General features: G+C 44.1%; 1 protein-coding gene across 1 annotated transcript; it reads left to right on the forward strand.

Annotated features, from left to right (window-relative positions):
- Positions 1 to 16452: 16452 nt before the first annotated feature.
- On the forward strand, positions 16453 to 57686 carry MBLAC2 (metallo-beta-lactamase domain containing 2). The gene is made up of 2 exons (XM_088444643.1): positions 16453 to 16996; positions 56795 to 57686. Exons 1-2 carry the CDS (start codon positions 16546 to 16548, stop codon positions 57178 to 57180), a joined length of 837 nt encoding a protein of 278 aa, XP_088300769.1. The 5' UTR covers positions 16453 to 16545; the 3' UTR covers positions 57181 to 57686.
- Positions 57687 to 72089: the final 14403 nt, after the last annotated feature.

The raw sequence follows: 72089 nt of genomic DNA on the forward strand, positions 1-72089 counted from the left end.
CTTCCGATCCTGACTGAGGAGGAAATTGACGAGGAGGGAGTTGATGGTGTGGTTTGCAGGCGCTTAGATACAACAGGACAACGGGATTTAGGTGTCCCTGGACTGCTTACGGTCTTAGCCAAAGTTTCTGAACTTGACAGTAACTTTTTATAAATGCGCTGCAGGTGCCGTATAAGGGAGAATGTTCTTAGGTGGTTAAAGTCCCTACCCCTACTTATTTCACCTTTACATATGGTACATATGGCAAGACAGTTGTTGTCCGGATTTGGATAGAAATATTGCCAGACCAAAGCGGTGGAATGTTTGGTCTTCTGCCCAGGCATGACCGTGATGGGCTTTTTCATCCCACGGACAACAACTGTCTCCCCCGGAGCCTGATTTAAACAAACCACATCACCATCAGAATCCTCCTCGCCAACTTCCTCCTCAGCGCCAGCTACACCAGTATCCTCATCCTGTTGTACTTCAACAGTGACATCTTCAATTTGCATATCAGCAAGTGGACTGTGGGTGCTCCGTTCAGCACTTGCAGGGGGCGTGCAAATGGTGGAAAGAGCCACCTCTTCCAGTCCAGTGCTGGGAAGGTCAGGCATCGCAACCGCCACCACACTTGGACTCTCCTTGGGGATTTGTGATATCTTCTTAGAACGCACAGTTCTTTGCTGTGCTTTTGCCAGCTTAACTCGTTTGATTTTTTTAGCGGGAGGAGGGATTCCATCGTCATGTGAAGCTCAACCACTAGTCATGAACATACTAGTCATACTAGTATGACACACACTAGTCATAGGGAAAGACCTTAGCCGTTCCTTGCCACTCCGTGTCATAAATGGCATATTGGCAAATTTACGTTTCTCTTCAGATGATTTAAATGGTTTTTTTTAAGGTCATTTTCCTGAACTTTGTCATTTGGGATTGTATGTGGCCTCTACTATGACATTGGGCATCGGCCTTGGCAGACGACGTTGATGGCATCTTATCGTCTATGTCATGACTAGTGGCAGCAGCTTCAGCACTAGGAGGAAGTGGTTCTTGATCTTTCCCTATTTTATTTTTATCGGAGAAAGTTTGGTCCTCCATTTATGTTATATTGATTTGATATATACGTGCGGCTAAGGCGCACACAAACACAGAAAATATTTTTTTATTTTTGCTGGAGAGTAGTGCACTTTGTGGGTTACACCACCCTTTAAGAAATGAGCCAGCTGGCTCTTTACTTATGGGACACAGGCGCACGCTTGGCGCTGCTCCTTTGTTGATACACGTGCAGCCACAGTGCACACAATTCACAAACACAGAAAATATTTTTTTATTTTGTTTGGAGTGTACTTTGGGGGTTACAGCACCCTTTAATGGTCAAGCCAGCCGGCCCTTTACTTATGACACAGGCACACGCTTGGCACTACTTTGTTGATGCACGTGCGGCTACTGCGCACACAATTCACAAACACAGAAAATATTTTTTTATTTTGTTTGGAGTGTACTTTGGGGGTTACAGCACCATTTAACGGTCAAGGCAGCCCGCCCTTTACTTATGACACAGGCGCACGCTTGGCACTACTTTGTTGATGCACGTGCGGCTACTGCGCACACAATTCACAAACACAGAAAATATTTTTTTATTTTGTTTGGAGTGTACTTTGGGGGTTACAGCACCCTTTAACGGTCAAGCCAGCCGGCCCTTTACTTATGACACAGGCGCACGCTTGGCGCTGCTCTTTTGTTGATGCACGTGCGGCTACTGCGCACACAATTCACAAACACAGAAAATATTTTTTTATTTTGTTTGGAGTGTACTTTGGGGGTTACAGCACCCTTTAACGGTCAAGCCAGCCAGCCCTTTTCTTATGACACAGGCGCACGCTTGGCGCTGCTCCTTTGTTGATGCACGTGAGGCTACTGCGCACACAATTCACAAACACAGAAAATATATTTTATTTTGTTTGTAGTGTACTTTGGGGGTTACAGCACCCTTTAACGGTCAAGCCAGCCGGCCCTTTACTTATGACACAGGCGCACGCTTGGCACTACTTTGTTGATGCACGTGCGGCTACTGCGCACACAATTCACAAACACAGAAAATATTTTTTTATTTGGTTTGGAGTGTACTTTGGTGGTTACAGCACCCTTTAACGGTCAAGCCAGCCGGCCCTTTACTTATGACACAGGCGCACGCTTGGCGCTGCTCCTTTGTTGATGCACGTGCGGCTACTGCGCACACAATTCACAAACACAGAAAATATTTTTTTATTTTGTTTGGAGTGTACTTTGGGGGTTACAGCACCCTTTAACGGTCAAGCCAGCCAGCCCTTTACTTATGACACAGGCGCACGCTTGGCACTACTTTGTAGATGCACGTGCGGCTACTGCGCACACAATTCACAAACACAGAAAATATTTTTTTATTTTGTTTGGAGTGTACTTTGGGGGTTACAGCACCATTTAACGGTCAAGCCAGCCCGCCCTTTACTTATGACACAGGCGCACGCTTGGCACTACTTTGTTGATGCACGTGCGGCTACTGCGCACACAATTCACAAACACAGAAAATATTTTTTTATTTTGTTTGGAGTGTACTTTGGGGGTTACAGCACCCTTTAACGGTCAAGCCAGCCGGCCCTTTACTTATGACACAGGCGCACGCTTGGCGCTGCTCTTTTGTTGATGCACGTGCGGCTACTGCGCACACAATTCACAAACACAGAAAATATTTTTTTATTTTGTTTGGAGTGTACTTTGGGGGTTACAGCACCCTTTAACGGTCAAGCCAGCCAGCCCTTTTCTTATGACACAGGCGCACGCTTGGCGCTGCTCCTTTGTTGATGCACGTGAGGCTACTGCGCACACAATTCACAAACACAGAAAATATATTTTATTTTGTTTGTAGTGTACTTTGGGGGTTACAGCACCCTTTAACGGTCAAGCCAGCCGGCCCTTTACTTATGACACAGGCGCACGCTTGGCACTACTTTGTTGATGCACGTGCGGCTACTGCGCACACAATTCACAAACACAGAAAATATTTTTTTATTTGGTTTGGAGTGTACTTTGGTGGTTACAGCACCCTTTAACGGTCAAGCCAGCCGGCCCTTTACTTATGACACAGGCGCACGCTTGGCGCTGCTCCTTTGTTGATGCACGTGCGGCTACTGCGTACACAATTCACAAACACAGAAAATATTTTTTTATTTGGTTTGGAGTGTACTTTGGGGGTTACAGCACCCTTTAACGGTCAAGCCAGCCGGCCTTTTACTTATGACACAGGCGCATGCTTGGCACTACTTTGTTGATGCACGTGCGGCTACTGCGCACACAATTCACAAACACAGAAAATATTTTTTTATTTGGTTTGGAGTGTACTTTGGGGGTTACAGCACCCTTTAACGGTCAAGCCAGCCGGCCCTTTACTTATGACACAGGCGCATGCTTGGCACTACTTTGTTGATGCACGTGCGGCTACTGCGCACACAATTCACAAACACAAAAAATATTTTTTTATTTTGTTTGGAGTGTACTTTGGGGGTTACAGCACCCTTTAATGGTCAAGCCAGCCGCTCATGCTTAAAGGGTGTGGTCAGGCTCCAGAGGGGTGTAACTAGCCACCTCAGAGGCTTGTTTAACCATTATAGAGGACATAGCCTGCATGCAACATGGATACTACAGTATATGGTCTGTTTATCCATGTTCCTGCTCTACCAGGTAATTGACCCTGTAATAAAGTAACATGTATAATTCAAGTGCACTGTCTGAAACCTGACATTAGAAGAGGAGGTGGGGCCCACCGGGGATTTCCCCTGTACCCCTGTGGGCCACTCCAAGCCTGAATAGTGATAGTAATTTGCTATTTTACACTGGGCATGCGATCAAATACTTTTTTTAAGTTGCTATTTATTTGCTGTCTTTTGTACTGTATAAGCACTCTTGTGGTTATCTGCTAGTACAGAGTTGCTGTAAATTTGTTTGGCATCATGCTATACTTACCTACCCTCCTGGATCATCCAGGAGACTCCCAAATCTTGGGTAGCTGCCCGGATGCCTGGAACAATAGGCAAGTCTTCCTTCAGGCCTCCTGATTCATCCACTGCCACCCACTTCCATGTTACTTGATAGCGCAGTTCGCACTGAATCATGTCATCAGGATTTGCGGCTTTGGCTAGCTGAAGAGGGGTGAGACAAAATGACGTGATTGTGGCACCACATCCCCAACACCTCCCTTCTGCATGTGCCACGCCCCCTGTACCTCCCAGCAGGCAGCATGAAAGTCGTCAACTATGCCTCATGCTCACAGCTGGACAGAGAGCAAGGATAATTCTGTACATGTACACCAAAAGAGAACAATGTTGACAACAGCAATGTCTGTTGAACTAACTAGGTGAAACCGCTGTCCTTGGTATGAAGACATACCACATCACCACCATGGATTTTCCCACTTACAGGAAATATTTGTAATTGTTTTACATTTGTGCAAAGATGATTACGGTCCTCATTCAGAGTTGGAAGCAAATGTAAATAATGGTATACAATTGGGAAGCCGGCTACCTTAATACCGGCGAGGGTGAAATGCCGGGCGTCTCTAATGTAGATGCCTAAAATAGTGAACTCGTCAGGGACAGGATTGTTTATGGGAGTTACAATGATGCAACATATGCACACCTACTGTGTGAGAAGGGATAAACACTTGAGACTGCCATACATACTGTATCGGCATGCTGCACAAACAGTGGGACAAGAGCGCCCAGGAATTTATAAGAGAATCTGATGTATGCGACCTCCAGCATCACACCTAGCAATTGGTGCACTGTGTGAATTGTAGTGGTCTCCATTCCTAAGAGCATCATTCATTTCTTGCATTTAATAAATGCTGCTATGCTTATTACAAAATGAATCACTTTGCAGATCCAAGTCTATGAATGAAGACAGGCAGCCTCATGTTGCACACTCCTGCAGCACTCAGCAAGAAGGTGGCTAACACCATTGTAGATGTGCTGCAAATCAGGCAAGACTCATGGACTCTGGAGTGCAGAATAACACCTTTACTTAGTTTCACATCAGGAACTGAACTAGGGATGACCATTGACCAATCGATGATTCATAATCATCGATGGTTTGTGGCCAATGTTGAATGTTTTTCCATCGATGGGGAAGAACCAGATGGCTTCCCTCCATTGATGGAAGAGCATAATTGAATAGTTTTTTTTTTGACAAGGTGCCAGGACACTGAGCATAGCTCCGCCCCCGACACATGTGAAGCCACGCCCCCAGTTCAGATTGGCCCACGGACCAGTCAGTCATAGAACAGGGATGACCATCGGTTGGTGAAACCATCAATGGTCATCTGTTGCATAGTTTGTAACCATCGATGGCGCCTTGCTATTTTGTCATCGATGGTAACCATACCCATGGCCATCCCTAAACTGAACTAACTAACAAACAGGAAACTCCCTCCCAGCATGCATAGCCCCAGATAAAGTATCATCCTGCAGGATCCTAGCAGGATACATATCTACAACTATGGAATCCGTGCTAGAAATTGTGCCAGATGCCAGTTTCCACTGAAAGTATTGACCACAGGACTGACGAAGGTGAAGTATTTACCAACAAAACAGAGAGATCCACTGCCGTAGAGATAGGACACGGTCCCTGGTACTTAGAGGTGGTGTAGTGAATCCCGAGATCTGCAACCTGCAGATCACATAGCCCTGCCCACAGCAGGAGAGACCTCCTCCTGAGTGCTCAGGCCCCCGCACTCAAGTCCCCTCCTCCTTGCTGCTGTACAGGGGGCGCCGGCGGCCACACAGGGGATCAATGCCCCCTTAGCAGCTGATCCGGGCCCCCGCTGGGCCCCTCTGACAAGATCAGGCCCAGGTAATTAGTACCCGCTATTTCCTCCCTCTCAGCGCCCCTGGAGAGATCCACAACACTATCAAAATAAAAATGGACACTGTTGTCAAGTGTAACGTCATGTCAGGGGAACTCCTCCACTGCACTAATCCCAACATACCCGTAGATCACTCTCGCACAGTGAATTTAATTGCTTATTATGGTCAGGTGAACAACACTGTGGAAGTGGCTAGGGATGCCCTGTTCTGGCTCTCTATGGGGTCTATTTACTAAACCTTTGATGGAGATAAAGTGAACTGAGATAAGGTACCAGCCAATCAGCTCCTAACTGTCATGTCACAGGCTGTGTTTGAAAAATGACAGTTAGGAGCTGATTGGCTGGTACCTTATCTCCATTCACCTTATCTCCATCCAAGGTTTAGTAAATAGACTCCTAGAACTGCTGATATTGAGCAGGTTGTTGCTTGTGCCTCTTGTAATGTACTCCGGGCCCACCACAAAAAATAACTCCCAACCCTGCATGCTGTACATGATCTTCCCTGGTCTCAGGTGGTTGCTGACATCTTTGATTGGAGGGAGGAAGGACATCTGATAATAGCTGCCTCATACTGGCTGTTTTGAGATAGAATAATATATACCCATTCTTACAAGTACCACAGTTATCAAAAAGATTAATAGACATCTCACTGTGGGTCTCATTCAGACCTGCTCGCAAGTGGGTCGATGTGAGAAATTCACTCGCTCCGGGGCGCGCTGCAAACGGGACGGCTGTCGATGTTGATCGACAGCTCGCCCCGTTTTGTAGGCGGGGTGGGGGAGTGGCTGGACAAACAGAGGCGTTCCTGTGAAGGAACGGCCTGCCGTTTGTGGGCGGCCCAACTGACATCACCAGTGATGTCAGTAGTGAGCTTTCGGCTCTCTTAGAGAGCTCACTGGGTCTTTCGGCAGACAAGACCCTACCTCAAGGGTCTCGTCGCAAGCCCGATGGTCGCAATGGTCGCGACTGTCGCCTGGCCGCTCGCAAAAGCTGTGGGTGGTCACCCACAGCTTAGCGAGCGGCCAGGAGGCCGGCTTTTAAAAAAAAAAGTGGCCGCTTTTTGCGAGCGGCTCTGAATGAGGTCCTGATGGTGGGATACCATGATAATTGCCCACAGACAATTTCATGCAATTCATGAGTAGTGAGTTTCAGACCTTCACACCACCACCAGCCCTCGCTACTCACAATACAATGGGTTTATGAGAATGCAGTTCGCGCTACAAAATATCTGTTAGAAAAATACTACAGAGACGGGTCTAATGTGTTCATGGCGCTTCTCAATTTATGGAACATCCCAAGGGACAGGCCGCTTACTCCCGCACAATGCCTCCTATCACGGCATACCCTGCCACCAAACCCAAGCTCAGACCATGGGCCAAATGTAATAGGGTGAGAGTTTAGAAAATGTGAGAGTTTAGCAGCAATCTGTCACATTGGTCGAGTTTTATCTTCAAAACGGGAAAACATCTGGATGAGAGTTTAAAAAATGTGAGAGTTTTTTGAGTCTAAACACATGAGAGTGTCCATGTTCTCGGACTCTATTACATTGGGTGAGTTTAAAAAATGTGAGAGGTTACTGCTAAACTCTCACATTTTCTGAACTCTCGCCCTATTACATTTGACTCCATATGTATGTTGAGAGCAACATACAGAATACGTTACTAAACTCAAGGTTGCGACTTCAGTCCAGTGATATCACACCATTTGGATGTAGATGTGTAAGGGGGGTGTAGATGTGTAAGGGGGTGTAGATGTGCAAGGGGGGTGTAGCAGATGTGTAAGGGGGATGTAGATGTGCAAGGGGGGTGTAGATGTGTAAGGGGGATGTAGATGTGTAAGGGGGGTGTAGTAGATGTGTAAGGGGGATGTAGATGTGTAAGGGGGGTGTAGATGTGTAAGGGGGGTGTAGTAGATGTGTAAGGGGGATGTAGATGTGTAAGGGGGTGAAGATGTGCAAGGGGGGTGTAGCAGATGTGTAAGGGGGATGTAGATGTGTAAGGGGGGTGTAGATGTGTAAGGGGGATGTAGATGTGTAAGGGGGGTGTAGTAGATGTGTAAGGGGGATGTAGATGTGTAAGGGGGGTGTAGATGTGTAAGGGGGGTGTAGTAGATGTGTAAGGGGGATGTAGATGTGTAAGGGGGGTGTAGATGTGTAAGGGGGGTGTAGATGTGTAAGGGGGATGTAGATGTGTAAGGGGGGTGTAGATGTGTAAGGGGGATGTAGATGTGTAAGGGGGGTGTAGAAGTGTAAGGGGGATGTAGATGTGTAAGGGGGGTGTAGATGTGTGCTGCATGTAGCTGGCAGAACGTGATGTCATGTTCATGAAGTGTTTATTTGTCTATGTTGGTTATGTAGATTTACAAGTAAAGAAATGTTTCATGCAGCTCTTTAGTGTCCTGTCACACCTCTTATACAGAGAATATACAACATACATGCACACTAAATAGAGCTAGTTTTGCCTCCCACTACCCACAAAAAAGCCACAACTTGTGTTTATGTACAACTCTAAGAGCCCTATATGAAAGGTAGGGCAAAGACTTCATCTAAAGTGCAGCAATCTCTAACTGTCACACACGTCATGTTTAGATATTACATATATAGATATTTTAGGCATCATTTCTATCAGGTTATCCATTTCTGCAGTGGTTCCCAAACTTTGCGCCGCGGCACCCTGGGGTGCCTCGGGACACTTGCAGGGGTGCCTAACAATGCTCATCACTGTGCACTATGATAACAATGCTCATCACTGTGCACTATGATAACGATGCTCATCACTGTGCGCTATGATAACGATGCTCATCACTGTGCGCTATGATAACGATGCTCATCAGTGTGCGCTATCATAACGATGCTCATCACTGTGCGCTATGATAACGATGCTCATCACTGTGCGCTATGATAACGATGCTCATCACTGTGCGCTATGATAACGATGCTCATCACTGAGCGCTATGATAACGATGCTCATCACTGTGCGCTATGATAACGATGCTCATCACTGTGCGCTATGATAACGATGCTCATCAGTGTGCGCTATGATAACGATGCTCATCAGTGTGCGCTATGATAACGATGCTCATCAGTGTGCGCTATGATAACGATGCTCATCACTGTGCGCTATGATGACGATGCTCATCAGTGTGCGCTATGATGACGATGCTCATCAGTGTGCGCTATGATGACGATGCTCATCACTGTGCGCTATGAGGACGATGCTCATCACTGTGCGCTATGATGACGATGCTCATCACTGTGCGCTATGATGACGATGCTCATCAGTGTGCGCTATGATGACGATGCTCATCACTGTGCGCTATGATGACGATGCTCATCACTGTGCGCGATGATGACGATGCTCATCACTGAGCGCGATGATGACGATGCTCATCACTGTGCGCGATGATAACGATGCTCATCACTGTGCGCGATGATAACGATGCTCATCAGTGTGCGCTATGATAACGATGCTCATCAGTGTGCGCTATGATAACGATGCTCATCACTGTGCGCGATGATAATGATGCTCATCACTGTGCGCGATGATAACGATGCTCATCACTGTGCGCGATGATAACGACACTATGATAACGATGCTCATCACTGTGCACGATGATAACGATGCTCATCACTGTGCGCGATGATAACGATGCTCATCACTGTGCGCTATGATAACGGTGCTCATCACTGTGCGCTATGATAACGGTGCTCATCACTGTGCGCTATGATAACGGTGCTCATCACTGTGCGCTATGATAACGATGCTCATCCCTGTGCGCTATGATAACGATGCTCATCCCTGTGCGCTATGATAACGATGCTCATCACTGTGCGCTATGATAACGATGCTCATCACTGTGCGCTATGATAACGATGCTCATCACTGTGCGCTATGATAACGATGCTTATCACTGTGCGCTATGATAACGATGCTTATCACTGAGCGCTATGATCACTGAGCGCTATGATAACGATGCTCATCACTGAGCGCTATGATAACGATGCTCATCACTGAGCGCTATGATAACGATGCTCATCCCTGTGCGCTATGATAACGATGCTCATCCGTGTGCGCTATGATAACGATGCTCATCCGTGTGCGCTATGATGACGATGCTCATCACTGTGCGCTATGATGACGATGCTCATCACTGTGCGCTATGATGACGATGCTCATCACTGTGAGCTATGATGACGATGCTCATCAGTGTGCGCTATGATGACGATGCTCATCAGTGTGCGCTATGATGACGATGCTCATCAATGTGCGCGATGATGACGATGCTCATCACTGTGCGCGATGATGACGATGCTCATCACTGAGCGCGATGATGACGATGCTCATCACTGTGCGCGATGATGACGATGCTCATCACTGTGCGCGATGATGACGATGCTCATCAGTGTGCGCGATGATGACGATGCTCATCAGTGTGCGCGATGATAACGATGCTCATCACTGTGCGCGATGATAACGATGCTCATCACTGTGCGCGATGATAACGACACTATGATAACGATGCTCATCACTGTGCACGATGATAACGATGCTCATCACTGTGCGCGATGATAACGATGCTCATCACTGTGCGCTATGATAACGGTGCTCATCACTATGCACTATGATAACGATGCTCATCACTGTGCGCTATGATAATGATGCTCATCACTGTGCGCTATGATAACGATGCTCATCACTGTGCGCTATGATAACGATGCTCATCACTGTGCGCTATGATAACGATGCTTATCACTGAGCGCTATGATAACGATGCTTATCACTGAGCGCTATGATCACTGAGCGCTATGATAACGATGCTTATCACTGAGCGCTATGATAACGATGCTCATCACTTCACAATGATAACGATGCTCATCACTGAGCACTATGATAACGATGCTCATCACTGTGCGCTATGATAACGATGCTCATCACTGTGCGCTATGATAACGATGCTCATCACTGTGCGCTATGATAACGATGCTCATCACTGTGCGCTATGATAACGATGCTTATCACTGAGCGCTATGATAACGATGCTTATCACTGAGCGCTATGATCACTGAGCGCTATGATAACGATGCTTATCACTGAGCGCTATGATAACGATGCTCATCACTTCACAATGATAACGATGCTCATCACTGAGCACTATGATAACGATGCTCATCACTGTGCGCTATGATAACGATGCTCATCCCTGTGCGCTATGATAACGATGCTCATCCCTGTGCGCTATGATAACGATGCTCATCCCTGTGCGCTATGATAACGATGCTCATCCCTGTGCGCTATGATAACGATGCTCATCACTGTGCGCTATGATAACGATGCTCATCACTGTGCGCTATGATAACGATGCTCATCACTGTGCGCTATGATAACGATGCTCATCACTGTGCGCTAAGATAACGATGCTCATCACTGTGCGCTATGATAACGATGCTCATCACTGAGCGCTATGATAACGATGCTCATCACTGTGCGCTATGATAACGATGCTCATCACTGTGCGCTATGATAACGATGCTTATCACTGAGCGCTATGATAACGATGTTTATCACTGAGCGCTATGATCACTGAGCGCTATGATAACGATGCTCATCACTGAGCGCTATGATAACGATGCTCATCACTGCACAATGATAACGATGCTCATCACTGAGCACTATGATAACTATGCTCATCACTGTGCGCTATGATAACGATGCTCATCACTGTGCGCTATGATAACGATGCTCATCCCTGTGCGCTATAACGATGCTCATCCCTGTGCGCTATGATAACGATGCTCATCCCTGTGCGCTATGATAACGATGCTCATCACTGTGCGCTATGATAACGATGCTCATCACTGTGCGCTATGATAACGATGCTCATCTCTGTGCGCTATGATGACGATGCTCATCACTGTGCGCTATGATGACGATGCTCATCACTGTGCGCTATGATGACGATGCTCATCACTGTGCGCTATGATGACGATGCTCATCCCTGTGCGCTATGATGACGATGCTCATCCCTGTGCGCTATCACTGTGCACTATGGATAACGATGCTCATCACTGTGCGCTATGATAACGATGCTCATCACTGTGCGCTATGATAACGATGCTCATCCCTGTGCGCTATGATGACGATGCTCATCCCTGTGCGCTATGATGACGATGCTCATCCCTGTGCGCTATGATGACGATGCTCATCCCTGTGCGCTGTGATGACGATGCTCATCCCTGTGCGCTATGATGACGATGCTCATCCCTGTGCGCTATGATGACGATGCTCATCCCTGTGCGCTATGATGACGATGCTCATCCCTGTGCGCTATGATGACGATGCTCACCACTGTGCGCTATGATGACGATGCTCACCACTGTGCGATATGATGACGATGCTCACCACTGTGCGCTATGATGACGATGCTCACCACTGTGCGCTATGATAACGATGCTCATCACTGAGCGCTATGATAACGATGCTCATCACTGTGCACTATGGATAACGATGCTCATCACTGTGCGCTATGATGACGATGCTCATCACTGTGCGCTATGATGACGATGCTCATCACTGTGCGCTATGATGACGATGCTCATCACTGTGCGCTATGATGACGATGCTCATCCCTGTGCGCTATGATGACGATGCTCATCACTGTGCGCTATGATGACGATGCTCATCACTGTGCGCTATGATGACGATGCTCATCACTGTGCGCTATGATGACGATGCTCATCACTGTGCGCTATGATGACGATGCTCATCCCTGTGCGCTATGATGACGATGCTCATCCCTGTGCAGTATGATGACGATGCTCATCCCTGTGCGCTATGATAACGATGCTCATCACTGTGCGCTATGATAACGATGCTCATCACTGTGCGCTATGATAACGATGCTCACCACTGTGCGCTATGATAACGATGCTCACCACTGTGCGCTATGATAACGATGCTCATCACTGTGCGCTATGATAACGATGCTCATCACTGTGCGCTATGATAACGATGCTCATAACTGTGCACTATGATAACGATGCTCATCGCTGTAAAAATTATGTATTTTACTTTAAGTCCAGATATTATAACACTGAATAAATGTTGTGCTATGAGAATACAGTTCCTGCAAAACCTATGATCTAACAATTACATACTCTGTACTCAGTTCCTGGCAGTCAGATTCAAGATGTTCCTGAACTTTGCATATAATTGTTTTTACTGATTCATGCTGCGTTTTCCAATAAAGAGTGCAATTCACTAATTATCCGTATTCAGTGTCACAATCCCCCCCCCCAAAAAAAAAAATTGCACATGCATTACACTACTCTAGTTGCAGTATTTTAATTTACTTAGCTACATCACTGACCCAGAAGCATGTAAGTTCTAGTTGTCAACTTTTGAAAAATAATTGTAATGAGCTTACTATAGGAAGACTAGGCGCTGTCCAGGGGATGTTTTCTGCTCCAGTCAAGGGATATATATAACTCAGGGGTGGGCAATAAGCGGCCCTCCAGCTGGTGTTGAACTACAAATTCCATCATGCCTTTGAAGAGTTTTAGCATGGCCAAATAGCAAAACTGTGGCAGGGCATGCTGGGATGTGTAGTTCTATAACAGCTGGGGGGGCCACTTATTGCCCACCCCCTCATCTAACTAGACCCATGGGGCATATTTAATGCCACCCAGTGAAACCTAGACCCATATACCCAATACTGATGTTATTTCTAGTACAGACAAATATCAAATACATTAAACCTTAACATTTCTAGTACTCACATTTCCACAAACTTCATTAAAAAGGTAACGGACACAGCAGAATTATCTTTCAACCTTCTGCATCAAACGGCCATGAAAGCAAGAACATCTAATGTGTATCTTCACAACAATCCTTGAAGTGATAATGGGAAGGCTCAGGCAAGCAAAAGCAAATCCCTGATAAGAAGGTGTTTTTCTCCCGATCGCGGCAGAGAAAATACATAGGTCCGCGGCTTTTCACGGATCCCATGTATTTTCTGGAGAAAAACAGAACATTTTTTGGCAGTAATAAATGTGGTTTCATTGGATAGCACAATAAAAAAATCAACGAAAAATACCCGAACCTCATTTTTTATAGACGAAAATTTTTAGGAGCTAATTGAATACCCCCCTTTATGTTTCTCATCTCTGGGAGAAGCCCGGAGAGGAGATGCATCTGACCACTTCGGGGGCACGGCCAGCTCTCACGCCTGTAGGACCCACCCACTTTGCGGCAAAATGCTTCTTCTCCATGTAGCATCCAGGGATCTTTGAAAAATAACAAACCGACATGACACAGACTTGAGACGCGCCGCAGTGTGATCAGGCCACTCTATAGAAATAAATGGGGAAGCACTAATTGACTGAGAGTGTGGGATCAAATAGTTTAATCAAAATAAGGTACTCATTATGTAATCTGTGCACATGCATGGATATCCTTAAAGCCTGGACTGTTTGGATGCCATGAGGACACAGGGGTCCATGTACTAAACCTTGGAGAGAAATAAAGTAGACGGAGGTAAAGGACCAAACATGACAGCAGCTGATTGGTTGGTACTTTATCCCCCTAGTACATATCCCCATAGATGTGTTGTACAGTGTAAGTCCTATATAGTATAATATATAGTACATAGGGCCTGATTCAGAGCTGGACGCTATTAGCGGACGCTCGTTCTAAAAAAGGGGCCGGATATTTAAATTGAGTTCGCTCTTTGCGGTGTGTTGACGCCTCTATGTCTGAGCGAGCGTACGAAAAATGCGCTCGCGATTTTGTAAAGATGCCCCTTTGCCGTTCGCATCACACGTCATCTCCGGTATTTATTAGTTATTACTATATTCCCGTCAGTGGCAGTCCTACAGGAGCAGAGTGCGACGCAGCGGAAGCCCGACAGCGCTGGAAATCCCGATCGTGGATAGGTAAGTATCCACTAACCTAACCCTCCTTAGGGGTGCCTAACCCTAACTTCCCCCCCAAGTGCCTAACCCTAATCCCCCCTCTAAGTGCCTAAACCTAACCACCCCCTTCCCCGCTGCCTAAACCTAAGTCCCCCGGGGGGGTGCCTAACCCTAAGTCCCCCCCGGGGGTGCCTAACCCTAAGTCCCCCCCGGGGGTGCCTAACCCTAACCCTCCCTCCCCCTAGCCTAACCCTAACCCTCCCGAGGGGGGTGCCTAACCCTAAGTCCCCCCCGGGAGCCCTAAACCTAACCCTCCCGCCCCCCGCGGCTGTCTGCTTGCGGCGCCCGGCATCACTACGATTGTGATGCCGGGCACCGGTCTCCCGGCGTCCCGGCAGTCGGCTTCCCGATTGCTTCCCCCACCCACAAACGGTACATTTTGTCAATCAAATTAGCAGCCCCTCGCTGTTTTACGAGCGCACGATTTCCAACCGCAATGACTGGTTTGCGCATGCGCATTACGACCCATACACATGCGCAGTTGTGCGAACATCGCTCACAGCGAACGAGCGGCCGTTACGAGCGGCTCTGAATCAGGCCCATAAACCTCAGAGTTTGGGATGGGAACCACTGATGTACAGTAAACCAAGTTTACACTACATTTCCTCTACTTCTGCATATTTACATTCTTTTTTTTCCACGCGTCTTAATAAGATATTATTTATTATTTATTAAGGTAGAACATTTGGATTAAAACTTAGGGGTCTATTCAGCAACAGTGACGATGTTGCCCAGATTATTATCGGGCAACGTCGTCACGAGATTTGATAAATTATGATAAAATATGATAGCTATTCAGCAACATTTTCAGCAGGGACAGCGGTTGCGGTAACACACTGTTCCTGCGATGTCATAGAAGGGATTGTTTTCGGGATTCCGAAAAAAAATACCTTCTGTTTGTTCCTCTGCGCATGCTCAGTCATGCGCTCGGGAACAGTCTCCGTCCTGGCTTCCCAGTGACCGCAGAGGGGTAAGTACAGCTTCAGCCTCCCGAAACTGATTGATATGTGTATACAGGCTATATACTAGCCTGTATACATGTATAGTTATGTGCTTTTATATTTAACATTTATATATAATGCTGAATAGACCCCTTAACCTTATAATAGATTTCAGTAAAGCTATCATGATGGCAGTTATAGTGCACTAGCCTCGGGTGTTCTGTACAGACAGCACTTTTCGCTAACTGCTCGCATCTGTAAAATTTGCCATTAAGTTTAGATTGTTACTAATTACGCACACATCCTCTGTGGTCATAGAAAGTGCAAATGATAAGAAAGCAATGATTTTTAATTTATGCTGTTAAAAATGATGACATAGATCTGTCTATTTAATTACTACACCAATTAAAGAGATAAGCAGAAGAAATGCTGGGAAGGATCCCACTAGTATCACTGATGATAGAGAGAATGCCATGTACATACATACAAGTCACAGGCTCAACACTCGTGTTCCCACTCTGTTATAAATAAGGAAGAGGCGTCTGATTGGTCATGAGTAAGCAGGTCTCCCTGGTACTTACTGTTCATTGGCTCTCTGGGCTGTGACGTAGCCCAGTCCTCCTCACCTATTGGTGGAGACGCGTGTGAGACCGCACTTGGGTGACAGCTCTGTGGGCGCTGCCCGAGGTGCTGAGTAGTGTCAGAGCCGCTGCAACAGGCGCCGTGTGTCCGGTCAAGGAGGGGGAAAGGGTCCCGCCGCCATGGCAGCGCTGGAGTGGTACGCACACAAGGCCCTGGGGGACGGCGTCTTCTGGATACAGGAGCGCTTCTACGAGTCGGGGAACAGGGCGAACATCTGGCTGGTGCGCGGCTCCCACCAGGACCTGGTGATAGACACGGGGCTCGGGCTGCGCAGCCTACCGGACTATCTCTGCGCCTCCGGACTACTCCCTGACGGCAAGGACGGGGGATCCGGCCGCCGGCCGCTCATGGCTGTGGCCACACACGTACACTTTGACCACGCCGGTGGCCTGCACCAGTTCCAGCAGGTGGCGGTGCACCGGGAGGAGGCGGAGGCGCTGCTCCGGGGGGATAACTTCGAGACGGTGACCTGGCTGTCTGACAGCGAGGTGGTGAAGACGCCGAGCCCCGGCTGGAGTGCAAGTCAGTTCAAGGTGCAGGCGGTGCAGCCCACACACATCTTGGAAGATGGTAATAATAATAATAATAATAATAATAATAATAATAATCGGTACTTGTGTACTTTATGGACTCTTTGCAGAGAGAACCCAGTGAATGTTTTAAATGGCACTTGTGTACTTTACATACACAAGTACCGAAAGTTGGCCCCACCTAAAGAAGAAAGTTGGCACCTCGCGGGTTCACTGTGCTCGCCACGCTTCAGGCTCGAAGGTTATATTCCCCCTCTATACCCACTTGTATGGTAGGGAATGACACTGGAAACTGGATGATAACGTCAGGGTCCTCTCCATGAAGGGGATTTAGACATTACCATGATGGATAATAAATAATAATGAGTGTAGGAAACTTGGGTTCTCTCTGCAATTAGTCTGTAACGCACACAAGTACCTAATAATCATATACAGGCACTATCTATATACTGGCACAACACTATATACATACTTGTCCACTCTCCATGATTGTCAAGGAGACTCCCTGAAATAGCAGCAATCTCCCTGACTCCATGAAGAGTCTAGCAATCTCCCTGATTGCACCTTACCCCCATTATGTAGCTTTTAAAAAACAATAACAGATATATATACATTCGAATGTGATCTTTAGTATATTTTCCCTGCATTGGGTATAAGGCACAATGATCTCTATGGCTACATGTATTTTCTGTAAAGTATCAGTTTGTTTTCATCAACAAGTAGATCTTACTAACAGCTCTGGGGCTCATTTACATTTGGATGTAAGTCAATTTTATGACACGCCTCTCAGATGTAGCAATACACACCCACTTTACAGCGCGTTCATCGTGTTACTTTCACAATCTTCCTGAAATGTTTTTTCAAAAGTAGGCAAGTATCTATCCTTCCTTCCTTCCTTCCTTCCTTCCTTCCTTCCTTCCTTCCTTCCTTCCTTCCATCCATCCATCCATCCATCCATCCATCCAATCATGTGGGGTATATTTACTAAGCCTTGGATGGAGATAAATTGGACGGAGATAAAGTATCAACCAACCAGCTCCTAACTGTCATTTTTCAAACACAATAGTGACATGGCAGTTAGGAGCTGATTGGCTGGACTTTATCTCCATTCACTTTATCTCCATCCAAGGCTTAGTAAATAGACCCAGTTACTATAACTATATACAGTGACTATAATTATACAGTCACTATATCTATTACTTAAACTATACAGGGACTGTCTATATCCATATACAGACATTAACTTTACATAACATACAGGCACTATCTATATGCAGGCATTTCCTACAGTATGTCTATATATGGGCATTACCTTTAATTATATACAGGCACTATCTATATCTACATACTCATTGTCCATATCTACAACAACATGATCATTATCTATACAATAATATCTACACAGGCACTATGTATATCTGTACCGGCATTATCTATACCTACAGCGGCGCTATCTATACCTACAGCGGTGCTATCTATACCTACAGCGGTGCTATCTATATCTACACCGGTGCTGTCTATATCTACATCGGCATTATCTATATCTACACCGGCGCTATCTATATCTACACCGGAACTGTCTATATCTACACCGGAACTGTCTATATCTACACCGGCACTATCTATAGCTACACCACCAGTACTATCTATATCTACACCGGCAGTATCTATAACAACACTGTTTGTATCTACACTGGCACATCTACATCTACACAGGAATCATCTTTCTCAGCCAGCTGGATTTGGCATATTTGACCTTCATTAAATTGACCTTTTCGTGCTTAAATGTAATTAAACAATAGGAGTTAGTAAGATGTTTTCTTAAATTTAAAACACATGAGGTTATTACACAAGGTTGAAGTTAGCTTCTTATTTAGCCAGCTTCTTATTCACAACATGTTGTTATATTAAAACAATTAAATCAAGTTAGATCACTAAGTTAACAATGGACAAACAAAAACTTGTGTCCCTTACACAAATTTTGTATTTTGTCTCACTTAAAATTTTGGACATGAAATAGGGTGGGGCCTTTGCGTGTCAAATCAACACACTGTTTGTTAAAATTTCACCTCACCAGCTCCAAATTCAAATTGAAATTTTTGAAGACAAATTAAAAGTGTTCTTCTTTCATCCAACTATGACCCGATTATCCTCCCACTTCAGTTTTTTGACAAACATTTAACATTAGTATATATTTTTTTTCCAGAATGTTTTTGAACTTTTTTGTCGATTCACTTTTTAAGGTAATCATAATCAAAAATGTCAGTTTGAATTTGGAATTTTTTTTTCTCACAAAGCCTATTGTGAGGGAAAAAAAACACAGTAAAATGACACTACTCCCACCCCTCTAGCTTAATTAGGAGAGCTGCTATGGCGATTTGAAAATATGCTGGTTGTGCGTTTTGACAGATTTTTGAAAACTTTACATAGCCATATTTTTGAAATGGCATGAAATATTTAAATAAAATTTTGTATTTTTTTTAGACTACATATATACTCTCCATATACCAAATTTCAACAAAATCTATGCTGGTGAGTTAAACTAAGTGTGTTGATTTGACACGGAATGATCCGGTGATAAAGTAGACACAGATACTCATTTTATTGATTTAAATAATTAGCTGTAGTTGTGCAAGGGTTAAATAGCCTCGTTTCAACAAATTTGAAACTTGGAACCCACAGAAAGTGATCACTTCCATTTGTCCTTTCAATTTGCCTTGCCCAACAAGGTTTTGGAATTGAAATAGAGCGGTAAAGCGGGCACAGGTATTTGGAATAAGTAAGTGTATAAGTAGTAGGTTTGAATAAATAGGTATGCAATCTGTATGCAATAACTAAACTGACCCATAATAGCCTACTCTCCCGCATCCTGCAGGAGACTCCCAGTTCACTGTGAAGTCTCCCGCTGCTCCAGATTGTAAATCAAAACCTCCGGATTCCCGTGCTCCATGGTGAAGCCGGACTGCGCATGCGCAAGTCCAGGTGTGAGGGGATGGGGCCTGGACAAGAGGACATCACCCTGATGTCACGACACGTGATGTTGGGATACTTAATAGGCCGACCACAGCAAGGGATGTGGGTATGGGTGGCCACCTCGTCTGCCCAGCAGAGCCAGGTCCGAAATCTGAGAGATCGAGGTGAAGTAAATCAGATGTCCTGGCTCCCTGACTGACTGAGTGACTCATCAACACCCAGCCCAACCCCCTGTACCTAGAAACATGAAAATCGGGGAATATATTTCTTCCATGACGTAGGTTCCCACTAAGCAGGGATTTTTCAAAATTAGATTCCTAAGGGGGTGAAAACGGCTAAAATGCCCGTCTGGCCTGACTGTCGCATAGTGGCTGCAGCACAGTTAATATTCAAACACCAACTGTCATCCCAAGTGCTGCCAAACATCTCTGGCAGTTGGTGTGGCTCCTCCCCTATTTGAATAGTGAGGGAAGGAAATATGTTACTACAGAGGTGAAAATGTGTTACTATACAGGTGAGGGAGGGGAATGTCAAACGTGTTACTATGGGGTGAAGGAAGGGAATGTGTTACAACACGGGCAAGGGAGTGGAATGTGTTACAACAGCTGGGGTAATGTGTTACTACTGAAGTGAGGGAGGGTAATATGTTACTTCAGAGGTGAGGGAGGGGAATAAGTTGCTACAGGCGTGAGTGAAGCTAATGTATTAACTACAGGTGTGAGGGAGGGATTGTATTTCTACACAGGTGAGATAGAGGAATGGCGAATGTGTTAAAACATGGGCGAGGGAGGGAACGGTGTTACTACAGAGGTGAGTGAGTAGAATGTGTTAGTACACAGGTGAGGGAGGGTAATGTCTTGCTATAGCAGTGATACATTACTATAGAGGTGAAGGATTAATGTTATTGGAGTGGTGAGATGGAAATGCAAACAGTAAATATCTAAGGTCCACCCGGGTGAAACCAGGTGCATCAGCTTGAAGGCCATAAAGACCTGACCCTGGACTACTGGTTAATTAATAATTCGGAGGTTTGCTGACTGGGCCTGTAAAGAAACCTGGGATGATATGCGTATAGATGGAAGTTCTAGGGTGATATGCGTATAGATGGAAGTTTTAGGGTTAGTTGTTAGGGGTGGATGTTATACTGAGGCAAAAGAGGTTATTATCCATATCAGCTATAAATATAGGTAGTAGGTTGTTAGGAATACAAGGTGATGGGTACCTGAGATTATGGTAGCAGTAATATAGCTATGCAGGATATAGTTGTATATTAGGGATAACAGTGATGGAAGTGGCAGTAGAGTATTAAAGTAGGTAGCAGTGGAGTATTAGTGGGGTTTGAGGGAGCAGCTGGGATGGAAGCAGGAATTATATGGATCAGTGACTAGTAGAGGAGTATTAGGGACTAGGACTGGGGTATCATAGAGTATCAGTAAAATACTAGTGGATAGCAGTGATGGAGATAACAGTGGGATATCATGAGGTAGTAATTGTAGAGGAAATGGGATATCAGGAGACAGCAGTGTTAGAAGTTACAGTGTTGAGGGTAGCAGTGGGATAGCTGGAGGTAGCATTGTTGGGAGCAGTAGAGTGGTGTCAGGATCTGGCAGTGAGCAGTGGGGAGCCAGGCAGTGACAGTATTGGGTGTGGTGGGATATCAGGGGATGACTGTGTTAGAGATGGCACTGCTAGAGGGGTAGCAGTGGGTAATGAGGGTGGCAGTGCTGAGGGGTAACAGTGCTTGGTGATGTAGTGGGGGTGACAGTGATAGAGGTAGCAGTGGGTAGTGAAAGGGGTGACTCTGGTACAGGTGACATTTGGGGCGTAGCTGTGCTGAGAGCAGTAAGGGGTTAGTGATAGGGTAAAAGTGGTAGAGGCGGCAGTGCTGTGGGGCAGCAGTGGTTAGTGAGAGGGTAGCAGTGCTGCAGGGGTAGCCCATGGGTGAAGCTAGCCACGCACTTTAGGCAAAGCATGGCACTCCCCCTCTACATCACTTTGTGCGACGCTTACCACTACCGACTATAACCTCTATGTAACGAGTTTTCAAAAGTGCAGAGTAGCCAGGACTGGTACCAGAAAATCAAGGGGAACGAGAGGGTGCAGTCCCGCTGCTGATGTAGTAACCTGCCCCAAAGTTAAAAAAAGATGCCGGTTTTCAACTACAATATGTGAAATACAAGTGTGTGGCTCATCCTAATCCAGCTAAAAAGAGGCTCAAGGCTGCTCAAAGCAGGCTAGTGCATCTCTAGAGAACAATGGATCCACCCGAAGACCCCCGCCCACTAAATAGCAAACAGACCTACGCTCAAAATAGAATTTAAATTAATACAACTCAAACCCCACATTTCTAAAAATACTGTTTTTATATAATGACACCACATGACTTGTCATGAACTCTTTAATTAAAATAGAAAATCTGATATATATCCTTCTTTTGCTCAACCCTGAACTAATCAGCCTTGGAAATAATTTGGAAGCCGAAGTGCATTTGTAATCCATTGTTAATCTCTTCTAATCCACAGGAAAAAATAACAATATTCCCCAAATAATCTCCCAATAAAATCAGGATAATAAGCATGGTAGAGGCTGTAGAAAAGTCGTTAGATTTATGTAATTTTAAGAAGCTAAAATCACTCTTTTCTGTAACAAAACAACATGTTTATTGGTATGATTAAATATAATTAACAAAAGTAGACCACGCAATTTGCAAGTTACATGTAAGTGACCACTTTCTGTGGGTTCCAAGTGTCAAATTTGTTGACCAGGACTGTTATAAACCTTGCACAACTACAGCAAATTCGGTAAATCAAAAAATGTAATACTTGTACCCGCTCTACTGCCCTATTTCATGCCCAAAACCTGTTAGGCCAGGCAAATTACAATTGAAATTTGTGTAACGGGCACTAATTTATATTTCTACAGATGTGTCCCCATACATCTAGCCGCAATACGTCATGTGGGGCGAGACCCCTGGCACGAGTGAACTGCCAGGCCCTGTACCGCTATGCTAGTGCCGGGGCGTCTTTTTGCCTCTTAGTTGCAATGCGGAATCATTTAATATTGTGACACTTGTATATCTGTTTTCAACTGAGACTCTATACGATACACAGCGGTACTTGGCATGAAAAGAAAGACACGGCCGCTGCATCATTGCATATCGTATACAAAGTCTGGCTCATTCGCACACAGATGTGTGTTGCACGTGAAATAAATCAGCACAGTCTCGTGGTGCGCCCTAGTCACATCAGATTGCGGCTAAGATGCATTTTCGGATGAAAAAGATACGAATGAGACGCCCGGCGCTAGCAAAGTTACACGGGACCTGGCGTGCTGAGAGAGGAAATTTAGTGTATGAGGACACATCTGTACAATGTTAATTTAGTGATCTAACTTGATTTGTTTTACTATAACTTGTTCTGAGTAAGAACTCTGTCTCCTGAAGAAGCCGCCGATTTTTCTAAGGCGGAGAAACGCGTAGAGAGAAGGACGGGACGTGAGACCGCAAGCCGGGCAAGTGAGTCACTGACCACTCTACACTGACCACTTTACACGGAGGAAGAACAATAACGCTGCACACCGACGGGTGATTGCACCGGAGCCGATCCCTCTCCTCCGTGGATTACTGTGAGGCCACTGCATGTGAAAGGTAAGTGGGGAGTACGGTATGACTTATGGTCACAACTGGATCGTGAGTGACAGATCCTATAAAGCATGCATGCTTGAATGTGCACTATTCTAAAAAAAATTTTTACATTTTTATTCTCTGATATATTGAACAGAGCTGTCTGCAGCTGTGCGGTCTACACGTATTAGGAGTGGCTTCAAATGTTAGAAACAGCCAATGCTCCTAGATGAACAATCTATAAGCCCAGCTCCTAAGGGCTCAATCTATATTCTAACTTTTTTTCAGAATATCACTGGACATCAACAGTCCCCCTAAAAATCCGTTGTGCCCCATAGGCTGGAATACCTTTATTATGGTGTACTAATTAACATTCTCCTACAGTCTCAGATGTGTGAGAGACATTAATATATATATGTCTACACGGACCATCTAAGAGCTATGTAAACATCAACACCTTTAATGTTATTTGTGATTGTTTATATGCAAGCCACTGTACACTGCCATTGTTGCTACATATTTACAATTTATCTTGCAGGTTTATTATTCTCTGCTTGGTGCAGATTGTATGCAATTACAACAAGTATTGCTTTTATTTTCCTATTCATTTTTTATTGTCTTAGTTGAAGCAATTCTCTAATTTATTTATATATATATTTTTATTCTTTATTTTTTATTTTTATTTTCATTATCCCATTATTATGTCATTTTAGCATTTCCTATCCTATATGTATTTTTATTAATTTTTTGAGTGTCTAATTTACTATTTACTGTGGTCTTCTTATTAAATATTAGTATCTTTAGCGCCTGTCTATCTGTGCTTTCGATTTCTTGGTAATTGTTGGGAGGGTCCAGATTCCTCCACCTCTATGACGGCTGCTTTATACTAATTAATCCCCTGGTCCTCTACACACTCCCTACATTTATCCTGGTCCACTGAGGTGGTTATAGTCCAGCGCCTATTTTTTGTCTGTGTGTGTGTTCTGAGTAAGAAGCTAGAGCATGAATAGGAAGTGAATTAGAAGCTGGAGCATGGATAAGGCTAGAGCATGGATATGTAGTGAATAAGAAGCTGGAGCATGGATAATACACTGGTGCATGAATAAGTAGTGATTAATAAGCTGCAGCATGAATAAGCAGTGAATAAGAAGCTGGAGCTTGAATAAGTAGTGAATAAGAAGCTGGAGCTTGAATAAGTAGTGAATAAGAAGCTGGAGCATGAATAAGTAGTGAATAAGAAGCTGGAGCATGAATAAGTAGTGAATATGAAGCTGGAGCATGTATAAGTAGTGAATAAGAAGCTGGAGCATGAATAAGTAGTGAATAAGAAGCTGGAGCATGTATAAGTAGTGAATAAGAAGCTGGAGCATGAATAAGTAATGAATAGGAAGCTGGAGCATGAATAAGTACTGAATAAGAAGCTGGAGCATGAATAAGATGCTGGAGCATGAATAAGTAGTGAATAAGAGGCTGGAGCATGAATAGTGAATAAGAAGATGGAGCATGGATAATAAGCATGAGCATGTATAAGTAGTGAATAAGAAGCTGGAGCATGAATAAGTAGTGAATAGGAAGCTGGAGCATGCATAAGTAGTGAATAGGAAGCTGGAGCATGAATAAGATGCTGGAGCATGAATAAGTAGTGAATAAGAAGCTGGAGCATGAATAGTGAATAAGAAGATGGAGCATGGATAATAAGCATGAGCATGTATAAGTAGTGAATAAGAAGCTGGAGCATGAATAAGTAGTGAATAGGAAGCTGGAGCATGCATAAGTAGTGAATAGGAAGCTGGAGCATGAATAAGATGCTGGAGCATGAATAAGTAGTGAATAAGAAGCTGGAGCATGAATAGAGAATAAGAAGTTGGAGCATGGATAATAAGCATGAGCATGTATAAGTAGTGAATAAGAAGCTGGAGCATGTATAAGTAGTGAATAAGAAGATTGAGCGTGAATAATTAGTGAATAGGAAGCTGGAGCATGTATAAGTAGTGAATAAGAAGCTGGAGCATGTATAAGTAGTGAATAAGAAGATTGAGCGTGAATAATTAGTGAATAAGAAGCTGGAGCATGAATAAGAAGCTGCAGCATAAATAACTAGTGAATAAGATGCTGGAGCATGAATCAGTAGTGAATAAGAAGCTGGAGCTTGAATAAGTAGTGAATAAGAAGCTGGGGCATGAATAAGAAGCTGGAGCTTGAATAAGTAGTGAATAGGAAGCTGAAGCATGAATAAGAAGCTGGAGCATGTATAAGCAGTGAATAAGAAGCTGGAGCACGGATAATAAGCTGGAGCATGAATAAGTAGTGAATAAGAAGCTGGAGCATGAATAAGTAATGAATAAGAAGCTGGAGCATGAATAAGTGCTGAATAAGAAGCTGGAGCATGCATAAGTAGTGAATAGGAAGCTGGAGCATGAATAAGATGCTGGAGCATGAATAAGTAGTGAATAAGAAGCTGGAGCATGAATAGTGAATAAGAAGATGGAGCATGGATAATAAGCATGAGCATGTATAAGTAGTGAATAAGAAGCTGGAGCATGTATAAGTAGTGAATAGGAAGCTGGAGCATGAATAAGTAGTGAATAAGAAGCTGGAGCATGAATAGTGAATAAGAAGATGGAGCATGGATAATAAGCATGAGCATGTATAAGTAGTGAATAAGAAGCTGGAGCATGTATAAGTAGTGAATAAGAAGATTGAGCGTGAATAATTAGTGAATAAGAAGCTGGAGCATGAATAAGAAGCTGCAGCATAAATAACTAGTGAATAAGAAGCTGGAGCATGTATAAGTAGTGAATAATAAGCTGGAGCATGAATAAGTAGTGAATAAGAAGCTGGAGCTTGAATAAGTAGTGAATAAGAAGCTGGAGCATGAATAAGTAGTGAATAAGAAGCTGGAGCATGAATAAGTAGTGAATAAGAAGCTGGAGCATGAATAAGTAGTGAATAGGAAGCTGGAGCATGAATAAGTAGTGAATAAGAAGCTGGAGCATGTATAAGTAGTGAATAAGATGCTGGAGCATGTATAAGTAGTGAATAAGAAGCTGGAGCATGTATAAGTAGTGAATAAGATGCTGGAGCATGAATAAGTAGTGAATAAGAAGCTGGAGCATGGATAATAAGCATGAGCATGTATAAGTAGTGAGTAAGAAGCTGGAGCATGTATAAGTAGTGAATAAGAAGCTGGAGCATGTATAAGTAGTGAATAAGAAGCTGGAGCATGAATAAGTAGTGAATAGGAAGCTGGAGCATGCATAAGTAGTGAATAGGAAGCTGGAGCATGAATAAGATGCTGGAGCATGAATAAGTAGTGAATAAGAAGCTGGAGCATGAATAGTGAATAAGAAGATGGAGCATGGATAATAAGCATGAGCATGTATAAGTAGTGAATAAGAAGCTAGAGCATGTATAAGTAGTGAATAAGAAGCTGGAGCATGTATAAGTAGTGAATAAGAAGCTGGAGCATGAATAAGTAGTGAATAGGAAGCTGGAGCATGAATAAGTAGTGAATAGGAAGCTGGAGCATGAATAAGTAGTGAATAGGAAGCTGGAGCGTGAATAATTAGTGAATAAGAAGCTGGAGCCTGAATAAGAAGCTGCAGCATAAATAACTAGTAAATAAGATGCTGGAGCATGTATAAGTAGTGAATAAGAAGCTGGAGCATGTATAAGTAGTGAATAAGATGCTGGAGCATGAATAAGTAGTGAATAAGAAGCTGGAGCATGGATAATAAGCATGAGCATGTATAAGTAGTGAGTAAGAAGCTGGAGCATGTATAAGTAGTGAATAAGAAGCTGGAGCATGTATAAGTAGTGAATAAGAAGCTGGAGCATGAATAAGTAGTGAATAGGAAGCTGGAGCATGCATAAGTAGTGAATAAGAAGCTGGAGCTTGAATAAGTAGTGAATAAGAAGCTGGGGCATGAATAAGAAGCTGGAGCTTGAATAAGTAGTGAATAGGAAGCTGGAGCATGAATAAGAAGCTGGAGCATGTATAAGCAGTGAATAAGAAGCTGGAGCACGGATAATAAGCTGGAGCATGAATAAGTAGTGAATAAGTAGTGAATAAGAAGCTGGAGCATGCATAAGTAGTGAATAGGAAGCTGGAGCATGAATAAGATGCTGGAGCATGAATAAGTAGTGAATAAGAAGCTGGAGCATGAATAGTGAATAAGAAGATGGAGCATGGATAATAAGCATGAGCATGTATAAGTAGTGAATAAGAAGCTGGAGCATGTATAAGTAGTGAATAAGAAGCTGGAGCATGTATAAGTAGTGAATAGGAAGCTGGAGCATGAATAAGTAGTGAATAGGAAGCTGGAGCATGAATAGTGAATAGGAAGCTGGAGCATGTATAAGTAGTGAATAGGAAGCTGGAGCATGAATAAGTAGTGAATAGGAAGCTGGAGCATGAATAGTGAATAAGAAGATGGAGCATGGATAATAAGCATGAGCATGTATAAGTAGTGAATAAGAAGCTGGAGCATGTATAAGTAGTGAATAGGAAGCTGGAGCATGAATAAGATGCTGGAGCATGAATAAGTAGTGAATAAGAAGCTGGAGCATGAATAGTGAATAAGAAGAGGGAGCATGGATATTAAGCATGAGCATGTATAAGTAGTGAATAAGAAGCTGGAGCATGTATAAGTAGTGAATAAGAAGATTGAGCGTGAATAATTAGTGAATAAGAAGCTGGAGCATGAATAAGAAGCTGCAGCATAAATAACTAGTGAATAAGATGCTGGAGCATGAATCAGTAGTGAATAAGAAGCTGGAGCTTGAATCAGTAGTGAATAAGAAGCTGGAGCTTGAATAAGTAGTGAATAAGAAGCTGGGGCATGAATAAGAAGCTGGAGCTTGAATAAGTAGTGAATAAGAGGCTGGAGCATTAATAAGTAGTGAATAAGAAGCTGGGGCATGAATAAGTAGTGAATAAGAAGATGCGGCGTGAATAAGTAGTGAATAAGAAGCTGGTGCATGAATAAGTAGTGAATAAGAAGCTGGAGCTTGAATAAGTAGTGAATAAGAAGCTGGAGCATTAATAAGTAGTGAATAAGAAGCTGGGGCATGAATAAGTAGTGAATAAGAAGCTGGGGCGTGAATAAGTAGTGAATAAGAAGCTGGAGCATGAATAAGTAGTGAATAAGAAGCTGGAGCATGAGGAGCAATACATGAATAAGAAGCTAACTTCAGCCTCGTAGGTATTACTTGGTCATATGACTGCACTATCACTTACATAGAAGACCACATTGCTTTATCTCAGATAATCTAGTTATCACTGACAGTATTTAGTCTACAGATTTGATGCAACCATTTTCTTATCCTGTCACAATGTAAGTGTAACAACATGTCCATTTAATATGTCATATTTTAAAAAGCAAAAACAGTGTCTTATTTTATTTATCATATGACTTTTAAGTGCATGCTTTTTTTCCCAATTATGTAAATATTATATTTGCTCATTTATGATTTGTTGATCTAATTTCCCTTTTAAGGACATTCTCACATATATAGCATTGTTTGCTGCTTCCTGTGATTCTCCAAAGTTGTAGCATTTCCCATAAGTGATGGATTATAGTACCAGTGGCATTACAATCCAGACCTTGTCCATGTAAGGTCTCTGCGAGTATGACCCCAACAAGACACAAAGTGAACTTGTGGGAAGGGTCGCTGCATATTTCAGAGGTATTCTTACTGTTTATTGTAGAATACTTGGAGTATTAGGTTTGCCGTGAGTAGTAATGATTGGGTGAGGAGTATGTCTAAAATGTTTTACGTTTTAGATCAAGCACAACACAGTACGTGGAATATAGGCCTCTGGCTTTAGTATGACGTAGGGACAAGGTAGTCATAACTTACCTCTTACATAGCAATGCTTAGTCATAATAGTTCTGTATTTTTCTGTATTGTATTAAAGCATATTTGATATCCATTTTGTTAAATAGACTTGTCCACTTGGTCATATGTGTAATTAGTTTTTGGCTGCTTTACTTGGTGCCATTGAGTCTTACATTGGAGTTTATTGTTATTGTTATTAAAAATACTCATCTGATGTCTTATTTTGTTCTGTCACTTTCAGTACTGATCACTCTCATCAGTTCTCACCTCACTATTAGTCATTTAACCAGCCATCACTACATAGCTATAATGTTTTCTATTGTTCTATGTAAATGTCTATATTAATAGTCTTGAACACACCTAGCTTAGAGTGGAAGAAAACCATTTTAGATGCTCTGGGAGAATCTGACTGTCTTGTCTTCCCAGGAGTGTCAGGACAGCCATATTCACTTAGAACATCATTCTGATATTGTTGATTTAATGCTGACATATCTATTATTAATGAATCTTTGATAGTGGCAATATATTATGCAGCACACTTTACAGAGATCTCTGTCCTATATTGCAAACTATTATGACTAAATGATTCACTGCAAATTTATGTACCTCATACTTATGCATATTCCGGGATCAATAAGAATGACCAATAATTCGACCAGCTTCATCAAGGTGCGTTATAGTTACCTACTTTCAACAATCTCTTCCCGGGAGAAGCCCGGGTATGAGAAGCAGCAAGGGGCCGATGGGGGCGGGGCCTAACGATTTGCGTCATTAAGCCCCGCCCCCTTGTGGCAAAACTGCCGCGATTGGGTAAAATTTACATAGGGGGCGGGGCCTAATGCTGTGATTCATGCAGAATCACATCTTAAGCCCCGCCCCCTTCACGGAGACCCGCGATCGCCGCGGTTATTCTACTCATTCTGCCCACTTCACTAGGAAGTGGGCAGAATGCGGGAGAAATGCCTACCCTTCCGGGGGTGCGGGGGGTTACCCGAAAAATCGGAAGCCTCCCGCGAAAACCGGGAGGGTAGGCATGTATGAGGTGTGTGTGGGGAATAGGTGTGCAGAGAGGGGGACATATGTTCTGAGGAGCACTGTACAAAAGTGTAAACATCACATGAAGGACCTCTTTTTTCCTGCCGAGGGCCATTTTGATATATATATATAAAACATTATTTGCTAGCCCAGTGCAGGCCACGCCCCCCTCCGTGTGCTGTCACACGGGGCGGGCCCACAGTTGCCGGTGATTGCAGCAATGGATCTGTAATGGCAGCGGTGTGACTGTCTGGAGCATCCTAAGAAAGCTCCAGGCGGCACTGCTGCATAGATTTTGGCTGCAGGGTGCCTTCTAGCCAGATGAGGCTAACAGGAAAAAGCTCAGAGGGCCAGACCAAATGATTCCGCGGGCCTTATACAGCCCCCGGCCTGAGGTTCCCCATCCCTGACTTAAAGTATAAATCAGTTTAGCCTCATATAGGGCCAGATGTACTAAGCTCTGAAAAGTGATAAACTGGAGAGTGATAAATCACCAGTCACTCAGCTCCCAACTGTCGTGTTGCAGTTGGGAGCTGATTGGCTGGTGTTTTATCACTCTCCAGGTTATCACTTTTCAGAGCTTAGTACATCCTCCCCCATAGTGGTTTAATTAATTGTCAAAACATGCGGGGATATCAGGGCTGGAGAGGCACAATACTTGTTTCACCAATTGTCCAATAATCAGGAGCACATCAGCCCAGTGATGGATGTGCCTAGTTGCCTCCCAGTTGTAGTTAAATGGTGCGAAAAGCAAAGACAGAAATATAGTTTATATCGTTTTGTGAATGTTGAATATTGTGACATTGTATGGGGTAAATTTACTAAGATGGGAGTTCTATTTAAGAAGTGATGTTTCCCATAGCAACCAATCAGAATCCAGGTACAGGTTGAGTCTCCCATATCCAAAATGCTTGGGACCAGGGGTATTTTGGATATCGGAATATTCCGTATTTTTGAATAATTGCATACCATATTAAAATGTCTTAGGTATAGGGCCCAAATCTAAACACAGAATGCATTTATGATTTATATACACCTTATACACACAGCCTGAAGGTAATTTTATACAATATTTTCAATAATTTTGTGGCTCAAACAAAGTTTGTGTACATGCATGAAATTTATTTATGTGTCATATACACCTTATACACACAGCCTATAGGTAATTTTATACTTTATTTTTAATAATTTTGTGCCTTAAACAAAGTTTGTGTGCATTGAACCATCAAAAATCAAGGTTTTCACTATCTCAGTCATGCTACAAATATTCCATATTTCGGAATATTCCGTATTTCGGAATATTTGGGATACTCAACCTGTATTATCTTATAGAAGGTGCTAGATAAATGAGAAGTAGAATCTGATTGGTTGCTATGGGCAACATCACTTCTTAAATAGAACTCCCATCTTAGTAAATTTACCCCAATGTATGTGTGTCTCTTCTAGTAGGTTACTTTGTAATCAGACATAATAATTGGGCTTCAGTCTATTAAGCAGATTAACTTCAGTGAATCAACTACATTGTACATTGCCCATATGTAAGGATAGGAAACAACACAAATAGTGTAACACCGTTACATGTAGGTCATGCTGGCCACAAACATAGCGATGTGCACACGATGAGCCGATGTGTACGATTTCCCTTTAAACTCTCCCCGGCAGCTCTGCACACAATCTCCACACGATCTGCACACGATTTGGTGTCCAATCTTCATACGATCTCTCCTGCATCCAAACTTTCAGCCCTACTGCACGGCAGATCTGACGATGCGATGTGCGACCAGCGGGGACGCGCATCGCATCGGAATCGTGAGTGGGGACTCACGATTTACTCTCAATTTGGCCATATTTTACACGATCTGTCTTTCCAATGTGTCGGAATCGGCCAGATCGGGTAAAATATCGCTATGTGTGTGGCCAGCTTAATCAACAATATAGTTTATAGATAAGTGTTATGTGCTCACCAAGAGGCATACACACAGAATATCAGGCTCCCGGAAGAGTGGGTCACCCTCCTGCATTCCACCCACTTTCTCGTGAAGTGAGCAGGACTCGGGGCATGATCACGCTATTCTCATGGCCCCCATCTCCTCTGTGCGATCACTGAGCAATGATGGTGTGATTTGCCCCACGCCCAGCACTGGTCACCTGTATCTCTCCTCCAGGAACCCCAAGACATGATATATATACAGTTGGAAAGTACAGTATGCCTAGAGAAGAATGATTCATATACTGTAATTTGTGTCATATGCATACAATAGCAAATAAAAGAGAGATAACATAGTGCTCTCTGTTTATTTTTTACTTTTCTTTGTTACTTTTTAGAAATTAAAAATGAAGGTAAAATACAATTACTCTGAAGGGGTTAAGAATTTCTAAGCTATTCAAACAAGTTTTTTTGACACAGATAAGATCTAACATGGTGTTGTCATTTAAAAACATAAAACCAGTAGTCAAATCACTGCTTAAAGTCTAGCTATAATCCAGAATTGTGGGAATCCACATAAAGCACATTACATGTTTCAAACAAAATGCAATAGAGTGCTTTATGAGGATTCACAAAATCTCTGGAGAAATAGGACATTTGTAGGAGCTTGCATTTTGACTTTTACGTTGTGATTTAAGACCAGAATCATGAAATGCATGAACACTATTGCCCTAATGTAATAGCCTGTGAGTTGTGAACAATGGCAAGATTCTGATGATGTAGCCTTGAAATTTAAAGCAGCAATACTTTTTAAAGGCAAAACGAATCTGGTTTTGCTTCTTAAAAAAAATGCTGCTTTAAATCTCAAGGTTGCATTGCCGAAATCTCACTGCTGCTTTCAACAGGCTGTTATCAATAGAACCACCTCCCCCTCCCAACCCCAAATATCGGGACAAGGGAGAGCCACGCCAATAAATGCTGTTAATGCTGCGGAGTGCCACTCAGTGCAATACCAGGCTGGACACCACCAGTCAAAGTAGCTCCGCACCCCCAGTCTTCTGCCTCTGAGTGCAGAACCCCAAACCTCTTCTTCATCAGAGGCTTTGTGGCTCACCACCCAACACTGGCTGTGTAGGGGCGTGTGAGTGGGAGGACAAATCAGAAGCGCCAGTCACAGGGAACGCAGCTTCTGATTGGTCCTCCAATTCACACCACCAATTACAATTGTTCTGCCACTCAGGTACAGTTTTAGGGGAATCACTAAATCCTACAGCAAAGGCTATATACCTCATTGACAAAATACTAACTTATCTATGAATAGATGGCTTACACATTGAGCATCAAGGTATTTCTCACATATTTGACTGATATCTTGTTAATGAATCTTAGCTCCAATGTACCCAAGATGAACATAATTATATTACTGAACTTCGTCACATTCTGGATTGTTTTAGCAATTTTTATTCCAAAAGTGCTTATTTCAAAAGGTCCTTTTTTATATCATATATAGTTTATTACAGTTTAGTTTATTGTGTGCCTACAGATGACAGTGAAATTGTTAGTTGTGTTAACTTCAAAGTGCTATGTAATGGAACTATGTTATATGCAGCTGCAGCCATGTAAGAATATTGTGGCACCATCTGTTTTTCATACGTCAAAGGGAAGAATTAATTAAATCTATAAATAAGGTTCAACTCTCCAGGCCTGCATACAAAACACTGTCTATAGAAGGGTCCCTTAAACTAGGTACACACTAGATGACTTGCAAGCAATGTGATGTCGTCAACTATTTCCTTTGAACTCCCGGATCTAGTGCATACACACTGTGCAATCTAATAAACGACCAAACGATATATCTTGCATCGTTTGGGGGTTAGATTGTTAACTATATAATGTAACCATATCGCCTGGTGGTTTGGTAGAGTGTACACACTGCACGATCTGAGGGGAATTGTTAACGAGATTGACAGATCCTCCTGCATGTAGAGAAAATCTGAAGATGCCACGGGAGTGCGCATAAAGGTTGATTCATTACGGATCGCTATTGCGATCGCAGCTGCGATTACACACGCAGGTCCACTGCGATAATATGCTAATATTTGCAATCGCTATGCCGTCGTAGCAAAACATAAGGACGCCCACTTCCCTTTACTCACATCTGTAATACTTAGCAAAATAGCGAAACCATTGGTAACATCGAGTACCATTGGAATCTCCCGCACAGTTGCACAAGGTCAGACCTTACTCAGAAATTGCTAACCTCATCGCACGCAGTGAAAACTCAAGCTACGTATGCCGTCGCAGTGGCTAATTTATGCACGCCCCTGTGACGGTGTTCAAACACACTGGCACACATGCATTTCGCCGACCACCCCCTGTCAACACCCCCAAACGCTCACTTCCTGTCACTCACTCTGCGATGGGTCTGCATCGTGTCTGCGATCACAGTGAGACCTTTGCGCACGCGCATTACGATGCATGCGCAGAACGCAACAATCGCCGTCTGCGGGCGTAATCGCAGTTGCTTTCTGTGATGGATCAAGCCCATAGTGGGTACACGTTTGACGATTTGAATGATTTCTTGTTCCGATGCGTTCGAATCGGCCAAATTGTTCAAAGTATTATCTAGCTTTACACTGGCAATTCTGAAGCAGTTATATATGACCTCTAAATAGAGGGTTGTAATACATAGCTGGTAGCAAAATGCTCATTAATTATATGGCTGCAGATCTGCATAAATGTAAATGTATGTTTTAGCTTTCTGAGTATGCACAGAGCGAGATCACTCAAGATATGCAACACAAACTGGCCTGAGCCCAAGAGTGTGCAGTGCTATGGTGGGGTTTAGAGGAACTTGCAGTGAAGCTATGTAAAGGAGGTTCTATTTAGGCTTATTAACTCTGGGCCTGATTCAGACCCGCTCACGAGCGCTGAGCGCTTGCAAGCGGGTCGATGTTGGGCCAGTGCGCATGCACACGACGGAACCGGCTCCGTCGTGCGCATGTGTGAGACCCGGATAGCGACAGGCAAGCCGTCGCTATGGGTCTTGCTACAAAGGGGGCGTGCTGTCGATGGTGAGTGACAGCACGCCCCCTTTGGTGGGCGTGCCGGGGACGTGGCTGGCCAGACGGAGGCGTTCCCATGGGAACGCCTACCGTCTGGGGCCGGCCCCACTGACATCACTAGTGATGTCAGTGGGAGTGCTTTTGGCTCTGATAGAGCCAAAAGCACTCCAGGGTTTGCGGCAGACGAGACCCTACCACAGAGGTCTCGTCGCAAGCCTGATGGTTGCGATGGTCTTGACCATCGCGACCATCTTTTTGGCCGCTTGCTATAGCTGTGAGTGGTCACCCACAGCTATGCGAGTGGCCAGGAGGCCGCTCTAAAATTCTGAGGGACGGCCCTGATTCAGAGCGAGCGCTTTGTCAGGTTGTCCGGCTCTGAATCAGGGCCTCTGGTCTACTTTTATCTAGCAGGTAGCAATGGCGTAACGCTCACTTTTGTATTATGGTTCTTTCCTTCATTACACAAACTTACATCTGGTGAGGTAAGCCTTATCTTTGCATAAACTGTAATAATTTGATAGGTGGTCATTTTTGATCAACTATGTCAGGTATTGCAGCGCATGTGTCCTTATTATTATTATTATTATTATTATTATTATTATCCATTATTTATATGGCACCACAAGTGTTCCGCAGCACCTTACAAAGTACATAGATAAATAAGTAAACAAAAAACCAGTGACTTACAGTACAATACAGTGCAGCACTAGGACAAAGTTTACAAGGACAGTTCACATTTGCTACATTAACGATCATAACTCTCAAACAAGCAACAAGGCGTAAGCAACCAGGTATTAGGTGCCCAAGTGAGGAGTAAATGAAAGTAATAAGTAAGGAGGAGCACAAGAGGGTAGAGGGCCCTGCTCATGAGAGCTTACATTCTAAAGGGGCGGGGCAGACAAACAGGCGTAGCACAGAACGGGTAGACAGAGAGGAAGGAGCATGTACCAGCAGGTTAGGATGAGAGCTGGAAGGCTTTGATGAAGTAGAGGGGCTTGAGAGCCCGTTTGAAGATTTGTAGGGAGGTGTAAATCCGATTGGATTGGATCCTGCAGGAAGCAAATTAATCTTTCCAAACTAATTATGTCTTTCCTAGGGAGTATTACCTGAAAGTCTCTATATATCTTGCCAGTGTTCTAGTGAAACTGTTTCTTTGTCTCTTCATAGGTTGACTACAACAATTCTCCCTCTCTATGTACTATCTTTGTATGGATGCTCTAAAACGTCAGACGGTGGGGCAATGACTCACAGGGTTTACCTTCCTGCCATCTTATAGACTTATTTGTATGTTGTTCTGGTGAGAGTCCTGCAGAATGATCACCCATATCGGCACGTGTTACTTTGCCAGGTGACTCTTACTTATCAGGTGACGTTTAAGCTGGGTACACTGTATACAATCCATCATACCATATGTTGTTCCTTTGCGTAACGTTCCCAGTAGGCTGGTTTAGTGGGGCTCAAACAACCTACTGAGTGACGTCCCCACCTGTGGGCCACAGTGCCCGCGGGTGTAAAAAAATGGTAGATGGGACAATGCAATGACGTAGCGCCGTAGTTACATGCAGCATGAGACGATACATTGCACCATTGTACAGTGGACTATGCAGTGTGTATGGCGTGCGCCATGTATCGTTACATCACATTGCACCATTGCTGAGTCGCACCATCATATGGTGTGTACCCAGCTCTACGTTTGGCTAAGATCAAATGTAGCAAATGTTATTAAAGTTCCCTGTAGTGATAAGATGAGAAGCTCTATAGGGTAAAACGGACAGCATAGCTTTGTCCTCTTTCAGTTGCCAGAAAGCCCTGAGTACCCAGGACTAGACATTCTCTGAAATGTAACCTGACTGCTGTTATCAGCTTTGCCAATCTCCGATTTTAAATTTTAACATGTCCAGCAAATAGCGTAGCTGATTTCCATAGCATCTCCCCTGCACTGAGAAAGGTGTTATGTATTCCTTTATGCATCATTAATGCACTGTCAGCAGTTTCTCCCCACAGCACAGAGGATCAGTAGTGAGCGCTTCACAGAAAACTGTGGAGGAATTTACATTTACCAAAGGGCAGTTGTTTTATTTTTCTCTCTGCCTGGTGTTATTCATGTGTTTTACCCCACTTCCTGACTCCAGCACTATGGGTCGGATGCTCCTTCCAGGAACTCTGCTGTCATTAAGAAGACATGGGCCATGCATTCTGTCTTGGCATCGTAACCCAGGGGTGCAGAACCTTTTTTTGGTCCAAGGGCTGCAGAGGTATATAGTACTCATTTCAAAGTGCCACAATACAACGTAACTTGTAAAACATGTAAAATGCATAGAACATACTACAGGAAAAAAGGAACTTCCTTTATATAGGCGAAACTGGGACCACCCATTAGCTCCTCACTGCTGATGGGGAGATGTGTTACAACAGAGATGATGACTGTATGTTTTGCTACAGAGATGATGAGTGTATGTTTTACTATAGAGATGATGATGGTGGATGTGTTACTGTATGGGTATGGGGGGATGTTTTACTACAGAGGTGATGGTGGATGTGTTACTGTATGGGGGGATTTGTTACTACAGAGATGATGGATGTATTACTACAGAGGTGATGGTGGATGTGTTACTATATGGGTATGGGGGGATTTGTTACTACAGAGATGATGGATGTGTTGCTACAGATTTGATGGATGTGTTGCTACAGAGGTGATGGATGTGTTACTACAGAGGTGATGGATGTGTTACTACAGAGATGATGGATGTGTTACTACAGAGATGATGGATGTGTTACTCCAGAGGTGATGGATGTGTTACTCCAGAGGTGATGGATGTGTTACTCCAGAGGTGATGGATGTGTTACTACAGAGGTGATGGATGTGTTACTACAGAGGTGATGGATGTGTTACTACAGAGGTGATCGGGGATATGTTACTGTAGAGGTGATGGGTGATGTGATTCTACAGAGATGATGGTGCATGTGTCACTACATAGGAGATGGGGCATGTGTTACTACAGAGGTAATGGGGCATGTGTTACTACAGAGGTGATGGGGCATGTGTCACTACAGAGGTGATGGGGCATGTGTCACTACAGAGGCGATGGGGCATGTGTCACTACAGAGGCGATGGGGCATGTGTCACTACAGAGGCGATGGGGCATGTGTCACTACAGAGGCGATGGGGCATGTGTCACTACAGAGGTGATGGGGCATGTGTCACTACAGAGGTGATGGGGCATGTGTGGGATCAGTATGATTTGCGGCCGGCGGTTCAAATCCCGACAGCGGAAGCCCGGCAGTGAGATCCCGACAGGTAAGTCTTTTTTTCTATTTACTAACCTAACCCCCCCCTAAACCTCCCTTAGGGGTACCTAACCCTAACCCCCCCCCAAGTGCCTAACCCTAACCCCCCTCTAAGTGCCTAAACCTAACCCCCCTTCCCCGCTGCCTAACACGGTCTCCCCTGGGGGTACCTAACCCCCCCTTCCCTGCTGCCTAACACGAAGTCTCCCCTGGGGGTGCCTAACCCCCCTTCCCCTAGCCTAAACCTAACCTCCCATGGGGGTGCCTAACCCTAAGTCCCCCTGGGAACCCCTAACCTAACCCCCCCAGCGGCTGTCGGCGCCCAGCTTACCTGCGTCTGGTAAACCGGGTGTCGGGCTCCGGGCGTATGTCTAATGACAGGTGTCGGGATTTCGACGCCTGTCATAAGACACTTGCTGGGATTAGACAGTCGGGATGCTGACGGTCGGGATTTAGACCGTCGGCATCCCGACTGCATCCCGCATGTGTTACTACAGAGGAGATGGGGATGTGTCACTACAGAGGTGACACTACAGAGGTGATGGGGCATGTGTCACTACGAGATGGTGGACATGTCACTACAGAGGTGATGGGGCATGTGTTATTATAGAGAAGATGGGAAGATGTGTTATACAGAGGTGATGGGGCATCTGAAGCGCAATGGAATATGCTGCACTATATAAGCAACTGATGATAATATTAATAATAATAATAATAATAATAATAATGTGTTACTACAGAGGTGATGGGGATATGTCACTACAGAGCTCATGTTGGATGTGTTATACAGAGGTGATGGGGCATGTGTCACTACAGAGGTGATGGGGAGATGTGTTCCTACACAGGTGATGGGGCATGTGTCACTACGAGATGGTGAACATGTCACTACAGAGATGATGGGGCATGTATTACTACATAAGAGATAGGGATATGTTATACAGAGGTGATGGGGCATGTGTTACTACAAAGGTGATTGTGGACGTGTCACTACATAGGAGATGAGGGATATGTTATACAGAGGTGATGGGGCATGTGTTACTACAGAGGTGATGGGGAGATGTGTTACTACAGAGGTGATGGGGCATGTGTTACTACAGAGGTGATGGGGCATGTGTCACTACAAAGGTGATGGTGGACGTGTCACTACATAGGAGATGAGGGATGTGTTGTACAGAGGAGATGGGGCATGTGTTACAACAGAGGAGATGGGGCATGTGTTACAACAGAGGAGATGGGGAGATGTATTACTACAGAGGTGATGGGGGGATGTGTCACTACAGAGGTGATGGGGGATATGTTACTGCAGAGATGAGGGATGTGATTCTACAGAGGTGATGGGGAATGTAATACTGCACAGGAGATGGACATATCACTACAAAGATGATGGGGTATGTGTCACTACATAGGAAATGGGGTATGTGTTATACAGAGGTGAAGCGGCATGTATTATTATAGAAGAGATGGGGAAATGTGTTACTACAAAGGTGATGGGGCATGTGTCACTACAGAGGTGATGGTGGGTATTTGCCACTACAGAGGTGACGGGGAGATGTGTTACTACAGAGGAGATGGGGAGATGTGTTACTACAGAGGTGATGGGGATGTGTTACTACAGAGGTGATGGGGCATGTGTGGGATCAGTATGATTTGCGGCCGGCGGTTGAAATCCCGACAGCGGAAGCCCGGCAGTGAGTAACCTAACCCCCCCCCAAACCTCCCTTAGGGGTACCTAACCCCAACCCCCCCCCCAAGTGCCTAACCCTAACCCCCTTCTAAGTGCCTAAACCTAACCCCCCCTTCCCCGCTGCCTAACACGAAGTCTCCCAGGGGGGAGATGGGGGGCATGTGTCACTACAGAGGTGATGGTGGGTATGTGCCACTACAGAGGTGATGGGGAGATGTGTTACTACAGAGGGGATGGTGGACGTGTCACTACTGAGATGATGGGGCATGTGTTACTACAGAGGTGATGGGGGATGTGTTACTACAGAGGAGATGTGTTACTACAGAGGTGATAGGGAGATATGTTACTATAGAGATGATGGGGGATGTGTTACTACAGAGGTGATGGGGAGATGTGTTACTACAGAGGTGATGGGGCATGTGTCACTACAAAGGAGATGGTGGACGTGTCAATACATAGGAGATGGGGTATGTGTTATACAGAGGTGATGGGGCATGTGTTACTACAGAGGAGATGGGGAGATGTATTACTACTGAGATGATGGGGCATGTGTTACTACAGAGGTGATGGGGGATGTGTTACTACAGAGGAGATGTGTTACTACAGAGGTGATAGGGAGATATGTTACTATAGAGATGATGGGAGATGTGTTACTACAGAGGTGATAGGGAGATATGTTACTATAGAGATGATGGGGGATGTGTTACTACAGAGGTGATGGGGAGATGTGTTACTACAGAGGTGATGGTGCATGTGTCACTACAAAGGAGATGGTGGACGTGTCACTACATAGGAGATGGGGTATGTGTTATACAGAGGTGATGGGGCATGTGTTACTACAGAGGAGATGGGGAGATGTATTACTACAGAGGTGATGGGGGATATGTTACTGTAGAGATGAGGGATGTGATTCTACAGAGGTGATGGAGGCATGTGTTACTGCAGAGCTGATGGAAATTTGTTACTACAGAGCTGATGTTCGATGTGTTATACAGAGGTGATGTGGCATGTTACTACAGAGGAGATGTGTTACTACAGAGATGATGGGGAGATCTGTTACTACAGAGGTGATGGGGCATATGTCACTACATAGGAGATGGGGGGTGTGTTACACAGAGGTGATGGGACATTTGTTACTACAGAATAGATGTGTTACTACAGAGGTGGTGGGGCATGTGTCAATACAGAGGAGATGGTGGACATGTTACTACAAAGATGATGGTGGATGTGTCACTACAGAGGTGATGGGGAGATACTGCTACTACAGAGGTGATGGGGAATGTGTCACTACAGAGGAGATGGTGGACGTGTCACTATAGATATGATGGGGCATGTGTTACTACAGAGGAGATGGGGAGATGTGTTTCCACAGAGGTGATGGGGAGATGTGTTATACAGAGGTGATGGAGGTGTGTGATTCTACAGAGGTAATGGGGAGATGTGTTACTACAGAGGTGATGGGGCATGTGTCACTACAAAGGAGATGGTGGACATTTCACTACACAGGAAATGAGGGATGTGTTATACAGAGGTGATGGGGCATGTTTTACTACAGAGGTGATGGGGAGATGTGTCACTACAGAAGTGATGGGGGGATATGTTACTGTAGAGATGAGGGATGTGATTCTACAGTGGTGATGGGGCATGTAATACTACAGATTGGATGGGGAGATGTGTTACTGCAGAGGTGATGGGCATGTGTTACTATAGAGGTGATGGGGAGCTGTGTCACTACAGAGGTGATGAGGGATGTGTTATACAGAGGTGATGGGGCATGTGTTACTACAGAGGTGATGGGAAGATGTATTACAACAGAGGTGATGGGGGGAGATGTTACTGTAGAGATGAGGGATGTGATTCTACAGAGGTGATGGGGCATGTAATCCTACAGAGGTGATGGCGAGATGTCACTATAGAGGTTATGGGGCATGTGTTACTACAGAGGAGATGGTGGACGTGTCACTACAGAGATGAAGGGGCATGTGTTATTAGAGAGGAGATGGGGAGATATGTTACTACAGAGGTGATGGGGCATGTGTTACTACAAAGGTGATGGGGAGATGTGTCACTATAGAGGTGATGGGGAGATGTGTCACTATAGAGGTGATGGGGAGATGTGTCACTATAGAGGTGATGGTGGACGTGTCACTACAGAGGAGATGGTGGACGTGTCACTACAGAGATGAAGGGGTATGTGTTACTACAGAGGAGATGGGGAGATGTGTTACTACAGAGGTGATGGGGCTGTGATTCTACAGAGGTGATGGGGCATGTGTTACTACAGAGGAGATGGGGAGGTGTGTTACTACAGAGGTGAAATGGAGATGTGTTACTACAGAGGTGATGGGGCACATGTTACTACAGAGGTGACGGGGAGATGTGTCACTATAGAGGTGATGGGGCGATGTGTCACTGTAGAGGTTATGGGGCATGTGTCACTACAGAGGAGATGGTGGATGTGTCACTACAGATATGGAGGGGCATGTGTTACTACAGAGGAGAAGGGGAAATGTGTTGCTACAGAGGTGATGGGGGATGTGATTCTACAGAGGTGATGGGGCATGTGTTACTACAGAGGTGATGGGGCATGTGTTACTACAGAGGTGATGGGACATGTGTTACTACAGAGGTGATGGGGAGATGTTTCACTACAAAGGTGATGGGGGCATGTGTCACTATAGAGGTGATGTGGCATGTGTCACTACAGAGGTGATGGGGAGATGCGTTACTACAGAGGTGATGGGGAAATGTTACTACAGAGGTGATGGGGAGATGTGTTATTACAGAGGTGATGGGGGATGTGTTACTACAAAGATGATGATGGATGTGTCACTACAGAGGTGATGGGGAGATACTGCTACTACAGAGGTGATGGGGCATGTGTCACTACAGAGGAGATGGTGGACGTGTCACTACAGAGATGAAGGGAAATGTGTTACTACAGAGGAGATGGGGAGACGTGTTTCTACAGAGGTGATGGGGCATGTGTTACTACAGATGTGATGGGGAGATGTGTTACTGCAGAGATGATGGGGAGATGTGTTGCTACAGAGGTGATGGGGCATGTGTTACTACAAAGGGGATGGGGCATGTGTTACTACAGAGGTGATGGGGAGATGTGTCACTATAGAGGTTATGGGGCATGTGTCACTGCAGAGATGAAGGGGCATGTGTTACTACAGAGGTGATGGGGCGATGTGTTACTACAGAGGTGATGAGGAATGTGATTCTACAGAGGTGATGGGGCATGTGTCACTACAGAGGAGATGGACATGTCAGTACAAAGATGATGGGGCATGTGTCACAACAAAGGAGATGGTGGATGTGTCACTACATTGGAGATGAGGGATGTGTTATACAGAGGTGATGGGGCATGTTTTACTACAGAGGAGATGGGAAGATGTATTACAACAGAGGTGATGGGGGGAGATGTTACTGTAGAGATGAGGGATGTGATTCTACCGAGGTGATGGGGCATGTAATCCTACAGAGGTGATGGCGAGATGTGTCACTATAGAGGTTATGGGGCATGTGTTACTACAGAGGAGATGGTGGACGTGTCACTACAGAGATGAAGGGGCATGTGTTATTAGAGAGTAGATGGGGAGATATGTTACTACAGAGGTGATGGGGCATGTGTTACTACAAAGGTGATGGGGAGATGTCACTATAGAGGTGATGGGGAGATGTGTCACTATAGAGGTGATGGGGAGATGTGTCACTATAGAGGTGATGGTGGACGTGTCACTACAGAGGAGATGGTGGACGTGTCACTACAGAGATGAAGGGGTATGTGTTACTACAGAGGTGATGGGGCTGTGATTCTACAGAGGTGATGGGGCTGTGATTCTACAGAGGTGATGGGGCATGTGTTACTACAGAGGTGATGGGGAGATGTGTCACTATAGAGGTTATGGGGCATGTGTCACTGCAGAGATGAAGGGGCATGTGTTACTACAGAGGTGATGGGGCATGTGTTACTACAGAGGTGATGGGGCATGTGTTACTACAGAGGTGATGAGGAATGTGATTCTACAGAGGTGATGGGGCATGTGTCACTACAGAGGAGATGGACATGTCAGTACAAAGATGATGGGGCATGTGTCACTACATAGGAGATGGGGTATGTGTTATATAGAGGTGAAGCGGCATGTATTATTATAGAAGAGATGGGGAAATGTGTTACTACAAAGGTGATGGGGGTATTTGTCACTATAGAGGTGATAGGGAGATGTGTTACTACAGAGGAGATGGTGGATGTGTTACCACAGAGGTGATGGGTGATGTGTTACTACAGAGGAGATGTGTTACTACAGAAGTGATGGGGAGATATGTGTCTACAGAGGTGATAGGGAGAGTGTTATACAGAGGTGATGGCGGTGTGTGATTCTACAGAGGTGATTTGGAGATATGTTACTGCAGAGGTGATGGGGAGATCTGTTACTACAGAGGAGATGGGGAGATGTGATTCTACAGAGATGATGGGGGATGTGATTCTACAGAGGTGATGTGGCATGTGTTACTACGGAGATGATGGGGCGTTTTGTTACTACAGAGCTTTTGATGGATGTGTTACTACAGAGCTGGTATGGAGTTGTTACTACAGAGCTGCTTTTGCATGTGTTACTACAGAGGTGATGGGGAGATGTGTTACTACAGAACTGATGTTGTATGTGTTACTACAGAGCAGATGTTGCATGTGATTCTACAGAGGTGATGCGGCATGTGTTACTACAGAGGTGATGCGGCATGTGTTACTACAGAGATGATGGGGGTTTTTGTTACTACAGAGCTTATGATGGATGTGTTACTACAGAGTTGGTGTGGAGATGTGTTACTACAGAACTGATGTTGTATGTGTTACTACAGAGCAGATGTTGGATGGTTTACTACAGAGGTAATGGGGCAAGTGTCACTACATAGGATATGTTACTACAGAGGTGATGGGGCATGTGCTACTACAGAGGAGATGGTGGACGTGTCACTACAGAGATGATGGGGCGTCTGTCACTACATAGTAGATGGAGGATGTGTTATACAGAGGTAATGGGGCATGTGTTACTACAGAGGAGATGGGGAGATGTGTTATACTGAGGTGATGGGGAATGTGTTATACAGAGGTGATGGGGAATGTGTTACTACGGAGGAGATGTGTTACTACAGAGGTGATGGGGATATGTGTTACTACAGAGGTGATGGGGGTGTGTGATTCTACTGAGGTGATGGGGAGATGTGTTAGTACAGAGATGATGGAGCATGTGTCACTACGTAGGAGATGGGGGATTTGTTATACAGAAGTGATGTGGCATGTGTTACTACAGAGTAGATGGGGAGATGTATTACTACAGAGGTGATGGGGGATGTGTTATACAGAGGAGATTACTACAGAAGTGATGTGGGGATATGTTACTGTAGAAATGAGGGATGTGATTCTACAGAGGGGATGTGGCATGTATTACTACAGAGAAGATGGGAAGATGTGTTACTACAGAGGTGTTGGGGCATGTGTCACTACAGAGATTTTGGGGCATGTGTCACTACATAGGTGATGAGGCATGTGTTATACAGAGGTGATGGGGGATGTGTTACCACAGAGGTGATGGGTGATGTGTTACTACAGAGGAGATGTGTTACTACAGACGTGATAGGGAGATATGTGTCTACAGAGGTGATAGGGAGATGTGTTATACAGAGGTGATGGCGGTGTGTGATTCTACAGAGGTGATTTGGAGATATGTTACTGCAGAGGTTATGGGGAGATGTGTTACTACAGGGGAGATGGGGAGATGTGATTCTACAGAGAAGATGGGGGATGTGATTCTACAGAGGTGATGGGGCATGTGTTACTACAGAGGTGATGTGGCATGTGTTACTACAGAGATGATGGGGGGTTTTGTTACTACAGAGCTTTTGATGGATGTGTTACTACAGAGCTGGTATGGAGTTGTGTTACTACAGAGCTGCTTTTGCATGTGTTACTACAGAGGTGATGGGGAGATGTGTTACTACAGAACTGATGTTGTATGTGTTACTACAGAGCACATGTTGGATGGTTTACTACAGAGGTAATGGGGCATGTGTCACTACATAGGAGATGGGGGATATGTTACTACAGAGGTGATGGGGCATGTGTCACTACAAAGGAGATGGTGGACGTGTCTCTACATAGGAGATGGGGGATGTGTTATACAGAAGTGATGTGGCATGTGTTACTACAGAGGTGATGGGTGGGATGTGTAACTATAGAGGTGATTGGGCATGTGTCACTACAGAGATTATGGGGCATGTGTTACTACAGAGGTGATGGGGGGATTTGTTACTATAGAGCTTATGATGGATGTGTTTCTACAGAGGTGGTGGGGAGATGTGTTACTTCAGAGCTGCTGTTGCATGTGTTACTACAGAAAAGATGTGTTACTACAGAGGGATGGGTGGGATGTGTCACTACAGAGGTTATGGTTTAAGTGTCACTACAGAGATTTTGGGGCATGTGTTACTACATAGGTGATGGGGCATGTGTTACTACAGAGGTGATTGCGGGATATGTTACTGTAGAGATGATGGGGGATGTAATCATACAGAGGTGATGGGGCATGTGTTGCTACAGAGGTAATGCTGCATGTGTTACTACAGAGATGATGGGGGGATTTGCTACTACAGAGCTTATAATGGATGTGTTACTACAGAGGTGGTGGGAAGATGTAACTTCAGAGCTGCTGCTGCTGCATGTGATTCTACAGAGGTGATGGGGCATGTGTTACTACAGAGGTGATGTGGCATGTATTACTACAGAGATGATGGGGGGTTTTGTTACTACAGAGGTGGTGGGGAGATGTGTTACTTCAGGGCTGCTGTTGCATGTGTTACTACAGAGGTAATGGGGATTGTGTTACTACAGAGGTCATGGGGCATATGTTACTATAGAGGTGATGGAGTATGTGTTACTACAGAGGTGATGGGGAGATGTGTTACTACAGAGGTGATGGTGGATTTGTCACTACAGAGGGGATGGGGCATTTGTCACTACATAGGAGAAGGGGGGATGTGTTACTACAGAGGTGCTGGAAGATATGTTACTACAGAGCTTATGTGGGATATGTTACTACAGACATAATGGTGGGATTTGTTACTACAGAGCTGATGGTGGATGTGTTACTACGAGTTGATGGAGAGATATGTTGCTACAGAGGTGATGAGAGAATGTTTTATTACAGTAGTGACAGGGAATGTTCTCTTATAAAGGTGGGAAGGTGCTATTTACTAAAGAGGGGAGGGCTTGTGTTACTACATAGATGACGGGGGATGTGTTACTCTAGAGATTATGGAGGATGTGTTACTCTACAGCCATGGCCAAAAGTTTTGAGAATGACACAACTATTGTTTTTACAAAGTTTGCTGCTTTAGTGTTTTTAGACCTTTTTTGTCAGATGTTACTATGTTATACTGCAGTAAAATTAACAGCATTTCATAAGTGTCAAACTTAATGTAATTGTCAATAAAAGCCTTTATGCAAAGAGTCAATATTTGCAGTGTTGACCCTTCTTTTTCAAGACATCTGAAATTCGCCCTGGCATGCTGTCAGTCAATTTCTGGGCCACATACTTGACTGATGGCCACCCATTCTTGCCTAGTCAATGCTTGGAGTTTGTCAGAATTTGTGGGTTTTTGTTTGTCCACCCGCCTCTTGAGGATTGACCACAAGTTTTCAATGGGATTAAGGTCTGGGGAGTTTCCTGGCCATGGACCCAAAATGTCGACGTTTTGTTCCCCGAGCCACTTAGTTATTATTATTATTATTATCTTTTATTTATATGGCACCACAAAGGTTCCGCAGCACCTTACACAGTACATAAATGAGCACACAAGAAAAACAGTTAATAGTAATACAATACAATATAGGACAAGGACATGGTTTATAAACATAGCTGTATAACACAAGCAGTAGGACATGAGCAACCAGGTGTTAGGTGCCGTTGTGGGCAGTTAGTAGTAAATGATACGATAAGTAGGGGGAGGAGAAGCAAGTGAGAGACGAGGGCCCTGCTCGTGAGAGTTTACATTCTAAATGGGAGGGGCAGACAGACGGGTCAACAGATGGGATAGATAGTGAGGAAGGAGCATGGAGCAGTGGGCTAGGATATGTGCTGCGGAATGTGTGTGTTTAAGATGACCTGATGTTATGTCAAAATGAAGTCCTTCATTCATCTATCTCTATGACAGAAAATAGATTTTGATTATGTGTTATTTAGATGAGAGATGTACAAAATAAAGTTATAGCACTTTAATTATTGTGTTACATTTTAGCATCTAAATACATCTTGATAAAAAAATGGATATATTATGGGACTGTCCTGCCATTCTAATACAGAAGTGACTACTTTAATCCCAGCTGCTGGGTGTTATGCCATGCTCCTATGAGTGGGTGCATCTCACATGCTAGACCCACCCACAAATGGGTGCAGCCATGCCCAACATGCTGTGGTCCCACAGGGTGTTGCAGTACCCGGGCCCAGAATTTCTCTTGGCAGCCCTGGAGGTGACAGGCAGAACCAGGTTGGCATAGTGGTGCGGTAGCAAGGCCATGGAGGGAGGTGGATGAGAGTGGAGGAACAGGAAAGGCGGAGGAAAGAAGAAGATGGTTGGAAAGCAGACTGATGAGAGAAAAAAGGGAGAACAGCAAGTGGAGGAGACAAGAGGGGTGGGATAGGGATGGCTAAAGTAGAGGATTATGTGGACACTGAATATGGGGGGTGTTTGAAGTAAGAGTGTTCATGCTGTGGACGATGTAATAAGTGAGATGAAAACTGGAGTGGAGGCTGTGTGATATAGAGACAGTGTGGATTAAAGTTGTTAAATGTTCAAAAATACAGATAAAAGAACAGTGCTGCTAATGTATGAGCGCAGCTCAAAAACTGATATATAAAGAGATGTGTGTGAGTATTGGGAGAAGGAATTAGTTATTAAACAAATGATTAAAGTGGGTAGTTGTTACGCAATGGGAAAAGGCAATACAAACAAGAATTTATGTAGTAAGAAGGCAAAAATTACAATGTACCGAGCCGATCCAGTCCGAAGTGTTATGATCAACAAAGATCAATCAAGAAGAGCAACACACAGATAGGGGAGTACTTGCAATGTCCAAGCAGTGAGTGCAGTAAGGAGTTTCCTGGATATTCATAAAGCAGAAGATGGTGATTTTGGTAATTCACATAAATATGTTGCTTGTTGTCGTTCAGAAAGTGTTCTGGTTTTGAGTTTGTTTTCCTCCAGTTTAACTTCGGCGTAACTCCGACTTAGTTAAAAAATTGTAATTACACTTATAATCTAACACTTTTCATCTAACGCCTTTGTCTATGCAGCCGTAGTGAGCACTAATTACTAAAGTTACAAACGTGTCTCTGTGTGATTGGGACCCCACCACCATAGCTCAACACACACTAAATTGGGATGCAATAAAGTCTAAGATAAACAATTTGTGTGAAGGGAGTGGACCATCACATATTCACAATACATTCCTAACTTTTCTTAAAAAAAGAGTTCTAAACAGGCGCTGTTGGTAGTTCAAAAAGGGATGGGGAAAGAAACAGTCTCTTACTTTTCCACAAATAAAATCTTTCAGAGTCAATTGATAGTAATTTTCTTTCTCCCTTTTTTGTTTCATCGGACATTTTACCGTTTTGCACATTTTGCAGATACCACATCTATGGTAACCTATACTCCTATTACTTGTTTGTTTATTTACATCCAGCGAACTTCTCACTAATTTGTCTTTTAGTGATGGAGCTTTCTTATATATGAAAACAGGTTTGTTAGGTATTTTGTCTCCAATCACTGGATCCTGCTTTAAAATTCTCCAATACTTCCTAAATATTGCCTCAATTTCTCTATGTTGTGAATGGAAACTACTAAGAAAAGACCATTTGAATTTATTTTCTTCTGCTTTTTTGGTGTTCTTCTTCACTAAAAGATCATTCCGATCAATCCCATCTACTTTATCATGAGCTTCCTTCAGACTACACTCCGTATAGCCTTTCTGTAGAAAACGTTATTTTGTTTCATTAATCTGTATTTCACAGACTTCTGGTTCTGTGCAATTACGTTTTGTTCGTAGGAACTGGCTGAATGGGATCCCCTCCAGCCAGTTCTCATGATGTTGGCTATTTCTAACTATTTAACTATTGGTGTCTGTCTTTTTCCAATGGGTTTTAGTGTATAATAGTCCATTTTTCACATAGATATTAAGATCTAAAACACAATTTCCAATTGGCTTACGGAGAAAGTAAGCTGGATATTAAAATCATTTTTATTTAATGACTGGCAAAATAAAATAAATTCCTCCTTGGTTCCCTTCCAAAAAAATTAAATATCGTCAATAAAACGTTGCCAGGACACTAGGCCCGCCCCCAGCTGATCATTCGGCCAAATTACCTGATCCTCCCAAAATACCATAAATAGATTGGCATAGCTGGGGGCAAACCTAGTGCCCATCACAGTTCCAACCAATTGGATGTAATAAAATCCATTAAAATAAAAATAATTATTGGTTAAAATGAAATGAACACTTTCTAAAATATTTTTTTTTTACCATGGATGATAAATCAGACAAATCTAAAAATTATGACACAGCTTGTAACCCTTTTTCTTTTTCTATTATTGTATACAAGGTAGATACATCCACACTGATCATGAAATATTGGTCTTCCCATTTCATATCTTTGATTTTATTTAATACATCACATGTATCTTTCAAATTAGCTTTTGTATTCTTAACCAATGGCTGTAGAAATGAATCTAAAATAGCCGAGAGGTTAGAAGTGATACTGTTTGTGCCCGAAATGATCAGACGTGTCGGTGGATGGAGTGGGTCTTTATGTATTTTAGGTAAGGTATATATCGTTGGTACTGATGGATATTTTAAATTGATGAACTCATACTCAGACTTTGTTATAACACCATTATCAAGTGCTTTATTGGTAAGTGACATCAATTCTTTTGTTATTCTCTCCGTAGGGTCACTTTTAAGTTTTTTATAAGTGCTTCCCTTCTCTAGTTGGCCATTTATTTCTGCCAAATAATCAGTTTTATCCATTAAGACCACTGCTCCCCCCTTATCTGCGGATTTAATAATTAAATCTGTGTCATCTTTTAATGTTTGAAGGGCTAAGAATTCCTTTTTAGTCAAGTTGCATCTTTTATTTTTCCTTTTCTGATTTACAATTTTTTTCTGTTTCTTCATTCACTATTTTACTGAAACTATCTATGAAACTTCCCTTTTGATGTGTAGGGTAGAATGATGATTTGGGTTTAAATAAGGACCCAGAAAGACCACTGATCTCCTCACTATCCCCATCCTCTTTCTTCTTATTTAGAAAATTTTTACTGTAAGTTTCCGAGTGAATTTTTGCAAATCAATAAATAAAGGATTAATCTAACTAGTGGGGGCAAATTTTAAGCCTTTTTCAATACATTTTCTTCATCTTGATTTAGAATTCGCTTGCTCAAGTTGAATATTACTTTCTTCTTTTTCAATAATTGATTCTCATCCTCATTACTAGTCATCTTTTTAATTCTATGTTTATTTATATTTCTGTTTTTGTTTTTTCCCCTTGTTTTCCTCTTCTATTTTTACTGTATTCTTTGATATTATATAATATTTCCACTTGGTTCTCTGTTCCACATCTAAATAAGGCACTTGTCTTTCATCATTTTCCTCCAAGGGTTGATACCTATTTCTGAGGTTTAGTTTGTCTCTATAATCATCTTTGTAATATACTCTAGGTTTCACTCTCCAATTACCTCTATTTGTTCCTTCTTGATATGTATAATTAGTTGACGCAACCAATAAAACTCAAAATTAATCCTTATAAAACCTTAAACAAATATTCTTAAAAAAAGAGTTCTAGGGATGGGGAAAGAAACAGTCTCTTACTTTTCCACAAATAAAATCTTTCAGAGTCAATTGATTGTAATTTTCTTCCTCCCATTTGGCCTTCAGAGATCATGACCTTTCTTTCCTCAAAAGGAACGAGAAATGAATATATAGTGTAACTCCGTTTGATAAGTAAGATATTACATTCCTAACTTTCTGTATAGAAATTGCTCTTAATATAGCAGTAGTGACAATTTACCTAGTATAAATTTTTCAAAACTGTGCTGAGGCAATAAATAAAACAGCATCTGATGGGAGCAGTAGTGATAATTTACCTGTGAAGTTCAGAGAAAGAGAAGTCACATCAGTCTTTGCATGGTGCGCATATGGCTAAAAAGATCTATGGCGTAACTCCGACTTAGTTATCAAACTGTAATTACACTTATAATCTAACACTTTTCATCTAACACAGCCTACGTCTATGCAGCCTTATCACTTTAGCCTTATGGCAAGGTGCTTCATCATGCTCTATGCTTCATCATGCTCTAAAAGGCATTGTTCATGACCAAACTGATCTTGGATGGTTGGGAGAAGTTGCTCTTGGAGGATGTGTTGGTATTGTGAGTGAGCCCACTCACTTGGCTGAGAAGCAACCCCACACATGAATGGTCTCAGGATGCCTTACTGTTGGCACACACACCGCTGCAGGAGAAGACCAGCATGTCGGGGAAGCAGAGGAGGAGGATAGTGCTGCAGAAGTTGAGTAATTATAGACTAATTAAGCTAATTGGAAACTTACAATTGCTTAATTAGTCATTAGGGGGCTTGTCCAAGGGCTCCATATGTAAGTCCCATCAAGTTTCCTTAACTTATCGATTTAAGGAAAAATTTGACCTTCTCTGGAGGAACTCAAAAAAACCCCCCTTGTACTTAATTGGATATGCCCCTATGAGTACATACCAGTCTCCATATGGAGGGATGCATAAAAAGTTTTGGTGCGCTTGCACAGAGGAGGAAACATGCAGAAATTGCATGTACATCAAACACTATATGAGCACTATAGAATCTTTATGAAATAAATCTTTAATCTTTGTAATCTGTAATGTAAATCTTGTGTTTTCTTTTTGGTACTGAAAGAAAACATTTTATAGGTCAGTGTTTCTCAAACCCGGTCCTCATGGAACCTTAACAGCAGAAGCTAGGGTATTTGGCACCCAGGGTAAGATGAAAAATGGCGCCCCCCAATTGTGTGCCAAAAATGGACATGGCCACAGGCCTCAAGGGGTGTGGCCAGTGGAAAATGGGGGCGTGTCAACATGACGCCAGCGTTTCTCGTCACTCTGTGAACATTCCTTTCTATTGCAGTTTGAATCCCAGATGTGACTGTATTTTAGATTATGGAGAATGTGAAGTAGCTTGATATAGTTAGAATTCACAGGCATTCACTGTAGCAGCAGGTGGCTCCATCGGTGAATTGACTGCAAAGCATGAAGGTGCTAAGTTTGAATCCTAGGTATGACTGTGTTTTAAATTAAGGAGAATGTGAAGTAGCCTGATATAGTTAGAATTCAGATCTGAAATCTAAATTGCAGTGTAAAAATAAAGCTGTCCAGCATTTGTGGGCTACATGCAAAAGCAACCAGTATTTACACCACATGCAAAAAAATTATTTAGATTTATTATATTGCATTGCAACATGGTTTGTGCAGGTACACAGTTACTTGCTCTATCTTACTCTATTCCCAAATCTGAATCAGGCCCCGAGTTTGAGAAACACTGGTATGGGTTAAATATGAAATGCACCCTGAAACACACAGTATAACGGATAGCCCACCCACATCAATTTACACTCAAAACTATAAATGTCACATCAAAGTAAATCCTCCTACCAATTTATTGCCACTCCATTTTATAGTCAACTTTTTAGTTTTTCAATAAAAAATTTTCAGCTACACACACGAAACCAGATCTGGATTACATTGCGCAGCTGACATTTTTATGCTTTATAAATTGCTTTGACCGAATCTGTAGATATTATTAAAGTTTCCACCAAAATACATAATGGAAACATTGACTTGTGTGAATCGATTTACCATAATACAAATTGAGGTGATGATCCTTTTAGCAGTAGCCCATGAAAGCAGCCCTTTAATGGATAGGAGACACATAACATTAATGTGTTATGCGGTCTTGCCTCTATGGGAGAACCAGCTTATTTTCCACATAATAGCTTTTTGAATATTTGTTCACACTGAAATAATAATGACAAAAATGAGCATGCATTATGTATGTGATGTTGTTCTGAGCGTGGTTTAGTATACTTCATCATGACCCATAATTACTCCCAACCATTGTTCGGATGATCTCAGGGTTTCCTGGAAGTTTGTGTAATAAGTGTTTGCTAAGAGATCCCTGGTGACACAGCTACAATCATTACACTATACAGTATGGATTCCTGTTTTTGCTTGAAGTCCTTTTAAACATTTCACTAATCATCTAAATTTATCAAGCAATGTTTCTGCCATTTTATCAAATTAATAGATTTACAATATAAAGTTTCTCCCTAATAGACATCAACTGACTATTGTGCTTAATTAGCAGGGCATTGACAAGTGTCTTTATCGATGCTAGAAAGTTCTTAGCAAATCAATAACCTGTATGTATGGTGATGGGGCCTTGGCAAGGTCTCCTGTAGTCCCATGCTTCACAACTGAAAACAGGAGCGAGGCTCTGGCGCTGAGAAGGGTACTGTATAGACCAAAACTTAATTGTGACACTTCTGCAAGATATACAGACATAACATATGCTTTAGCTAGGAGTTAATGCCATGTGTGAGAAAGCATTGTAAAATAAACAAAATGGACCTGTGTCTGAGTTGCAGGAATTCCGAATGTGAATTGATGAAACAATACTTAGCATACTGTGCATACGTCATATACTGCACACAAATCTTAAAGTACTGAGTTCGCAGTTTGGTCACTTCTCATTTGCAGCTGGGTGGCAATGGGGCAGCAGCATGTAGAATATATATTTGTGTATACAGAGTTGCGTCCCATTCTGAGCTGTGTGTATGCAGAGATCCATCCGATTTTAGTCGGATCTCCTGAACCAAGGATGGGGCTGGTGCACATGCTGATGATAGTGATGATGGCTGCTCTCATGAGTGGTGGCGTAGAGCCGTCCGACTCAGAATACTGGTGGATGTTCACATGGGACTGATTATCCCATGCAGCGACCACATTATGGGGCTGATTCAGAGGTGGACGCAGAAGCAGCTGCCACAGCGTCTATCGGCGGTCGCCTGTCAGCTACTTTATGCAACTGGCGCTACAAAAGTCCTTCCGTTGTGTACATCTGCGTGTCCGAATGTACAAAGACTGAGACGCCCACTTTCAGCATCTGTACACGCTGTAATACCGACAGGTGCGTCTTTAGGTGCTAGCATTGGTTGCACCATTGAAATTTACACCAGCGCTATGGCAGATGCAGTTTCTCTGTCCGTGTATGGCCTCCTATTGAGCGTCTGTGTACGCTGACATGCCCATAAAACGGACCATCTCCGTGTGTGCGCTAAGACACCTCCCTGTCACTACTAAAGGAACACCCACTACATTTTTTAATACACTTCTCCCTGCATGAGCCCGAAATCGCAACTGTGACTCTGTACGGACACAACCGGGATACATTCGCAGTAGCACAAAATGCTTCTGATATCTACAGTGTGTCCTCTATGTTCCAAAGGTCCAATATCTCAGCAACTGTAATGTACCATAATAACAGCAAAATGTGGCAGGTGCCTGGATGACAAAACTACCAGCAACAAATACAGAAAAAGGCAATGTACAGTATTGAAATGGCTATATGGAAGGGATGCAGTCAGGAAGCCGACTGTCGAAATGTCGACTGCCAGCTTCCCGATTGTCAAATTCCGGCAGGGGTCTAATGATAGGCGTCAAAATCCCGACGCCTATCATCCTACGCCGGGAGCCCGATGCCTGGCATACCGATCGAAGGTAAGCCGGGCGGCGGGCGCGGACAGCCGCCGGGAGGAGGATTAGGGGTTCCCGGGGGGAACTTAGGGCTAGGCACCCCCCCGGGAGGGTTAGGCTGCGGAGCTGGGTAGGGTTAGGTTTAGGCACTTAGGGGGGGTTAGGCACTGGGGGGTTAGGGTTAGGCATCCCTAAGGGAGGGTTAGGGTTATGGGGGGGAGTAGGGTTCACTTACCTTTATCCCCTGTCAGGATCTTCACTCCTGCCGGTCTTCCGGCGTCGGGATTTGAACCTAGGGCCGGCGGTCCTTCATACTGATTCCATATGGAATGGCTCTGGTGAGAGACACTAGTGCAAACTATACAGACTAATGTGTCTTAAAAAGAATAGTAAATTATTGAAATAAAGTTTATTCTCTTATAAGCACATATTTACTGTACAGCATATTATTGTATCACTAGAGGGGATTTTGGCTTTTCGTGATTGTCACTTGGGCATCACCTTTCTTTTAGGCTATTGAACAAAACGTCTTTTATATTTTGCAGGTGACATCATTAGCCTGGGTGACAGGCAGCTGACAGTGATGCATATGCCAGGACACTCCAGAGGAAGTATCTGCTTACATGACCGAGATCACAAGATCCTATTTAGTGGTGATGTAGCTTACGATGGATCAATGATCGACTGGCTTCCTTACAGCAATATCCCTGACTATGTTAGATCCTGCGAGCGTCTCAAGGGACTGGTGGCCAGGGGTCAGGTGGAGAAAGTGCTACCTGGGCATTTCAACACTTTTGGGGCAGAAAGACTTCATCGTTTGGCCTCTAACTACATAATGAATGCTGGAGTTTGCCACAAGGTTTCCACCTATGTAACAAGATCCTTTGCAGGATTAGCACTTCGTGTATCTAATTCCAGGAGAACAACCTAGAGAGGATAATGGGACTGTCAATTGGGGACTAAAACAAAGGATTTCTATGCAAATATTATGAAACCAAACAAAATATAAAACATGCTGTTCGTTAAGTAAACACCATTAATATCTCCCATATGAGCTGGTATTATTATTATTATTTAAATGGCAAATACATATTTTATTGGGATTTCGTGTTAGAGTGGTTGCATTGTAGAATGAATTTGTTGGTGATAACTTTCTCCGTGTGACATGTGAGCAAATGTCCATTCATAATAATATATGATGAATAATTCCTTTATTTTGCATCATTTTCTATGTGATGAAAAGCTTGTGCCCATATGACTGCAGAATATTTATACTGAAATGCAATATAGTAAAATGCTGTAAATAAATAAGGCTGCTTTTCCTTTTAAGTTCTGTATGAACATCATTGTTACAAAATTACTTGCAATAGATCTTCAAGGCGCAAGTTCTAACAATTGAAAAGTCTTATTTTTGTTTTTGACTGGTATTTAGTAGGATTTTTTCATACAGTACATGGAAAGGTGGTCATCATATCACATATGGCTCATCAGCATAGGATACGCATAAACGTTAGTAATGCGTACCCTACTATTCACAATGCAGCCAGATTAATTACTAAAACAGTGGTGTTTTCCCAACGACTTATTGGGAAAATGTGAGGGTCAGAGTTGAGAGCCACTGCCGTAGTGATTCATCTGGCTGCATTGTGTCTATTAGGACAGTGGACTTTTAACATTTGGACTTTGGCCACATACTCGTGACATTGGCATAAACAGTCTGAGGAAGTGGGCAGTGTGCCCATGAAAAGCTGTATTTAAGTTTATGCGTACCACGTACTGATGAACTATATGTAATATGATGACCACCTTTACGTGGACTGTATGAAAAATTCCTACTAAATACAAGTCAAAGACACAAATAGAATTTTTCAATTGTTAGAACCTGCACCTTCAAGATCTATTGCAAGTGGACTTTTTCAGAGATGTTTTTGGAATCTTCATCCTTTGGGCAGCACACACTAACGATTGGTTTGACTATTCCTTCAGTGAGTGGACGCAAATGACTCCTTTCAATGTTACAAAATGGCAGCAGATTTCAGAAACAGTGTTTAGTATTGGGTTATACCTAGTCTGTGGGAAAGTGACACAGCTGATCTGGTGCATGACCACTAAAACATGCAATGTGACCACATCTAGCAATCCAAGAAACCTGTGAATGTATATGCATAAACCCTTCTATAGAGTCTATCTTAAATAAATGATGATTAGAGAGTATGATGCTTGATACCAAAAATAACCTTTTGATCATGATTCACACTTGTATCAGCAATAATTATAATTATTTCAAGGCTGTCATCTGGTCTCCCCAATAGCACATATATGTGAGCATCGACATAGTTAATAGGAATTACTTTCCCAACAATGAGGGTTACTTAATTTTGCTCAAAGGTGCAAATCTGCACAATGAACAAATCAACCAATCAGACATTTGCTTTCAGTGTCTAATTTGCACTTGACAGATGAATGCTAATTTCTGATTGCTTGCGATGGTTTTAGTGCAGCTATAATCTAATAAGGGTCACAGCACACTGACCAAGTTATCAGACCAATGTCATATATTCACCTTTATAAAAGAGATATATAAAGCATGCTCTTTTGCTGAGATCTGAGCTGAATTAAACCATGTTATACAGTGGCACTTATACTGAGGGATTGTGTGCTGCAGTTATACAGTTTTTCCACATAAGTCCCGGATCTGACCCGATATTTGGAACACAGGCCCTGATTCAGAGCCGGACGCTCTTTCAAAACGCTCGTTCTGATTCAGGGCGTTTTTTTTTTGTGGGTGACCATCCACAGCTTTTGCGAGCGGCCAGGTGATGGTCGCGACCATCGGGCTTGCGATGAGACCCTTGTGGTAGGGTTTCGTTCCCGCAAGCCCCAGTGAGCTTCCTGCTCTAATAGATCAGGAAGCTCACTACTGACATCACTCATGATGTCAGTAGGACTGCCCCCAAACAGCAGGCGTTCCTTCGGGAACGCCTCCGTTTGGCCAGCCACCCCCCCTCCCCACCTACAAAACGGGGCGAGTTGTCGATCAACATCGACAGCCACCCCGTCTTGTAGTGAGTCCCGCAGCGAGTGATTTCTCGCTCGATGTGGGGCTCGCGCACGCGCAGTACTGCCCGGCCATCGACCTGCTTGCGAGGGCATAGCGCTTGCGAGCGGGTCTGAATCAGGCCCACAGTTCCAAAACGGGTCAGATCCATTTTCCACTGCGGGACCGATCTGGGTTAAACCCTGCAAGTTATGTGAATGAATATTTGTTAAAATAAGTTATTAAAATAACTGTATAGTTGTATATTGAAAAATATCACCACTCATCAGGTATTGTGCATTATTATTCTTTATAAGTAATATGCTAAACCTAATATTTAATTAACTCTCCCCCAACAAAAACACTAAAATAAGAACTGCACAGGATTTAGTAAATGGCATAATTTCTCATCACGTTAAAGCTGGATACACACTGACCGATATATTGGCCGAACAATTGATCGGCTAATTAATCTGGTGCCCATTGGCCAGTGTGTACCAGCGATATGTCTATGAACTTCATAGTTCACATATCTCGTCGGTTGTGCTGCACAGCCGATGGGCAGACATATGGCTTGTGTGTAAGCGCGGTCTGCCGACCGCATTTACACATGCAGCGGCATCTGCGTTGAGGAGGGACCCGCCCCCCGGCCAGCGGGACCCGCAGCTGCCTGGAAGATGATGGTCGTTCAGTGTATATGAACGACCATCATCTACAGATATAACTGCTAGGTGTGTACCCACCTTAAGGCTCATTCAAACAGCCGGCTTTGGGGCTGATTCTAAGATAGGAGAAAAGCAAAGAAGCAAGTAATGTGTCTGGAACAGACCATGTTGTACTGCAAGGGGTGCAAATACATTTGTTTAATTTGTATGCAGACTAAATAATGGCTGCTTTTGCATGTAGATCTCAAATGCTGGACAGCATCATTTTTACACTGCAATTTAAATGTAGACATGTCCCTCTCAAATCTAAAAAGCCTATTTATCAAGGTGTTTTTCCATAAAATTATGCAGAAACTGCAGCGCTGTGTACTAATGCCTAATACAGGAGTTTTCATAGAAATGTACTGCAAAAAACTTCCGTGCAGATCACAGTCCCCATTATTATCAATGGGGACTACAATCTGACCCTGGAGTTTGGACAAGCTGGTTTACACCATCTCAGATGACACAAACCACTTTAAGCCTATGGAGGCAAACTCTTCCAATCCCTCTCCCGCAGCCTTCGTCTGGCTCCAGAAACTGACACTGGCCTTCATTCAGAGGCGCTCGCAGAATGCGAGCGGCTGCTTGTATTTTAAAGTGCGGCCTCCTGGTCGCTAGCTAAGCTGTGGGTTACCACCCACAGTTTTAGCGACCGACCAGGTTGATGGTCGCGATGGTCAAGACCATCGCGACCATGGGGGCTTGCGACGAGACCCTAAGGTTGGGTCTCGGCAACCGCAAGCCCCAGGGAGCTTCCTGCTCTGATCGAGCAGGAAGCTCCCCACTGACATCACTGCTGATGTCAGTGCGGCCGTCCACAAAACGGCAGGCGTTCCTTAAGGAACGCCTCCGTTCGTGAAACCACCCCCCTGCCACGCCTACAGTACGGAGCAAGCTGTAGTGAGCTCCGGAGCGAGAGATTTTCTCTCTCGCTCTGGGACTTGCGCATGCGCAGTGCGGCTGCTGCGCGTGCGCAGGGCCTAAACATCGACCCGCTTGCGAGCGCTCAGTGCTTGTGAGCTTTGAATGAGGTCCACTGTGTGCATGAGAAAAACTCCTCCGATATGCCGGGAATGTAACTCGCAGGGACAGTTATTATTGCTACTGCTGTCCCTGCAAGTTAGCTTTAGTACATAGTGGTGATAATCATATAAAAAATTATTATCCCTGATACGGTGTGCGTTGAAAAAACAAACATTTGTGGCACTACTGCAATTCTCTGTACAAAGGGCCCTAAATCTCTCTGCACATTTTAAATCCCCCCCACCTGTAGTGCAACATGGTTTTACCAAGGTGTAAAGTTACTTGCTTCTTTTTGCTTTGCTCCCAACTCAATCAGCCCCTTTGTGAGGCTTTATTATGACTTTGAGATTCATCTGGAACAAACTACAACAATATAAAATAAAAATAAAATACTGTAGGGAATAATTGATAACTGTACCAGTATGTGCCGCAGTTTACACCGTCAGCTTTGTAAGCCACTGATCAGAATAAAATGCTAGAGTGCATGAATGATTTTTTTATTTGTCTTGTTTTAGATGCAAACACATGCGGAATAGAGACCAATAATCCTTGTGCCTCAGATTTACATAACGGCCTTCTAGGTAGGTCTTGTTCCATAGTGACAAAATATTCTGAAAGCATTTGCTTGATCTCACCATAAAACCTCTATTCTGTTAATATAATTACAGGCCGCAACAATCTACATAATAGAGGAAAGCCGTATATAAATATGCAAATGGATGCACAGGAGAAACAAAATAAAAAAAAAAATTAAATCAATATTTTTTTTATCAAATATATAAGAAATGTATTATTAAAAAGAAGTTATATATTTGAAAATGCCATATGCTTAAAGGAGTATTTATCAAATCTTTCCACTTCCCTCTACATTACTGCTGCATTGATATCTATGGCCAAACTAATAAAAAGAGCTAGGGCCTGATTCAGAAACGGACGCTAGTGCGATCACAGCTGCGATTTTGCACGCAACGCAGCTGTGAAAATATGCTAATGTCCGCAAAGATCACCCGAGCATAAGGACGCCCACTGCAGCCTTCTTACCTGCATGCGATGATACATACCTGCATAAATATCGGTAACATCGGCAGCCATCTTGGCCTTGCGGCAGGTCTGACCTGCTGCAGCCTTGGGAGCTCTTCAGACACGCAGAGTTGCGTATGCACGCACAGAGGGTAATTTACGCACGCCCATGTAATGGTGTTTAAATGGACAGACACGCCTGCCTTTCTCAGACCACCCCCCATTGCCATGCCCAAACGCTGACAATCTGTCACTCACTCTGCGATGGATTCCTATGTGCGCCCGTGATCGCTGTGCAAACGCTCAGCACTTACAGCGCGGCTTATACGCATGCGCGATGGCAAACAATCACTCGATTGCATGCGTAATCGCCTCTGCGCCTGTCTCTGAGTCAGACCCCTAGACCGCAAAATACATGAGCTTGTAGTGTGCTAATCTTAGTACAAGTGTAAAAGCATCTATATTGTTTTATACTCATGAAATTAATATACATTTTTATATTACAAAGTGTGAAACTTGTGTCATGTCAAATTATTTTTTGGAGGTTCTACTATGAAATACTAGGCTTTTGCTTTATTATAAAAGTTATCATACAGTATTTACTATCATTAATGGAAGCTATATGCCAGAACATGATTTTAAGAATGTATTTTATACAGATGCAGATAGCAACGTTGCATAATTATGTGATGTGCATTAATTTTTTAAAGTAACTTTGTAGCACGTTTGTGTTTTGCTAAAATATATATAAATATATATGCAAATCAAATTAAACTGCTGTATCGCAAGTCTTGTAACTTCTTTTTTTTTTTTTTTTTATATACATTTATTTCCAAGGACATACAATTATCCAGATTAGTGAAAATAAACTTGCATGTGGTAGATTAAAAAGCTACAGTGGATTTAGGGGATATAGTCGCCATCCCGGTGGTTGGGATGCCGGCGTAGTGCCTTTCAGAACTGCAAGCAATCGTAACTAGTATTTTCGACCTTTCATATGCTGGGTCGCTAGTTATCAAGCCCAGTGTTGCAGGTTCCCGCCCCCCCTTGTCTCTCCTCATCCCCACACCAGGTGCTCTCTGTGGGAGAAGATAGAAGTGAAGCTGTGTCTGGAAGCCAGTGAGAGCTGTGAGGGAATAAAGGGAGTGGGACTTTCCTACAGCTAGACACACTGTAAGAGATTATATAATAGATTGCCCAAGGTTCCCAGGTCTTGGTAAATGACTTTTGCTGAGCTGTAATAATTAGTAGTCATACATTCCATAGGGTAGGTGTACTACAGTTAGTTGACCACCATAGAAGCAATACAATGTGGCGACTGATATTTTCAAAGTGAATGAGTTTGGATAGGCACTTGGTCATGTCTGGAAACAGAGGGGCAACAAATAGTATTTAGGAGATAAAGGAAGGTCAACCAGGAGAATAAAGTGTATCAAAGGAATGAGATTGAAATGTGGTTCTAATCCCAACAGCGAATGCCCGACAGGATCAAGATCCCGACAGTACCTAACCTCCCCTGTTTCCCCCCTAACCGTCCCTTAGTGGTGCCTAACCCTAACCTCCCCCCTTAGTGCCTAACCCTAACCCCCCCTTACCGCTCCCTACACCTAACCCTCCTGTGGTGCCTAACCCTAATCCCCCCCCAAAAAAAACCTTATAATAGATCTATAGACAATGTCTAGACAGACACAACATGGTAGACAGGGACAAAAGGTTGACACACAAAAAGGTCGACATGGATGAAGATAGGTACACAAGGTCAACATTGAAATGATCGACACAAAAATTGTCGACACGTGTGGTTTTTTCCTAACCCTAATCTTCACTCTAACCCTCCCCCACACTTTTTGCTAACCCTTACCCACGCAAACCCTGGAGAATATACAAACTCCGCACAGTTAGGGACGACCTCAGTACTGTGAGGCAGTAATGCTTGAGACCTATATGTATAAGCTTAAACTTTGCAGTTTATCATTTATTGTATCCAAAAAGCAGCCTGTTTCCATCTGAGCCCTTTAAAAGTAATAAAACAATGCATACTGTTTGGCTGTATACAGTTTTACACCTATATAAGACTATATAGCACCTTACAGAATACCATCGCTCTCCCAACACAAATACAAAATAAAGAAATGCAAATAACTCAGCTGATTTAGACCCAGGCTGATGCCAAGCAATAGCTATTATTTTTCATTCTTTAACACTATATGTGCATTATAGACAAAGCGATCTGGAGCGCCCTTGGATTGTTGCCATCCTATACCTGTTATATTACAGCTTTTCCTCTCATAGAGCCTTATTCACCAGCGGACACTAGCTGCGATTCCACACAGAGGGCCTAATTCAGACCCGGTCGCAAGCGCTGTGCGCTCGTAACCGGGTCGATGGTAGGCCAGTGTGCATGAGCACGACGGAGCCGGCTCCGTCGTGCGCATGCGCGAGACCCGGATAGTGACGGGCACTCCGTCGCTCTGGGTTTCGTGCCAAAGGGGGCATGCTGTCGATGTTGAGTGACAGCACGCCCCCTTTGTTGGGCGGGCCGTGGGCGTGGCTGCCCAGACGGAGGCGTTCCCATGGGAACGCCTACCGTCTGGGGCTGGCCCCACTGACATCACAAGTGATCACAAGAGATGTCAGAGGGAGAGCTTTCGGCTCTGTTAGAGCCGAAAGCTCTCTGGGGTTTGCGGCAACGAGACCCTACCACAAGGGTCTCGTCGCAAGCCCGATGGTCGCTATGATCTTGACCATCGCGACCATCATAATGGCCGCTCGCTAGGCCAGGAGGCCGTTCTGAAAAAAAAATGCCCGGCCCTGATTCAGAATGAGCGCTCTGTCAGAGCGTCCGGCTCTGAATCCGGCCCAGAATACCAGAACAGATGGGAAAATATGCTGCTTCCAAAGCTTGCCTGAGCATAAGGGCGTCCATTGCTGCCTTCTCAAATACATCCAATGCGTAAGCATCGGTAACATCGACACACAGTCACGCAGCATACTGTAAGTAAGGCAAGTCTGACCAGCCGCAAACTCTGCAGCTCTACTGATACGCAGAGAGGTCTCCTACTGCGAAAGCGATCGCAATGGCTATTTTATGAAATGGCGTTTAAACAGCCAGACACGCCTGCGTTTTCCTAACCACCCCGTCATTTCCTCCCCAAACGCTGACCCCCTGACACTCACTCTGTGAGTGAATCCTATGTGTGAACGTAATCACAATGCAATTGCTGAGCATGGAGAGTGTGCGGCATTCGTACATGGGCAATAGCAAACAATCGCTCCATCAGTGAAAATATCGTCATTACGTCCACTGCTGAATCAGGCCCATAGAACGGATGCACACAAGAGAATATATTGCAACAATATCAAAATATGTCATGGAAACATCTAGGGCCCTGAATACCAAACAACAATGGAAATCAGTCATAGGGCCTGATTCATTACGGATCATAACTGTGAATGCAATAATGATTACGTACGCAGTCTCACTGTGATAGTAAGCTAATCCATTGTGATCGCTATGCCACTACAGCAATACATAAGGACGCCCACTTTACCTTACACACATCTGTAATGTTTAGTAAGACTGCAAAACCATCGGTAACATCGAGTACCATCGCAACCTCACGCACACTTGCACAAGGTCTGACCTTACTAAGGAATTGCTAACCTCATCACACGTTATGAGTGCTCAGGCTGTGTATGGCATCGCAGTGGATAATTTATGCACGCCCATGCAACGGCGTTCAAACGCACTGGCATACCTGTGTTTCGCCGACCACCCCCATCACCTCCCACAAACAGTACTTTCTGTGAATCACTCAGCGATCGGTCACACGCGCACTGCAATGCATGCAGAGAACGCAACAATCGGCCGATTGCGTGCGTAATCGCAGTTGCGATCGGTAGTGAATCGGGTCCATAGTTTTCTATAATTAGATCAACATTGTATGATGTAACAGATACTAATAGAGGCAACTTGTAAACTGTAAACATACTCAACTGTCAGACACAGTGACTGAAGTCCAGATAGATGACATTTATGTTGCACCTTATAATAGTATTTATTTGAAGTCTCCGTAACTTTTCAATACACAATTGTTTCTATTGCACTTCTATGTAAAAGCCAATTGAATACAAACATACAGCTGTATTATTACAGAACATCCTTTCAATATTTCTTATCTTCTTTTATTGTAACCATTACTCCAGGGACATCTCAGTACTTTATTTCATTAAAAGGGAGAACATATTGCTGTAGGCTAATAATTGCATAAAGAAAAGCCATTTCTATCTGAGCATTTATTGGGAAATAAAGTGCAGAGGCTTCCATGTTATGTTATACCCCTTTTACACCGGAGCTAAAACCCGGGTTTTTGAAGGGTTAACCCTGGCAGCTCCCTGGTGTAAAGGGCAGAGGGTTGGATCGCCGGGTCGAGTGACCCGGCAATCCAACCCAGGTAACTAGCAGGGTTTAACACGGGAACAGCGCACTCCGGGTCACGAAGACCTGGAGTGCGCTGCTAGCCGGCCGATTGGTCCGGCTTCAGTGGCGCTTGGAGATGACGTCATCTCCAAGCGTCCACTTTCACTCCGCAAAAGCCGGGTCTATGCAGAGTCAGCGCCGGCAAAATTCCGGGTCTGATCCGGATAGGAACTTTGTTCCAACTCCGGGTCAGACCCGGAATTTAGGTGGAAAAGGGGTATAAGAGAACAGATTAGGGAACAGAGGGCCTGATTCAGACCCGCTCACAAGCACTATGAACTCGCAAGCGGGTCGATGGACTGCATGTGCGCGAGCCCTGGAGCGAGCGAGAAATCACTCGCTCCGGGGCTCGCAACAAAATGGGGCGGCTGTCGATGTTGATCGACAGCTCGCCCCGTTTTGTAGGCGGGGAGGGGGGTGACTGGCCAAACGGAGGCATTCCGGAAGGAATGCCTGCCGTTTGAGGGTGGCCCTACTGACATCATGGGAACGCCTTCGTCTGGGCAGCCACGCCCCCGGCACGCCCACCAACGGGGGCGTGCTATCAATCACCATCGACAGCACGCCCCCTTTGGTGCGAGACCCATAATGACGGCTTGGCCGTCGTTATTCGGGTCTCACGCATGCGCATGACGGAGCCGCCTCCGTCGTGCGCATGCGCACTTGGGCAACATCGACCCGCTTGCGAGCGCTCAGCGCTCGTGAGCGAGTCTGAATTAGGCCCTGTCTTTCTTGGGAGCTGCGTATGGCTGCAGTTTGGGTATGTGACCGCACACTGTGCTGTGTGTGTGCACACGCTGTAGGCCTGATTCAGCAGAAGACGCTAATGCGATCGCAGCTGTGATTTTGCACAGAATGCAGCTGCAAAAATATGCCAATACCTGCCAAAGCTCAGCTGTCCTAAAGATACCCACTGCTACTTTCTCATATCTGTCCAATGTCGATCTTCTACATAAACATCAGTAACATCAACGCACATTGGCCAGTCATGCAGCATTTACAACAAGTCTGACCAGTCGCAAATACTACAAGTCTTCTTGCATGCAGAGAGCTCTGATGCTACATATGCAATAGCAGTGGCTAAGTTATGCATGCCCATGAAACGGCATTCAAATAGACAGACATGTCTGCGTTTTTTCGCCCCCCCGTCATCACACCAAACACTGACAGCCTGTCACTCACTTTGTAATTGATTCCTGTGTGCATCCGTAATTGCAATGCGATCGCTGTGCATGAACAGTGCAGCTTTTATGCGTTTGTGCGATAGCAAACAATCACTCGATCTGCGTCCGTAATTGCCATTGTGTCCGAAGCTGAATCAGGCCCTGTGTGTATACCTGGTGCAGGGCTGTCATCATCTTCTCTGCCTGCATGATTTGAAGGGAGGGCTTAGTATAGCAATGATAGCCCCCCCCCCTGGATCTGCCCCCGGCAGAAGGGCGTGCGGCGCCCCCCTGTGTAGATTTTTTCATGTTATTTTGTAGAGAGCATGGCCACGCCTCCAGGATATGGCCACACCCCACACACAGTACCTGGGCCCGTCCCTGCTCTCTATGGCCTGTGCTTGTTTATAATGAAGACTGGTGAGTGCCCTTTGCATTTGATTTTATATATATTGTGACGATTTGGGGTAATTTAGCTTGGTAAAGGGGTCAGTTGTGCAGTGTCTAGGGTCGCAATAAATTCCACATGCAGCTTTGCAGGTTAAGCACACAAAAATGGAGCTTTACTGTCAGCATACAGGAACAAAAATTAACGTCCTAGCCCAAGGCACTACCTCCCTTTTTGAACCCTGACTAATACACAGTCTCTTTTGATCCTAATTGCCCCCTGCAGGTATTGATACTGGCCTCCTGGCCTGTAGCTTGGCTGCTACAGGTTCACACACACACAGTCAAAGATTTGTGGTCCTCCCTGCTTCTTGCAGGTCTGGACACTGGCCCCCAATGGCCTCCATGTACACTGGGCTCTAAAACTGCCACAGTCCCACTTATACTGTCTTCTCTGGCATCCTGACTGGTCTGCCTCATCAGCCCCACCTTGGCTCTGTACACAAGGCAGCCCTTTTGTGTGGTCACACCTCCTTTTTCTTCCCTGTGTGGGATATATATTGCTACAATATATACTGTACATGTTTCTATCCACTAAATAGGAACGGCTCACTGGATGTAAAATAATGTTACAACAAGTAACCTGCAGCCTTCATTTTTTTACATTGTCCTCACCTATGACCTGGATAAAAATTCAAATTAGGAGTACATGACAGTGCAGGCAGGTGTATTTTCATACTCTTTGGAATGGGGTATATCAGGAGCAGACTGACTTACGGAACAGAAATCAGTATAGCTTAAAAATTCACTTTCAGAAATCACTGCAGGATAGAGGGGTCGATTCAGCTTCGGACGGATACTAACATTGTAGCAGCTGTGATAGCACTAATATGGTAATACATCAGGAGGCGTTATGTCTCCTGCATGCATTACTGTTCCGATCTGCGTCCAAGGACGCTGCATCAGATCATCTGCAATCCCTTTGGCCGGCTGAGTGACCATGGGGTCACGAAAGCCAGCCACTGCAGATGAGTAAAAGAGGTCAGGAAATCTCCATCAGCCGGCGGACATCCTGGCATCTCTACTCCCCCCCAACAGTGCAGACTCTCCTTTGTTTTGGGAAATGGAGGCTGTCGCTTCTCGCTCCTCACCAATGTTACAGTCCCTGAGTGCCGTCTCATTTTGTGGTGAATATGGAGCAGCAATACCTTAGGAAGCAAGATATTGGCTTTTTTAGAATTATATATATATATTTTATAAGGGATATGTTCAGTACAGGGGATGCCTGCACTTAGAATACCGGCGACGGAATCCCTACACCTGTCACAATCCCAGCGCCGGAATTCCGAAGGTAAGTAGCGGGGTTGAGGGGAGGGTTAGAGGTTAAGGTTAGGCACTAAGTGGAGTGTTAGGTTTAGGGTGCGGGGAGAAGGAGATAAGGTTTAGGCACTAGGGGGAGTGGTTAGGTTCAGGCATCGGGGAGGAAAGGTTAGGGTAGGGAAAGGGGGAGGATTAGGATACCTACCGACGGGATGGTGGCGTCAGGATTTTGACTCCTGGGATCCAGAGCGTCTAACAATCCGTATTCATCCCATTTTATATATATATTTTATATATTAAAAACCACCCGGATGTTTGTGGGAGTATCACAGCAGATATCGAATTTGGCTGACTGCTTTGTAAACATCATTGTGTTTGGCAGTGGCATAACTAGGGTATTTGGAGCCCAGGGCAAGCTGAAAAACGGACAACCCCCCCATATGCGCACGCCAAAAAGTGAACGTGGCCACATGGGGCGTGGTCACTGAAAATGGCAACATGACACTCCCCCATTTCTCCTCACTCATTGAACATTCCTTTCCATTCCATATGCACCTTAATGCCCCCACTAGTAGTGCCCCTCTTGCAATGCCCACTGTAGTAGTGTCCGTTATGCAATGTCTACAGTAGCAGTGCCCCTGTAGTGCCCTTTATACAGTGCCTCCAGTAGTGTCCCTTATAAAATGCCCCCAGTAGTGGTTCCTCTTATGCAGTGCCCCCCAGTGGTGCCCCTTATACAGTCCTCCCTATGCAGTGCCCCCAGTAGTGGCCCCCCTTATGCAGTGCTCCCCAGCAGTGCCCCATATACAGTGCCCCCCAATGCAGTTCCCCGAGTAGTGGTTTCTCTTATGCAGGCCCCCTGAAGTGTTCCCCCCTATGCAGTGCACCTTATACAGTGCCCCCAGTAGTGTTCTCCCTATACAGTGCCCCTTATACAGTGCTCCCAGTGATGGTCCCCCTATGCAGTGCCCCCAGTAGTGGTCCCCCTATGCAGTGCCCTTATACAGTGCCCCCAGTAGTGGTCTCCCATATGGAATGCCCCCAGGAGTGCCCCTTATACAGTGCTCCAGTAGTGGTCCCTATTCAGTACCCCCTATACAGTGCCCCCAGTAGTGTTTGACTCATTGGCGGCTTGAATACACACACCGCCGCCGGGTAGTCCTAGTGTACCACCCAGCGCTGGCAGTGGTGTGTGTGTTACTGTGTAGTAAGGACCACACTTGCTGCGGTCCGCACTACATTGGCTTTACCAGACCTGGACCACAGTCGGTGCCGCCCCCCGCGCCGCCGGTCTGATGGCACCCAGCCCTGGATGACCTGCCCTGGTTATGCTACTGGTGTTTGGTCACCTCTCTCATTATTCTGCCCAGTAGTGATGGTCGCATCTGTGTGGTCACGTTAATCTTCATAGCAACCAATGTGATTTCTATGGTAGGCTTCTTAATAACCGAATATACCAAGCTCCAGTGCGCTTCGCATTTCGGAGCTTGGCCCCAGTATCAAATGCCATCTCCAGATGGCGCTAGCCATTGCAGCCTATAAGCCACATTTTTCAATAGTTATTGGGAGAGGGATCTGTAGGATCCCTCCCCGACAATGGGCGCTCGCACATGCGTGGTCAGCAGACCATGTAAGTGCAGCAGCGCAGCGGAGTCCTGATGGAGAAGGAAATATATCACATTAGTAATCACTTCACTTCTAGCACATCGCAGTGGGGGGCTTCTATCCTGCATGTGATTCTTAATATATTCGGGTGATAGTGATTTCTTATTGCCGCCATAACAAATTATAATTATCGGGTCAAAACTTGATAATTAATAAATATTCCGCATAATATGGTTATTTGACAGTTTATATCAGTAATAAAGTAAAATTGTACTGAAGATGTCACAATTTAAAGCCTCTGAGACTGAAAGGGTGGGGTTGTGTACAGAATGCTCGGGATCCAGGATCCTGACGCCAGCATCCCGACAGGGTTAGGATACCCAGTATCAGTATCTTAACCTTCCCCCTCTCCATACTCCTAACCCTTTCTCCTCGGTGCCTAAACCTAACCTCACCCTCCCTGTATCCTAAACCTAACCCTCCCTTCTTAGTGCCTAACCCTAACCCTCTCACTAGTGCCTAACCCCTAACCCTCCCCCTAACCCCGGTACTTACCATCGGGAAGCCGGTGCCAGGATTCTGACAGGTGTCACAACTGTCTGGATGTTGACGGCATTTCAAGGCTCAAATCAACCAAACCCTTAATTGTTTTGGTTTGATTGATAATTTAGTTTCACTATCAGCTGGATGTCAACATATATCTGTAGTGTAGTTAATTGCATATTTAATGGAAGTAGAAAATATGTTTGGTACTGTACATGGTTTATTATTTTCAGTAGCGTTATGGGGGTCTTGCTGTGACATTTTTAAGGGCACTCATAAGAAAGATAGAGAAGAGATAATGGGGATATGTATGAATGGGTAGGCACGAGATATGCAGACTGAATAAAAGGGAGCCAGACATTATAGGTAGAGATAATAGTAAGCAAGCCCCTGAGTTTTTTTCTAAGACTACTTTTTAAGCTGGATACAAACTAGGAAGACGGATCGGCCATGCTGCCAATCCAACATCCTATCTGACAATACTAATCGTCGGTCCCACGTGTTGTGACTGATGTCACAACTGGGTGGGCATTTACATGTGCCCGCTCATTTGAG

Source organism: Taudactylus pleione, unplaced genomic scaffold, assembly GCF_031769625.1.
Source record: "Taudactylus pleione unplaced genomic scaffold, aTauple2 ptg000370l, whole genome shotgun sequence".
Classification (NCBI taxonomy): Eukaryota; Metazoa; Chordata; class Amphibia; order Anura; family Myobatrachidae; genus Taudactylus; species Taudactylus pleione.

Bases quoted from the DNA above. Each gene is read 5' to 3' on its own strand.
- MBLAC2 (XM_088444643.1), top strand. From the start codon at position 16,546: ATGGCAGCGCTGGAGTGGTACGCACACAAGGCCCTGGGGGACGGCGTC. The intron at 16,997-56,794 runs GTAATAATAATA...TATATTTTGCAG, and splicing joins CACACACATCTTGGAAGATG to GTGACATCATTAGCCTGGGT.